Source organism: Populus nigra, chromosome 7 (genome assembly GCF_951802175.1).
Source record: "Populus nigra chromosome 7, ddPopNigr1.1, whole genome shotgun sequence".
NCBI lineage: Eukaryota > Viridiplantae > Streptophyta > Magnoliopsida > Malpighiales > Salicaceae > Populus > Populus nigra.
In genome coordinates this window covers 15,134,222-15,204,784 of record NC_084858.1, presented here as the reverse complement: position 1 = coordinate 15,204,784, position 70,563 = coordinate 15,134,222, and the positions used below count along the sequence as shown (strand labels likewise).

At 34.3% G+C, this 70,563-nt stretch overlaps 8 protein-coding genes across 10 annotated transcripts in view; 4 read left to right on the top strand and 4 right to left on the bottom strand.

Annotated features, from left to right (window-relative positions):
• LOC133699850 (uncharacterized protein At5g03900, chloroplastic) overlaps window positions 1–4,078 on the bottom strand; it is an 8,203-nt gene extending 4,125 nt beyond the window's left edge. The window contains exons 1-7 of the mRNA XM_062123343.1: window positions 3,570–4,078; window positions 2,566–2,673; window positions 2,365–2,465; window positions 2,170–2,253; window positions 1,776–1,851; window positions 1,618–1,683; window positions 840–926 (exon numbers count right to left, since the gene is read on the bottom strand). Of these exons, the coding sequence (XP_061979327.1) occupies window positions 840–926; window positions 1,618–1,683; window positions 1,776–1,851; window positions 2,170–2,253; window positions 2,365–2,465; window positions 2,566–2,673; window positions 3,570–3,953 (906 nt within the window). The 5' untranslated portion in view covers window positions 3,954–4,078. The remainder of the gene's footprint in view (window positions 1–839; window positions 927–1,617; window positions 1,684–1,775; window positions 1,852–2,169; window positions 2,254–2,364; window positions 2,466–2,565; window positions 2,674–3,569) is intronic.
• Window positions 4,079–4,536: 458 nt separating this feature from the next.
• Window positions 4,537–8,853, top strand: LOC133698515 (1-(5-phosphoribosyl)-5-[(5-phosphoribosylamino)methylideneamino] imidazole-4-carboxamide isomerase, chloroplastic-like). Its single transcript, XM_062121463.1, has 8 exons — window positions 4,537–4,834; window positions 4,962–5,026; window positions 5,481–5,688; window positions 6,225–6,310; window positions 7,056–7,157; window positions 7,452–7,585; window positions 8,289–8,337; window positions 8,539–8,853. Exons 1-8 carry the CDS (start codon window positions 4,678–4,680, stop codon window positions 8,713–8,715), a joined length of 978 nt encoding a protein of 325 aa, XP_061977447.1. The 5' UTR covers window positions 4,537–4,677; the 3' UTR covers window positions 8,716–8,853.
• An 11,173-nt stretch (window positions 8,854–20,026) lies between these two features.
• On the bottom strand, window positions 20,027–21,470 carry LOC133699921 (geranylgeranyl pyrophosphate synthase, chloroplastic-like). The gene has a single exon (XM_062123439.1). The coding sequence runs from the start codon at window positions 21,358–21,360 to the stop codon at window positions 20,263–20,265; it is 1,098 nt and encodes a 365-aa protein (XP_061979423.1). The 5' UTR covers window positions 21,361–21,470; the 3' UTR covers window positions 20,027–20,262.
• A 4,093-nt stretch (window positions 21,471–25,563) lies between these two features.
• Window positions 25,564–45,463, top strand: LOC133700096 (valine--tRNA ligase, chloroplastic/mitochondrial 2-like; the record flags this gene model as incomplete). The annotated part of the gene is made up of 21 exons (XM_062123659.1): window positions 25,564–25,704; window positions 36,467–36,550; window positions 36,924–37,018; window positions 37,354–37,445; window positions 37,699–37,752; window positions 38,016–38,068; window positions 38,160–38,221; window positions 38,452–38,527; window positions 39,358–39,410; window positions 39,958–40,029; window positions 41,022–41,133; window positions 41,380–41,490; window positions 41,654–41,791; window positions 41,903–41,953; window positions 42,030–42,142; window positions 42,633–42,780; window positions 43,109–43,213; window positions 43,340–43,441; window positions 44,233–44,305; window positions 44,486–44,652; window positions 44,907–45,463. Coding segments are annotated over 21 exons (2,031 nt in total), but the record flags the coding sequence as incomplete, so codon positions are not given.
• A 371-nt stretch (window positions 45,464–45,834) lies between these two features.
• Window positions 45,835–48,394, bottom strand: LOC133700228 (pentatricopeptide repeat-containing protein At1g66345, mitochondrial). Of its 2 annotated transcripts, XM_062123775.1 has the most exons (3): window positions 48,207–48,393; window positions 47,802–47,945; window positions 45,835–47,713 (listed from the first exon to the last, which is right to left on the bottom strand). In XM_062123775.1, exon 3 carries the CDS (start codon window positions 47,692–47,694, stop codon window positions 46,024–46,026), a length of 1,671 nt encoding a protein of 556 aa, XP_061979759.1. In that variant the 5' UTR covers window positions 47,695–47,713; window positions 47,802–47,945; window positions 48,207–48,393; the 3' UTR covers window positions 45,835–46,023. The 2 variants fall into 2 exon arrangements, with proteins under 2 accessions (XP_061979759.1, XP_061979760.1); XM_062123776.1 differs by lacking the exon at window positions 47,802–47,945 and having other exon boundaries at window positions 48,207–48,394.
• Window positions 48,395–49,679: 1,285 nt separating this feature from the next.
• Window positions 49,680–50,726, top strand: LOC133700095 (probable transcription factor At5g28040). The gene has a single exon (XM_062123657.1). It carries the CDS (start codon window positions 49,680–49,682, stop codon window positions 50,724–50,726), a length of 1,047 nt encoding a protein of 348 aa, XP_061979641.1.
• Window positions 50,727–53,127: 2,401 nt separating this feature from the next.
• Window positions 53,128–57,608, top strand: LOC133698890 (5-oxoprolinase 1). The gene is made up of 2 exons (XM_062121995.1): window positions 53,128–53,267; window positions 53,376–57,608. The coding sequence occupies exon 2, from the start codon at window positions 53,392–53,394 to the stop codon at window positions 57,184–57,186; it is 3,795 nt and encodes a 1,264-aa protein (XP_061977979.1). The 5' UTR covers window positions 53,128–53,267; window positions 53,376–53,391; the 3' UTR covers window positions 57,187–57,608.
• A 3,116-nt stretch (window positions 57,609–60,724) lies between these two features.
• On the bottom strand, window positions 60,725–65,116 carry LOC133699521 (uncharacterized). 2 transcript variants are annotated; one of them, XM_062122797.1, is made up of 10 exons: window positions 64,438–65,116; window positions 64,180–64,317; window positions 63,585–63,773; window positions 62,974–63,111; window positions 62,765–62,886; window positions 62,474–62,606; window positions 62,258–62,387; window positions 62,095–62,186; window positions 61,850–61,984; window positions 60,725–61,345 (listed from the first exon to the last, which is right to left on the bottom strand). In XM_062122797.1, exons 1-10 carry the CDS (start codon window positions 64,969–64,971, stop codon window positions 61,118–61,120), a joined length of 1,839 nt encoding a protein of 612 aa, XP_061978781.1. In that variant the 5' UTR covers window positions 64,972–65,116; the 3' UTR covers window positions 60,725–61,117. The 2 variants fall into 2 exon arrangements, with proteins under 2 accessions (XP_061978781.1, XP_061978782.1); XM_062122798.1 differs by having other exon boundaries at window positions 62,095–62,174; window positions 64,438–65,115.
• Window positions 65,117–70,563: the final 5,447 nt, after the last annotated feature.

Genomic DNA, 70,563 nt, shown 5'->3' with positions numbered 1-70,563 from the left:
TATTTTTTACCCAGTCTATTCCAAATAAGTTCTGTGCATCTGATTATGAAACAACAGACATAATCTAGAAAATTTCTAAACAAGTAACATGAGTCATTTGAAACCCAGAATCCAATTTCCTTGGCTAACTGATTGGTTTTGATTTATAATCAGGCATTCACTTTCAAGCTGTGTACAATTTAAACTGTTTGTTAATCCCTTAATTTCTGTAGAGCACATTCCAAAATTTTGTTTTTACACTGTTAAAAAGATATTTGGTTTTCATATTTTATATTTGTTTAAAATTTTCCCTTTTTGAAAACAGAAAAATGACAAGGAAATGATATGGTCAAAACAATTTCTTTAGATTAGACTTTAGTGAATAATTTATAAAACAACAAGGATATAAACTCTACATCCACATAAAAACAAGCACCTTGAGTGTTTTCAACTGTAAAGATTTTAAAAAGTACGAATGAAAAGCATTCCAAATGGTTGAAAGAACTATTGGGTACAAGGAGCAGGATATATAAGCAGGAAAAAAAAAAGATGTTACTTTCCATGAAACAAATATAAGATAATGAAACCAAGACTACGCATGCATGTTGAGGGAAACAGCTTGGAGTTGGGGAATTACAAATGTAACCAGTATACAAGGCTATTTCTGGTTGTTTCCCTAACTTTTGAATAGGTAACGTGAAATTTCAAACTGATAATGGCCAATCTGGGTATGAATTTGAAAGAAAGTAATCATTGTGAATTCAAGGGCAGAAATAACAAGGTCAACAAATAAAGATGACGAACTACATTATCATGCGAGGTAGATAAAATAAAATTTATGTATACATGTATATGCATACCATATCCTCAGTAGTTTTCAAATCAAGAAACGGTGCTAGTTCTTCAGCAGCAACAACACCACCATTAGAGGAAATATATTGTCCAATCTGTAAATATGTTCCAGAACAAAACAATATCCATAAATTCCCGCTCTAGTTTATTGTCTTCCTTGAGAATAAACCACTAGGACTGTTACTAGTTCAAAGACAATAAGGAAAGGATCCAACATCAAAAAAAAATCCAAAAAAGAAAAAGAAAAAAACAATTGCTACCATCAACCAGAGAAATTGCAAAGAAACTAACTTCTCTCCAAAACTGTCCTTTTTAGAAGATGACACATAAAACAAAAACTTCTAATCCTTGTCCATATCAAACTTGTAGTCAAGTATTAGTGTGAACCCTCAAATGTAAACCTTGGCCAAAAATGATTGTGTGCCAAGATGAAACTTGCCAGGTCAATCATATGGATCTTATACATGAAAAAAAAATGTGTGCCAAGATGTCATCAAGATTCAAGACATTTGATTTAATTGATTCACACAACTAAATGAATTTTTTGGAGAAAAAAAAAAGAACAGGATAGATGGCCAAATTAACGGATCAAAATATGTACCAAGCATATGAAAAGAATGTGAATCACAGACAACAGGCATGGAAGGCAGCCAGGCAATAAAAAAAAAGGTAGAAATGATAAAATGAGAAAGCTAACAGAAATTGAAGTGAAAAAGTTTCACCAATGAGATGAAAAACAATATGTTGAAAAGCAACGGACCACTGAACTCAGTACTGAAGTATTACCAACTTCCACCTCTCTTCTTCAATTCCTTGATTTGGATCACCATCACCAAATACGAATGAGAATACCTAAACGACAGCAATTCATGAAATTTGTTGTCTTTCCAGGAGGTGAGAGTAACCAGAGAAGAAATTAGACATGAAGCAAGTTTTTCACTTACAGATTCGATGAAGTTCATTTTGTCACCACCATCTGTTCTTAGTTGTCTTCTCCTATAGTAATATGGATCCCAGTACCTAACAAGAAATAGGAGGGCAAAGGATTCAGCTGAAGTGTGTTCTTTACATGCATAAGAGCACGAGTTATATATAGTTGACATTTGAATGATAGTGTAGAATTTAGAAAATAAAAAAATAATCCAACTTTTAGCTAGCCAAACACATATTATCTAATTTTGGATCGACCAAAATTACAATCTCCAAATAGATGCTTGTAAACTGTGATACCAAAATTTAAACTGTGTAAGCTGATTCGTGACTGACTCCCATTCTATAAATGCCACTATAAATGCCATGACATAACAAGTCAGATTTATGTCAATTCAGAGAACATACCAAAATAGATCGGTAGGACTTAAGTAAAACGTAAATCCTGTATCAAAGGATCTGCTTCTTCGTCTTCCACGATCATTTTCATCACTGTAACCAAGAATGCCAGTGTCACTGCCTTTGCCATCAAAGAAAGCTACTAATAGATACTTGCTATGGAACAAAAATTGCAATTTCAAGTGTAAGAGTCAAAAAAAATACCGACTACTTGAAAGAATAGCAATTATTGTGGTATAAACAATCACTATTGAAGCAATTAGAGCTGTCCCAAAAGAAACCCTGATGACATACTCAGCTGCAGCCTGTTATGGATACAAAGTAGCACAGGCCTAAGTACACGTTATATGATTAGTAATCTTTCTATTCCTAAATATCAATTCTGAACACAAAAGGGTTCCATACCTTTCCCTTCTCAAATAAAGGTTCAAATTTTAGCCTTAATGACTTTGCAGCAAGCTTTGAGCGATAATCCTTTGGAAAAACATAAAGCACATCACCTTCATCCGAAACCTGTTGAGACCATCTTGAAAACAATTGCACTCATGAAATCAAGAACTTCAAATTGATACACATAAAAGTAACAACCAATTAACAAGCTTCTCCCAAATTCTAGATTCACCAAAAAAAAATTGCAATAAGAAAAATCAATACTTTCAAACTGAGACTCCTGCTTTCAACTTAATTTCACAATCTTGAGCTTCACTCTAATACTGTTCGTTTTCTGTATAGTTTCCAAAGTGTCTAGTACAATCTGCCACAGAATCTAATCATCAACAAAGAAAGGCAACAGCTGCTTACCCAGTACATCAATTACGTCATTCTACACTAAAACTACATAAACCCACCAGACAATCAACCACCCCTGTAGTTCTACAACTATTAAGCCTATCCAATAACATTTGCATATAAGCACATGCTTCATATGTACACATGAAAATGTACATCTTCTACATACTAACCTCAACCCGGTCCCGAGAATCAATAGCTCGTTCTAGAAATAATCAAGCATTCAACAAATTCTTGCTTCAATTTTTCTTATTAACTTTTGACTCCACAAAAAATCATATCACTAAGAGTTGTTTAACTTCAATCCATATGTTACTTGGAAATTTTCTACAATGTCGTTTGTCTAATCCAATGCCATCGCTTCTCTTTCACAAGTGGGTGATCACAACAGTTGCAACTTCAACTTGCTTGAAAAAGTTGCGACTAAGGTTACATTTTTTGCAACATTTTGGACCGGAATATCGCAAAGTTTCTTGAGCGAGAATTGTAAAAGCTCGCTTGCAAAAGAATCGCAATGCCATCAAAAACACGAGCAGTCAAAACCCTAACTAACTCTTAAAGCAACTGCCTTTCTCATTGCTTGAGAAAAAAGAAATAAAAGAGAATGTTTTTTTTGATACCTCTAAAAACCCATCAGTATCAGAAGCGAGAGCTTGAAGGGCCTTTTGAGCTTCATTCAACTTAAGCCCAGCTCGACTGGCAACATCACCAATAGTAACCCTACCACCACACGCATCAACAGCTTCCATGGCACGGTTTCTGACATCAGAAGGTAACTTATCAGTCTCCACAACACTTCCAGGCCTAATTCCCATGGTTTTTGTAACATCAGCGGTTGCTTTGACAGAAAATCCAATGGGGGTCTTAGGGCTTGGAGATTTGAAGGAAAGTTTATGGAGTGTTTGGGTTTTGAGGAGCAAGGAATCAGGTGGTTTGAGACGGACAGGTGGTATTGCAGTGAAAATTGAAGGGGAATATGAAAGGGGGGTGGATATTGAAGCCATTTTTGTGCGGAAATGAGAGTGCCTCTTTTTGTGCTGTAAAGGGGAGGTGTTGGAGTGTGAGGCTGTGTGGTGTGCTGCGAGGGAGAGAGGAGACGATGATGTTGTTTTTTCCTTTTCTTTTCTTTTTTTTTAATTGATCAGGATAAAGATATGGTCAAACCTCATGTTAGTCTCCGAACTATAACTCAAATTTTAACCGAGTACTAAGAGAAATTTGGTCTCATGCAAGATTAAAAAAAAAAATAGTATTAATTCAATGATTTCAATCTTCAATTTTCCTAACAAAACAGTGTTGTTTAATGGAGATGGACAATCAAACATGAGATTCAATTGAATATTTTCTGAACTTTTAATGATTGAATAGAGAAAAAATATGTTTCAGGACTCATCCAAGAATACTTGTCTAGTTGGGATGGCTTAATTAAAATTTAGCCAAAAATATTCTTATGAAGATATTTTTTATGTACGAAAAGTGAAAAATTAAATGCATTTAAATATATTTTATTTGTTTATCCAAGACCAAACCAAAAATCTTTTACCTGGGCTGGATTTAGGTAGTTATGGACCTTACAATTCAAGTTATTAAGCTTACAACTCTCTTTTAGGCTCAGGTACGCACACCCTAATTCAGCGGGTGATCAAAAGAAAAAAGCTTGGCCTCTTCTTGTCGCACAAACTGAGCTAAGGCAGTTCTGTCTTCGCAGTTTCTTTAGCAAAAACAACAATGGCCGGTAGCAGCAGCAGCCTACATTCCTCTGCTTCATCCTCCCACAAGCTTCTTGCTTCAAGAAAGGTCTTTAGCTCTTCATTATTTCATGGTTTTCAAAGGCATTGCAGATACAGATTCATTGCATCCTTCCCTTCTTCGCATGCCACCTCTAGTATGCTCTTCTTTTGTTTCCACTCTTTTTTTATATCTCGTTATTCTGCTACGGTTATACTTTCGCTAAGATTTATTCCTTTGTCACTAGTTCTAACTTGAAATTCCTGATCTTTTTGTTCTTGCAGGATCTTTTTCTTGCTTGTCTATAAAATGTGCTGTACGTTTTCGACCTTGCATCGATATACACAAGGTACTTGATTCAATATGTTGTTGATACGGGTCCCCACCAGTTGTAATTCTCATCATGGTTCTAACAGCCATCTTCACAATTATTGGATTTTCTTACCTTTCTTTCGTTGTTTAATCCTGTAAGATTTACCAATTTGAATGCTTTTAGAAATTGTTTAAAAGTGTGTAAACTGTGACAGATAAGTTTACGAGTGAGAGTGATTTGATTGCTATTTTAAGTACCCTTTTTGAATTTATACGTCAATTGTCCAATTGGTGATTTGGTTGCTTGTGTTTTAACAAATAGAATCAAGGAGTTGCATTTTAGCAACATTCAGTTTTTATTGGCTATTCTATTCTTGAAGTGAATTTTGAAATTGGGTTCTTAATCTCAATTGTCGCCCTACTTTTGTGTTGGGTTGTCCTCGAGTGAAAATGGGTTTAGGTTTGTGTTTAAATTATGATTTGTTTTTCAGGGTAAAGTGAAACAAATTGTTGGGTCTACCCTCCAGGATTTGGAGGACGATGGTTCAGCTCTTGTGACAAATTTTGAATCAGATAAGACTGCAGCAGAGTTTGCAAATTTGTATAAAGAAGATGGGCTCATGGGTGGCCATGTGATTATGCTTGGAGCTGATGATTTAAGCAAAGCCACAGCCATTGAAGCCTTGCGTGCCTATCCTGGTAGATCTATGTGTTTTCTGTCTCTGGTGGATTGGATTTGTTCTCTACTGTTTGAGATGTTAGCTTTTGCCATTTCTGTGGTTCTTTCAGAAAATGATTCCAGCAAAATACAATTTTACCTATCCCGCAAATAATTCATTGCGGTTGATGGTAGCCTATGGTTTGTGTAACTTCTTCTCTATTTAAGGATACACCCTTACATAGAACAAAGATGATTTTATTTGGTCTGTTCTGTTGTTTACTTGTATTTGTGTTGGCTGAAAAAAAATGAGCTCTGTTTGCCGAAGATATTCTGGATCTACTGGCACAATTGGGGAAATTTGCAATTAAGGTGCTGTTTTATATGTAACATGTGAGAGTGCTAATTTCCTCAAACACAGAAAAAAAAAAGATCATGTTATAATTTATACTGAGATTTTCAAATGCCGTCAACTGTATAATGAATATGGTCTTTTACTTCTGTATAGTTGATGGGATTTTTAAAACTTACAGATTTTTCCTCTGCTGAACTTACTGCGAGGATTCAAAAAATCTAGGCGGCTTGCAAGTTGGAGGTGGTATCAATGTAAACAATGCTTTGAGCTACATAGAAGAAGGAGCCAGCCATGTTATTGTTACTTCAGTATGTTAAGAACTTTTTTTCTCTCTTTTTACATTCAATTGCATCATGTTATGCTTTCTTTTTTAAAAAAAGTTGGCTCTGATAGTTTTATAGAATTTTCAGTCTAATTCCTTTGTTTGCCATGCTTTATTTTCTCTGGTATATTTGTAGTTCCTGCTACTAGGACGCATATATTTATATTTAACACAGGGTGAGAAGAAGAAAACAGTATAAAAGAGCAATCTCAGCAGAATAAAGTCTAAAAGATGGAATAAAATTGAAGCTGCAATGAGATAAAAGGTTTAGGGTTCACCAAGAAACCTCAAAAATCTTAATAGATTGATGAATAACAAAGGATGTTTATTAAAATAACCCTAGCAACCTGTTTATACTAGTTAAAGCCCTAGTCTTAGTCACCATGTAAAACAACTTAACCTCCATGGAAATACTATAAAATGTCAAATGCTAATCACATGACACATATAAATAATTAAATAACCCAAATATCAGAAATAAAATAAAATGAAATCTATAGAAAGTCCTTGCATCAATAATGCTCTTTATTAGGAAGTGCTCCTAGGAGCGTAAAGTCCATGTGATAGTGGTAAATATTTTGAGTATTGTGTTTTAATGTGCTTAGAACAGGGTCACGTTAAGTACCCTTGAAGAAAGTATCCCTGGAAATCCCTTATTTTCATTTATCATCCTTTTGTTAATTTTCTTATTACATTTTTCTTTAAATAGCTTTTTTGTGTTTCTCTCACAGTATGTCTTTAACAATGGTCAAATGGACCTAGAAAGGCTGAAAGACCTTGTTCGTGTTGTTGGAAAGCAGAAGCTTGTTTTAGACCTTAGCTGCAGAAAAAAGGTAAGAAATCAATTGTCACACATTTCTCTCTTGTTGTAAGCATTGACTATGACTTAGAGATATCCAATTCGAATTGGGAGTTGTGTGTGAACATTTGAAATTTCTACAACTTAATTTTTAATTACTGCTGGTATTTTATGTTTTATATAGTTGTGCTGATGGCATGTCTCAAGTATTGTAGCCTAAACAATTTATCTTTAAAGACATAGTGCCATCTCCGTTCACAAATTAAAAGGTACTTTATTTTCAACAACTTCTTGTAATGACCTTCTATGTGCTGTCTCTGATGTGCAGGAAGGTAGATATGCAATTGTCACTGATAGATGGCAGAAGTTCAGTGATGTATATCTTGATGAGAAAGTATTAGAATTTCTTGCAAACTATGCTGATGAGTTTTTGGTTCATGGTGTTGATGTTGAAGGCAAAAGGTAAGTTTTGAGTGTTGCGTCGTTGCCTTAAGTGCTCTACTTTCATTTCTCCTGTAAGTTTTATCATCTAGTTTATGTTAGATATATAAATAGTGGCAGATAATGATCGTGACTCAATTTAGGAGATATTTACTTTTCATCAACCTTATCTTTTCTTCTCCCAAAACCTGTCACTGCATGGTTTCTGCTTGCTTTTTTGTGCTTTCCATTGTGAGTAATATGATCGTTCTATTACATATCTCTGAATTCAGCGCTATGAGTTCTTGTTGGAAGACTGGTCTCTGATTGATCTGCTGCTTCTTTTGGTAATGAATTCATGATTTCGGTAATACATCAAAGCTACATATCATACAACACTTTGGAATTATTGAAGTAATCAGTAAAGCCTGGAGCAGATTTAATGTGTTCAGGAAGCAGGAAAGAAATGTGTTCAATCAGTTACTATATACCCTACAATAGCGATGCTTTTAATGTGGAATCTAAAACCTCTTCTTCTGAAACTTCTTCAACTCTCTGGGGCTTTTTCTTTTTCACTGGAGAACTAAACCATTTCAGAACATTGATGCTATTCTGCTCTCTAATTTTAGGCACAACATGATAGTATCTTCTTTCCAGGATTTTCTTAAAAAAAAAAAAAGTTAATCCTATAAAACTCCTTTTCGTTATATTTACACCACATGCACCAAACTACTACTTATTGCAGGTTGGGAATTGATGAAGAGCTCGTGGCATTGCTTGGCAGGCACTCACCAGTAAGTGACTTAGGAGTATCATTTTCTTATGGACATGAAACTGACCCTTCTTACTGAATCCACGATTAACAGCTTCTAACTGGAACACTAGCTTTTTGTAATGGAACAAGACACAGCAGATCACTAGGCATTTATATGTGCCTGTCTTTATGCACTGTTTTAATGTATGGATTGCTAATGGTTTCTGTTTGGGTGTGTCAGATTCCTGTGACTTATGCTGGCGGTGTGACAGTAATGAATGATTTAGAGAGAATAAAGGTGGCAGGGGACAGGCGCGTGGACGTTACTGTGGGCAGTGCTCTTGATATATTTGGGGGTAACTTGCCATACAAAGATGTTGTGTCTTGGCATACGCAGCAGGAGACTTTGATGGTTTAGTTCCTTCTAATTGTTGTGTTTTGTATGATCCCACACTTAAAGTTCAAGTTTCATTTAGTTTTTGAAGTTTCTCAGATCTTTATAGATGATGCATGTAGACTGCAAAGGATTCCTAGTTGTTTCTTGTTTTTTTCTGCATTTTGTTTTGGCAACCTCATATGATCTGGGTTTAAGATGACTTTCGAAGTTGGGATTCTGGTGTGGGTTATAACTTATAACAATCAAGAGATAAAAAGAAGATGAAACACCACAGCTAAAGAAAGGAGACAACAAAACAGAGAAGCTTAGCTCAACTCAACATAATATAAACTAAGGAAAAGTGACTCTCAAAATAACTTGTAAAACACAGGAATTAAATTAAATATTAATAGAAGTTTTCCAAGACTACCAGAAAGTTTTCAAGACAGCTACTTTTTAGGAAAACATGATGGAATACTATATGTTCCGGGTGGAAAAGAACTTATCTAGGAGTTAGGATCATGTTTACCATAATAGGCTGATAAATCTCGAATATTGAAAGTAGAATGAGTCTAGATATTTGAAGGAAGCTTAATTTTGTAGACATTGTGATTAATCTTCTCTGGTATTTGGCATAGACTGATTTTCTTTTCCTTGAGCTTGTTGTGAGAACCAACATGAAGTCTTTCCTTTCCAAATAAACCCAAACAAGATCTCCTTTATTAAAAAGCTTGATGGACATTTGTAGCCTCTTGGTATTTGAACCTTATAACGTCTTCTTGAATTCATATCGAAGTAGACTTAGCTTTCTTTTTGGACACAGGAGAACTTTGAACAGTTGCTAGATATAGTTAATGCCTAGACACCATCCCATAAATGGTTTGAAATGGACTCTTCATAGTAGAACGATTCACAATTGAACTATAAGCAAATTGAGCTTGGGTAAGCACCAAATGCCATTGTTTAGGCCTTTCAGAAGCAAAACTTTGAAGTTTGTTTCTAGAATTTGATTCATTACGTCAGTTTGCCGATCAGTTGAAAATGATAAGTATTGCTATAAAGCAAACTAGTCACAATTCATTTTCACAAATGCCTCCAAAATTGAATCAGAAAATTAGTGTCACGATCAAAAGTAAAAGAAATCGGAAAAGCATGAAATTTCACTAGACCACTGAAACTAAAGATCAGAAACATAGAACCATCTATAGTCTTTTCACAAGTAATGAAATGTTTCATTTTAGAATAATTATCAACAGCAACAAAGATAGAATCGAAACCCCTTTGACTTTGGCAAACCAATCACAAAATTCATACTTACATCTTTCTTATGAGCTTTCAGAATTTCAAATGAGTATAAGCTGATATTTTGAGCTTGACCCTTGCAAGTTTGGCAAATTATGCACTCTTTCATAAAACGAGTGACATCATGATAGATAGCTTGCTAAATACAGATCTTTAACAAGAAGTACAAACTTGTTCGATCCAAAATGTCCACTTAAATCTCTTAAGTGAAGTTCTTTGACGATGTATTCTTAAAAGAACATTTTGGAAGGCATGTGTAAGATCCATTGAATAAAAAGTCATATCGAAGCATATACCCTTCGTAATTACCTTCCTTGCAAGTCTCCACACATTAAAAAAATCCCCATCATCTTTGTACAAGTCTCGGATAGAATTAAAGCCTTCAAGTTGAACACTCATTGTGTTTAGAAGTGTAACGTCAAATAATTTCTTAACGTTATAAACTTCCTTGAGCCTTGAACTCAAGAAAATATGGTAATGTTTTTTGTTTGATTGAGTTTCTCTTAAATATTATTTAAATATTAATATCATGTTATCAACAACACATCAACACATTGATGTGTCCATCGTAATTATAATATACCCAACTATTTTGGATTTTATCCAATCCCGACATATAACAACATTATATTAGTCTAATCTTACCATTTTAATATTTTGTATTTGTTTGATGCATACACAATATAATAATTAAATATGTTAAGCAATACAATCCAATTCATGAAAAATACAAAAGGGCAAAGTCATGATATATTATAGCCTAGTAAATAAACTCTAACAACAACATTATAAATATCATAAATTTTAAATTTGTTTGCATATTAAAATAAATCCTTTTACACTCTTGAGCCCTTTATATCTTAAATATCTTGACCACGGTATGATAATTAATTTTCCTGCAAGGAATTGGTGTGTGTGTGTCTATATATATATATATATATATATATATATATATATATATATATATATATATATATATATATATATATATATATATATATATATACCTCTTTATTTTTTAACTCAATACATAATTAAAATCACATTATTCATAAATAATACAAATTATCAACTAGCTCCTTAAATTACCCATTTTACTTAAAGGTGTTTTCATGTATTGTCATAAACTTTCCACATCAGTTCATGCTTACATTTCATTTTCTTTACTTGTTATTCAAGGTCTTATTTGACTCGATAAGCAATATCTTACCTCATTAGATAACTACACCACATACTTAAAAGTAACATTAATTTTCTTTGAATTATCGAACAATTCAATTCTTTAACTTAATTTTTATGCTATCAATTTGCATGCTTGGCCTCAGGGTACTTTCCTTTTATTTTTATGTCGGTTCAGGTTAATATCCTAATACTCTTAGCTTACCATCACAACGAACTTATTGCCACTAAAAACCACATATCTAGTGCATAGATAATTTCAACCCTAGGTAAATCATTTACTATGGGTTTAAAATATCACAACAAATTCTTCCTCGTGCATTCAACATTAAACCAAAACTCTCCTCGCTCCTTACGTTAGATAATCATTTGGTAGTCATTTTCCATACACAACTCCATCAGTGTTAATAAAACTTTCCTTTCATATAAATAGTCATACAATCTTTTGTTATCATATAATTTTATCATTTAAAACATTTTCTATGATATTTTACACATACACAATAATTTAATTCTTAAAATGTGACAATTACGTACACCTTATCAAAATAATTTTAAAATACGATACACATACACCCTTAGAATTTTTTTATGTACAGTACCCAACAGTCAATGGGTTTTCATTCTTTCATTATTTTGTTATTGACCAAGTCAACTACACTTTCTATTTTTTGTTTTCATACGATATAATTCTTCATCTCCATCCTTCACGGGGATTAGATTTTCATTAATTTATTCTTATTAATTCAATAATCAATATCATAGATGTAAATTTACTATCTTTATTTAACAACGTGTTATACTTAGCCAACATTTAATACCACAAATACAATTCCTTCACAATATGATACAACTATGTCACTACTTAAAGATTTTACAACATTTTACATATACATGATTACAATTTCATATCTCTTTAATACACTCAATCAAAATAATTCAAGTACATCTTACTCACTTATATAATTTTTAGAGCAATAATATATTTATTCTCGTATAACTTGCTCGTCATTTATAATCTCATTGTCTAGGTGATTTTTCCAACACTTCTACAACATAGTTTCACATGACATTAAGCAGATCCTCTAATCTAAAACTTCATTTCAATACCAATACTAAAATATCAGTCACTAGTACCTCGCACTAACGCCTCTAATATCTCACAAATACAAGTCAAATCCATAATATCAATTATCAATGCATCACACTGAAGCCTCTAGTATCCCATGAATACTAGTTAAATCATCAATCACAGTCATCAATGCGGTCATTAGTGCATCACACTATCGCCTCTAGTATCGCACGTATGCTAGTTAGATCATCAATCTCGGTCATCAATGCATCATACCGATGCCTTTAATATCCTATAAATAGTCAAATCATCAATCTCAATCATCAGTACTTCCCATTAACACCTCTGGTATCCCACAAATACTAGTCAAATCCCAAACCTTTTCATTTCACTTTCCATAATTAGTAATAATAAAGTCTATAATTAGACAAATAGAAAATAAATGAATTAAAAAAATTTAAATAATAATCATTAAAGGAGCAAAATTGTTACCATTAGCTCATTACAGAGCACTAGCCCTATCACCGAGTAACTAGTCTCTTTCTTATTTTTTTTCATGGCACATAATACAATTAATATCAATGCATGATACATTTAAAGAATTTTAATATACAAAAAACTTAAGAATATTTCTTAACAAGAAAAGGTGCAAAGCACTCATCTAGAGTTTGTGTTCATGTTGTTGCTCCCTACTACTATTCTGATCTAACAACCTTCTATGTATCAACAGGGTTTAAGTGTGTTTGGTATTGTGGTAGCTGTTGTGATTGTGGTTTGAAAAAAGTTATTTTATAAAAAGTGCTTTTAGTTGAGGTAGATTTGGTATTTATGTATGTTTGATTAAAACTATGGTTGAAATTGAGGTTAAACAAAAAGTAGTTTAATGTGTTTGGTTAATGATGCTTTTGAAATTGAGGTTATAAAATAATTTTAAAAAATATATATTAATATTTATGGTTTTTAATTTAAATATTGTAGATTTAACTATTGTTATTATATCATGAAATAAATAATACTTTATATAAAATATTTTTCATTGTTCCATTAAACTATCTACAATTTCATCACGTATGAAATATATCTGACAAGGACTACAATTTTTTTAGTTTCATAAGCGCGCGACAACATCAGGTAAAATATAATTAGGATCAAAATTGGAATTGCTATTAAATTCTGCAAATGCTACATCATCAAGCGATCTCTGTCTAATTTACGTAGTGTCATTGAATAATGTTAAACACTAGTTTTTCGAATAAAACACAATTAAAAAATTAAAAAATAAAAAATAATTTTTATTTTTTATTTTACTGAGTCGAACCCGATTCAATGCATGTTGAGCTTTGGACCAGACCCGGTCTAGCCGGAACTGGTCCGACCGGAACAGTGTAGCATGAACAATGCGTGAAAAGCACGAATTTCTTGCTTTTCTTTCCCTGCATTTCGGATGCAAAAATAATATGGGACCCATGAATAGTAAATCTTGTTTTCATCTTTACCAAACGACTTAAATATGTGGTTTAATTAAAACGCAGTCACAGCGGCGTAAACAAACAGACTCTTAATCATCATCATCACATCAACCATTATAAGTGTTTCATTCCAATTATTATTTAACTAATATTCTCTAATCAACAACAAAAAAACCCTTAAAATCCCACACGCAATGAACACTTTCTATATTCATATTCATTCTTATAAGTTTAATTGTTAAAACCCTTGATTTCATAACAATTAAAAAAACAAATAAAACAAATAGTAGGTCCTCCCCTCATTACAAGGAGTTTTAGCTTAATAGCCTAACTTAGAGAAATCATAAGTTTCCCTTTTGCTTCTCATTTTGGTAATTTATTTTTAAATACAACTAGTCACATTTTAACATACATCTACACACTCAAAATATAATTCGATAAGCCTATTTTTTTTATTTCTAATTTGGTTTAAACCTTAAAGATGGTTTTCTTGGGTTTCTATTCAAACTTCCTAGTAACTTAGTCATGCAAATACATCTCAAAATTCTCATTTAACAAAATATCATATCAATTCAAGGCAATAATTAAATTTTCCCCTATTTACTTAGTTTTAGTCAATTCTTATTTCAAGAGGAACATAAGTTCCTTTCATAATTTTATGAAATTAGCTTAATGGCCATTCATTAAGCATATGAGACAACACAATTAATCACAAATAACATAATAATTCAAGGCACGACTCAATTCTCCCTCTAATTTTCCTTGTTGGTCAAATTGCCTTGTAAAGAGGTATGGATTTTTTTTTCAAAAATCCTTCTTAATTTCTCATTAGTCATTCATGTTACACTTTACCAAACATATTTCAATCCAAATATCTCAACAATTTAAACAAATAAAACCCTTTTTCTTTTCTTCATCCTAGGCTAAAACTAGTATTCAAAAGAAATATAGGTTCTCTTTTAAACTTTCATACAATTGACATCATACTCAATCTTTAAATACATCACATTATGTTGATCGGTTATGCTTATAAAAGGGATTCAAGTTTTCCTTTCAAATTTCTCACTAATTCCATATTTTTCACCAGTTATTTATGCCCAAGAACATGTTTCTACACAAATATCATCATTCCATACTACCCAACATACAAAAGTCAAAGTTCCATAATGTACATATAACTCACCAAGCTTCAAAACATGTTAGAATCATAACTAATAATTACATGAGTTGTTCTTACCTCCTAACTCACCAAGCTTCAAAACATGTTAAAATCATAACTAATGATGATATGAGTAGTTCTTACTTTCTAATAGTAAGGAATCAAGAAGAAATTTGCAAGAAAACCCAAGTTTTCTTAACGTTATTCACTTTCTCTTTCTAACTTACAATTTTTCTCTTTTCCAAGCTTAGAACCCTTAAAAAACTTGAATCCTCCCTTTCGGTCCTTCTAAAACCTTTGCTTGTCACTTAAACCTAGTTATTTTTGGCATTTCTCTCAATTTAATCTCAAAATGGTCTAAGAAAATGAAGGAGACAAACCTCTCCCTTTACTTCTATTGGACAACCCATTTTATGGTCAAATGTGTTATTTTTTTCTCTCTAATTATAGTTTTACCTTATAATATCTTTATAAAACATACCTGGCCTCTAACCTAATTCTTAAGATGTTGTCAAACTCTAATTGACTTGAAATTTTAACTCAAGATAGGAAAATATATCAAAAGATACCTTGTAAACTTTTAGCTTGATTCAATAATCAGATTGAAAGTTATGTACAATAAAGTAAAGCTGGTTAGTTTATGATTTTTCATCAAAAATTTGAATTTCTTCAGTCCATCCTTGCATAAAATCATATTAGACATTCTTCTTGATCCTTGAGACCATTTTCTTATTCCCATAATATTTTTTTGGAAATAGTAATAAGTTCTCATTAGCATAACCAATCAAAAGGAAGTGTCACAACATTCTCTTTCCGATGGTCTGGCGTGTGTGCACGGTGGTGTAGTGATTAGGCTCCGATAGAAATTTTTATTTTCCTCTCTATTTCTCTCTTTTCACCTCGAGTTTCATGCTAACCTTTCCAAAAATTAAATGCATCATGTTAATTTGTATTTGTATCGATTTTGGACTTTATTCTTTTGATTGCTATTTGTTTTGCTTTTAATGCTTTTTAGGTTGATTTCTTTTTTAATTTCATCTCTTGATATTTTATTTTATTTTATTTTATTTTTATATCCAATTTAGTCCCTTTTTTGTTTTTTATTATTTTATTGATTTATGGTTTTTTTTTCAATTTTGTACCTCAATATTTTATTTCATTTAGTTTTTGTATCCAATTTGGTCCTCATTTTTTTGTTGCTATTTTTTTTTATCATTTTATTGATTTATTTTATTTTTCAATTTAGTCTTTCATTATTTTATTTCATTCAGTTTTTATATTAAATCTGGTCATCATTCATTTAATTGCTATTTGTTTTGTTTTTTAATTTTGGATGATTAGGAATTTTGCTTTATGATTTTTTCAAGTTTGCCCTCTATGGGGTAATTCTGATCTCATTATTTAAGTCACGGGTTTCAAAAATTAGCTTGGTTTAACTTCGCTCTTTTTTAGGTCCTCTTTTTAAAATTAGTTTTTTTTTTCAATTTCATCTTTTGACATTAAGTTATTGGGCCTTGAGTTTCATGATTTTTTATGCTTTTTTTTGTGAGGTTATCCTGATCTCATATCTTAGGTCGTGGGTTAGTCAAGATAATACAGGTTGACTCTAGGTTTCTTTATGTTTTTTAATTCATTGTTTTCAATTTTTCCTTTCATCATTTAGTTTGTTTAAGAGTTGACCTCCATTGTTATATTTATTTTTTCTATACAGGGTTATCCCGGTTTCATGAATGAGCCTCAAATTTAGCATTATAACTTGAGTAGGGTTTTTTTTTTATATTTTTTTCAATTCAACCTTCAACGTTTGATTTGCTAATAATTGAGCTTATATGTATTTTTATTATTCTCTTTGTAACTTTATCTTATTCTCATTCAATTTTTATTTTATTATCAAATAAGATCGTTGAGACCTTTTAAGAATATTTAAAGGGTATCTTTTTATAATATTGAAAGGAGTTTATTTTTGGCAAGATGTCATTTTTTCAATTAATCATTGACCTTTTTTATTTTATTTTTATTTTTATTTTTATTAATTTTTAAATTATATTATTAAATTAACTGAGATTATTAAACCTATTTGAATCAATAACCTGGGTCCTAATTTTTTATTACTCCTTTAAAAACGCTATCATTATTTAGGCTTTTTTATGTTAAGAGAAATTCTACACATCCCACGGTAGGTTGTGAGCCACCTATCTAGTTTGCAATTAAAGCTAGTACAATGATAAGTCCTAAGTAACCAAGAAAAATTAGAGTAACAAAAAAAAATAGTTGATACCTTCCCATACCATTTAAATTGATTTCATTTCTTAAATAATTATATTATAAATGGATGTTTAGATGGACCTTATTTAAATGGTTTTTTATTAATTTTATTTTACAAGAAATATGAGTTGTGACTGCAATATCTTTTTGCTAAATATTGCTTGACCTCATAAAATAAAGTGAGAAATAAACATAAAATTCAGCTTTCTCAGTGCAAAATGCAATAATATAATTCTAAACACATTATAATATAAATTTATTTTCTAATAAACTTGAGAGTCATATGTCTAGCTTGTCCCTTTTAAAACGTGCCAAAACATTGTATATATGCAATTTTATATATTTTTTATTATCAAGGTTTTTCTTCCTTGTTTTAGAAATTAAATTTCTTGATTTTCATGAAAAAAATTGAACTAAAAATTATTGGCACTTGGATGAGATTGAATTTGCACTTGGTAATAAAGAAGACATAATTAAGCATTTATGTTAAAATATTCAATATAAAACGTTAAATTTTCTATAAAATGATTTTGTTTTTTATATTGGATAAAAAATATTGACAAAAAGTCTTTAAAATACATGAAAGTTCTTAAATGAAAATTTTAAAAGTAAAATTGATATAAGAAATTGTTTAGAGATACACTGAAACTAACTATATAATTAATTAGATTGTATTTTTAAAATTTTAAGGTTTGTCCATAAAAGAAATTCACAGGAAGGCATACCTTCCTTGAGTGTACTGATACGCTAGTTTAATTAAATTATTTAGATTTCTTTATACATTTTAGTATAAAAAGTAACTAGATATCTGTTGTATTTTGTCCAAATCCGTATATTACTTGGCTTTTCTACCGCCTGAATATTTTCTGCTCACAAAAAAGTTTTTTTTTTTTTTTTAACTATCCTTTCCTGTTTACATAAACTCTTACAAACCCTTAAAAAATAAATAAAGTCTAAGCAATTATTATAGGGATCAATTACTACACGGATTAATGAGAAAGGCTACGAGGTCTTGATTTTATTAGCTATTTGACTCCGACTTAACTGGGTTCAAAAAAAAATTCAAAAAAAGTTTCTTAAAGGGTCGCATGCTTTTTAATACTTAAAAAAAAAAAGCAGCGCGTTATCTACATGTCTATTAAAAATTAAAAAAAAATCAGGTTTATTGTTTTAGACAAGTTGAAAAAAATAAAAATATATTATATAAACTTTTCTCGTTAAAAGGAATTCATTAACATTAAAACCATCTATTTTTATGGCTGAAATCGATCTTAACCAAGATTTTTTTTCTCTATTACTAGAATCCAACAAATTTCTCTCTTTTCTTTAAAATTAGAGATCAAAATATAAAAAAATAAAGTTTTAAATCAAAATTAAATGTCATAATTTGTTAGGTATTGAAAATTTATAATTTGAAAAGTTGGAGAACCAAACTATATATTTAGTCTCATAGAAAAACCATCTTTTTTTAATCTTGTTTTTTATCTTAGTCTTTTATTTTTAAATCTTGTTCTTTTTTAATTAATATGTTTTAATTGATTATTAATTTAGATCGGTATAATAAAAAATATTAAAAAAAAAAAGACAAATCGGAAATCCCCTTAACGAGAAAATTAGCCTGTCTTCTAGAATATTTCTTAATGTATTAGAAAATTAACATGGAGACGTCCGATGGACCAATGAAGAGTCTGTACAGGGAGTGAAGCCCAAAATAGCGTACATGAGCAAAGGTGACCTTTACATAGCCATGGCTAGTCTTTTTCCGACCTTCAAGATTTAATTATTGTGTTTGAAAACGTGATCGTAATTATATTTTTTAAAAAAATTAAAAATTTTTATTAAATTTATTTTTATATTTTTAAATTATTTTAATATGTTGATTTTAAAAATAATTTTAAAAATAAAAAATATTATTTTAATATATTTTTAAATAAAAAACACTTTAAATTATAATAATTAATACTAACCCTAAACAAAAAGGATTTAACAGCACGAAACACGACCTCTCCTGCTGCTGCAACTAGTGGTTCGGAATCTTTTACGTAGAAGAAGCAAACAAATTGGGGGATATGTCAACTTTTCTATTTTTAATAAGGATATAATGACTGTTAATAAACCCTATCAACTTGTTTATTTTTATTAAGGATATAGTTACTGTTATTAAACCCTACAAGTTAAACCAGAACTTGGCTTGGTTTAAGTTTTTAAAAAAATAATGGTAATTAATCCGGTTAAATTTGTGTAATCTAGTGATCAGTTATCTAATATATCCGGTTAAAAACTGATTTAATTTTTATAAAAGAATTAAAATATATTTTTGATTTTTAAAAAAAATTAAAATAAAATTATTTTAATAAATACGAGTTAACTGCTCAACTAATGACTTATATCATAAACCGAATCAGGTGTAATAACTTGTATACAACAAGTTATGGTTTAATTTTATGGTTTGAGCACTTCTACTAGTAATTGGTAATAAATAATGAAGATCTTGTAATTTGTTGAAGTTCTTGGTAACGATGGTGTTTCCTCTATATGATGACAACATTCAAAACATGCCCAGGTTAATTCGAGGGCAGCAAATATATAAGCTAATCTGTCTTTCCCGGTGACCTTAGGAAAGTCTAAGGAACCGGTGGTAAACATCCGGTCACAAGCAACGATTGGGCTTGTAAAATTTTCCGATCGATCCTTCACTGAATAGCAATTATGTTGCTTTGATTTGGATTTTCCACTAATATTTCATTCCATTAAGTTGTTTTGAATTTCATTCCAAAAATAAAATAAAAAAGAAAAAAAAATTGCTTCCATCATGATATACATTTACATGTACATATATATGAAGTTGTTTTTATCGTTATCATACAACGAAAAACTATTCAGTACATCGGAAATTGCACTCCTATATATCTCTGACAAAAACATGAAAATCCTATATATTTTTATAAAATAATGAAATACAATTACTGATGTACACAGTAATTTCTTATAAAACAATAAAAAGAAATTAAATTATTAGCATCCGTCAAATAACACATCTTATATATATATATATATATATATATATATATTAATTATATCCTTAATTAAACAAAGAAACAAGGCGAAATCATGGATATGTATATATATAATCCAAAACCCCATTAATTTTGTCGAGTAGCAATATAGTTAGCAAAATGGTATAATGGGGCAGCCTTGACATGATCGAAGAAAGCAAGACCTTGATTGGCTTCATCGACCAATTGGGCAGCAAATTTCTTGGCCTCGTCTATGCCCATCAGCTTGGGGTAGGTCGCCTTGTCACTCGCCAGATCCTTTCCGGCTGTCTTCCCCAGTTCCTCTGAGGACTTGGTCACATCCAGTATATCATCCACCACCTGAAACAGCAACCCGATAGACCTAGCATATTTCCTAAGTCTTTCGACACTTGTGGCATCTGCACCTCCCATTATCGCCCCACAAACAACCGCTGCCTCTAAGAGCTTTGCTGTTTTATGGACATGAATATACTCCAATGTGCTCAAACTCACTTCTTTACCTTCACTGTCAATGTCCACAATCTGACCTGCCACAAGACCTTTTGATCCAACTGTTGATCCAAGCTCAGCAATGGCTTGGACCACACGGTCCGATGAAACATTCTTGGTGTTCCTAGCTACGTGCTCAAAGGCAAGTGATAGGAGTGCATCGCCAGCAAGAACTGCAGTATCTTCGCCGAATATTTTATGACTTGTGGGCTTACCTCGTCGGAGATCATCGTTGTCCATACAGGGAAGATCATCATGGATTAATGACATGGTGTGGATCATCTCCAGTGCACAAGCCGCTGGCATTGCTAACCCCTCATCTCCTCCCACTAATTCACACGAAGCAATGCATAAAATTGGACGTACACGCTTTCCACCCGCGAGCAGAGAATATCTCATGGCTTCATTGATTTTCTGGGGATGTTGCAAGGGCACTGCCTCATCTAGTGCTTTGTTCACTTGATTTGTCTTGTTGATCATGTACTCCTTAAATTCGAATGCTGGTAAAGGGACCTTCTGTGACTTGTTGCCCACTTCTTGGGATTGAAATGACTGTTTGAAAGATGGGCTTGCAACATAGGTGGCTTGAATTTTCAAGGGCACAAATTTGAGGCGGCCTAATGGGGTTCTTGGCTGGTTGTTTATAAGGCCATTGATGGGTTTTTTGAGGAGAAGCGAATTGTCATAGAAAGAGATTGTTGAAGAGAAGGCCATGACTAAGATGTGATTTTGGGAGAAGGTCAGAGGGACTATTAATGAGATAGGTTCTCAAGAGGGTTGTTGATGATGAGTGCTGTATTTACATGGTAGAAGATGACTGGAAAAGATGCTGATTTAGCATGGCTTATAAGTAATGATTATTCCTTTTTACATGGCTTTGGACCCGTGTGACTCTTGGCTTCATTCGCATGCTCCTAAAGGCATCAAAAGGTTTGGTTTTAATTTTTTTATTATTGAGATTTGAAATTTTATTATATTTAAAATATGATTGATGATTATTTGCTTATGCTTTAAGGGGAAGGCTGTAAAAAAATATCTTTTTTATGAATATATTAGTTAAGATATCATAATTTCAACAGAATGATCTAGTAATGAAGAAAGCATTTTCATTTCCTTTTCTTGATATCCTCTCCTAATTTTTGAAGAAAATTTTTTTATTTAAAATTAAATTTTTTATGTTTTTAAATTGTTTTGATATACTAGTATTTAAAATAATTTTAAAAAAATAAAAAAATATATTATTTTAATATATTTCTTAGCAAATCGCTACATGCTCTTAAATATTTTTTAAATCTGAAAACTAGAATCTAAGAAAAACTGTAAATTATTCTAAATACACTGAAGATGCAATGTAGTTATTTAAAAGTGTGGTTGTGATTGTTTTTCAAAGCATTTTTTACTTAGAAATACATCAAAATAATATTTTTTTATTTTAAAAAAATTATTTTTAACACCAGCGCGTCAAAATAATTTAAAAACACCAAAAAAATATTAATTTGAAATAAATAAAAAATTAAAAAATTTTAAATTTTTTTAAAAATATTTTTGAAACGTAAAAATAAACAACATCTTAGTCTTAATAGACACGAAGAACTATAATACATTAATTAGAATTTTATTATCAGTAAAATCCAAAAAAAAAAAAAAAACTGTTCATTTATTTAGGAGGCTGTCAACATCTCTCCTACATTTAAAACGTATCAAAATTGTTTTTTTCTTTCTATGAATTATTGCACGGAGAAAGAGAGAAAAAACATGTAAATGCAGACAATTGCTAAGTGAAGGAACCATGCATGTGCACTGCATTCTTCTTCTTTTAAACGGGATACACTCACTTACTTTGACACCACAATAATTTGGATTGCAAATTATCAAGTTTCTGTTTTTTTTTCTTTCTTCATGAGTTGACTTGTTTTCCTGCTTAAGAAATTTATTGATTTCTTTCTATTTTAATAAGATTTTTAAATTATTATGCAGAGTAGTATACCAAATAACTTGCCAGCATGTTAATAATTAGTAACATACTAGACACTTTGCTTGCACCGTACTGAACGCAAGATCAATTTTCTAAAATCCTAAAAAATAATATTAAAATGTCATAAAACCAAAGAATCTGATAATGATGTATATTAGATGAAATATTGTAGTCTCGATACTGAAACAATATTCAACTAAAAAAAATAACTCTAAGTAAATGTAAATTGATAGCATATACTATGTTGCATGTTGATATTTTTTTTAATATAAAAAAAGATATTTAGATAATGATAGTATTTTTAAAAAAGAAGAGAAATTTAAGACCTAAGTTATTAATCTAACTGCATCCAATAAGTCTGGTTAATTTAATATATAATACAAATCTAAGGATGGTCAGTCTTGACCATCGTAACTCACCACAAATTTTGTTTGAATATGACTCAACGGTTTACTTATTGTATATATACTCATTATTGTTTTGAAATTTTATATATATATTAAAATATTAAATTGATATTTTTTTAGCAATAACAAAAAAAACTAAGATAAAAATGAAAAAAAAAACATCGGTGTCCAATTAAAGAAATCTTCCCTTTAAGGTTAATTAAATTTTACCAAATTGTGTTATGAAAAGAAAAAATCCAAACATGCTCTTAATACTAGTTGATAGAGTTTTTCTTTTAATAACAGTTTTTCTTTTAATAACATTAATAATGTTATTCTACTGTAAGAAAAACAGAGAGAACAAGTTGTCACCGATTATTTTCATAATAATCATTCAACCGAAAATACTGATTTACCCCCAATAAACAAATGAGTTCTCACATTATTTTGATTAATAATGTTTTTTTTTATTTTTAACGTGGCTTTTCAAATTAACTTGTATGTACCTTAATTAATTTTATATATTTTAAAATTAATAATCATATAAATCTTTAAAAATTCTAATCCATAATATTCTCTCTTATGTTGCAATGCTTTTGTCGTATGAATTAGTTTATGCTAATCTTTAACTCTATTGTAAGAACATAAAAATTGATAATTATACTGATAGGAGGAGTTATCTAAGTAAAAATGATTATATGAAATTTAATTTTAATTAATTTAATTTTAAATTTATTTTTAATAAAAAAACAAGTTAACATATCACTAAATTGATCCAGTAAAACATACTGGATTTAATAATACCCGTAAAAAAAACAAGAAAAAAAGCAGGATCTTTTGATTATTGGGACATGAACAAAATCGAAAGATACTGATTTTGTATAGGACAACCAAATCCACTTGGATGTGAAATTTTACCACAGATTTTTATCATTGTGGTAAAAATATTATTGGTTAAAAAATTGAATTTAAATTTTATTTAAAATTATTTTTTAATATATTTAAATTATTTTGATGTGATGATATTAAAAAATAATTATTTTTTAAAAAATATTTTAATATATTTTTAATTAAAAAATTCTTTAAAAAACAACCATTTACAACACTAATAAACATGCTGTACATGAGAATATTCAATCGGTAATTTCTTCTCTTTCCCATAATGATTATAAATTGAAATGCATTTGAGATTAGAAGTGATTTATTCATTGAATGTACTGAAACAATTATGTTATTAAAAGAAAAGGGAAAACGTATCATATCTTCAAAGCGGATTTTTTTTTCCAAGCTTTTTTCCTTATGTCATTTCAAAAAAACAAAATTAACAAGAAATAATTAAAGTTGACAAAATGGATGGATAGGTTATAGATATCTTCTTTTTTTTATATTAATATAGGTGTTCGAGCCAACTTGTGTGTATTTTCATTAATTTCACGAGCTCTAAAATTAACATTCATATAAACCTTTAATAATTATAAAATTTATAAAACTTAAATTAATAAATTATTTTTAGAAACAAACTTAAAACATAACTAACTGAACTACACCAGAGGATTATTTTTTTTATCCTTTGGAAACGTGTACAGCAATACAAGTGCCTTTTTTTTTTATCTTGTTTCCAGGTTTCAACTGTTTAATATTTTTTTTATTTTTTAAATTCTAATAAATCCCATAAGTTTTAATGTCGTATAAAAAAGAAATTAAAAACTCACTTAGACGTAAAGTCTCTTAGTTCGATTTTACTAACTCATATATTAATTTTAGAAAATTAACTTCATGGTTAAAAAGATTTGGTTCTTCCCTTGACTTCTTAAATTTAAACACTGAAGAGAATTCAGGGTGAATTGCCCTGGTTGTTTTATGATTTTTTTTTTACTTTACAACTAAATTTATAAATATTACACTTTCTAATATATTTTAAAAATTAACACAAAAAAATAAATATAAAAAATAATTATTACCACAAAACTTATAATATCTCCCTTCCCTTCGTGCTAAGCTTCTCTCCTCTCTTTCCTCTCGCAGTCAACAATCACAGATTCTCTCTTCAGAAATTATTTCGATAGTCAAAGTCAACCAATCTCATCATAGTATAAATCCATTTTACGAGGGAGTTGCACGACATGGAAAATGCCTAATAAACTCTAACCGCTTCTGGTAAAAAGGGGCTCCTAAAATGCTGCTATACTGAAGGACCAAATTGACAAATAGACTAGTAAAACGCAGGCTCCTAAATTGTTCCGGCTACCGTGTATTGGAGAGTGTAATTATGGTTATTTTTTAAAATATTTATAATTAGCTTAATAGCTTTTTTATTGCTTTTTAGTTGCTGTTTCTGCAACAGAAAATGGTGTATTTACTTCCCCAGAAATCGCAAGGTCATTTGATTTTTCTTCAGAAGAACGAATTTACAACTGGTACTGTTTCTTTGACCATACTCTAATTTCCTCTTACATTCTGTAAATATATTACTTGATAGATTTTTCATATGCAAATGGTGCTGTGCTTCTTCTAAACGTGTCTTAGCATATGTTCATTCATGGTAACATCATCTAATTGTTGGATGCCAAGTGGGAATCTCAAGGATTTTTTAAGCCAAGTTTTGACCGAGGGAGTGATCCTTTTGTGGTTTCAATGCCACCTCCAAATGTTACTGGTTCATTGCACATGGGGCATGCAATGTCTGTGACTCTTGAGGTTTGGAACTGAACTCAAACTTGTTGATTTATGACCTGAACTTTCATTTGTTTTTCCTGTACATCATATTAGGATCACACAACAGCTTTTGAGCCACCGCTCAGCTAGGGTGTTGGGGAGGGGGGGTGGTAAAAGAGTAAAAGGAGCAAAGAAACAGAGGAGAGGAAATATGCCACACATCTTCTCATTAGATTAGCTGATATAAATACAAAGGATTGTAACAAACTAGAAGCTTATCCCTGAGGATCAGTGTATAGCTTAAAATACAAATTCAAAATTTAAACAAACTGAAGCCGTTACAACAGTGCATGATAAGGAATCATGAGACGTCTCTAATATGCCCCCTCAAGATTGGGGTCGTGTGACGAGACCAATCTTGGATTTAAGTGAAAGAAATCGAGACTTGGGAAAAGGTTTTGTAAGGGCGTCAGCAAGTTGATCATCACTTGAAACATGAGAGACACGTAAAATGCCATTTTGAACCTGCTCACGAATAAAATGAAAATCAATGGCAACATGCTTCATCCTTGAGTGAAAAACTGGGTTTGAGCACAAATTGGTTGCCCTGATATTGTCACAATAAATCACAGGTGTCTGAGGCAGAGCAATACCAAGTTTTGTCAAGAGGGAACTTATCCAGTTAAGCTCTGCAGCTGTGGCAGCTACTGACCTATATTCAGCCTCCGTAGAGAATCTAGCAACTGTTCTTTGCTTCTTGGAACTCCATGAGATAGGGTTACGACCAATGTAAACAACATAGGAACTGGTAGACGTGAAGTCATCTTTGTTTCCAGCCCAGTCAGAATCGGAAAAGGCATGCAAAGAAAGAGGGTTTGCATCAGCAAAGGCATGTAAAGAAAGTGGTGAGTCATGGTAAAGCTGAATGCCATCACTAGAGGAACCATGCAAATAACGTAGAAGATGTTTCACAAGAATCCAATGTTCTGTAGTTGGTTGATACATGTATTGAGAAAGCTTGTTAACCGCAAAGGCAATGTCTGGCCTTGTGATTAATAAGTATTGTAAGCTGCCAACAATTGCTCGATACTCTGTGGGATCTTTAAGAGGTGAACCTGAGTGCAATGTTATAGGAGGACTGGTAGGTAATGGAGTATGGACAGGTTTAGCATCCATCATTTTTGTGCGAGTAAGAAGATCAACAATGTAACGTCTTTGAGAGAGCAGTATACCATGATCAGTGGGAAAAACTTCCACACTGAGAAAGTAAGATAAGTTTCCCAGATCTTTTAGAGAAAATCGGTGAGAAAGCAGTTGTATAAACTTCTGCACTGTAGTATCATTATTACTGGTAAGAATAATGTCATCCACATAAACCAAAAGGTAGAGCAAGTTACCTCCAGTGTTGAGAATAAAAAGAGATGTATCGGCATGAGCATTGTGAAATCCTGAAGCAATAAGAAATTTGTGAAGTTCATGGTACCATGCTCGTGGAGCTTGTTTAAGCCCATAAATTGCTTTCTGAAGTTTACAAACATGAGTTAGATGATCCAAATCAATAAAACCCGGAGGTTGTGACATATAAACATTGTCCGAGAGATGACCTTGCAAAAAAGCATTGTTTACATTCAGTTGTCGTAAGGACCAACCACGAGTCACTGCAAGGCTAAGAACTAAACGAATTGTAGTAGGTTTCACCACAGGACTAAAAGTGTCATGATAGTCAATTCCTGATCTTTGATGAAAGCCTTTCGCAACCAAGCGTGCTTTGTACCTGTTAATAGAGCCATCAGAGTGACGTTTAGTTCGAAAAATCCATTTACATCCAACTATATTGTGACTGGAATCTGACGGGACAAGCTCCCATGTCCCATTTTAAACAAGAGCATCATATTCTTCAGACATGGCACGACGCCATTTTGGATCTTTGAGTGCTTGGGTCACAGTGGTTGGTTCTACATCAATAGGGTGAGATAGTTGTGTGGAGAGATTAAGTTTCTGGATTGGTTTTCGAATGTTGTTTTTGGCTCTAATGGTTATGGAGTTTAGGGGTGGTGGCTGTAATGTAGGTTTATGAACTGGGATAGAGGTGTTTTGTTGGGTGTTGGATGAAAGCACAGAGGTGGTTGGTTGAATGTCAGGTGAAGGTATAACAATGGTTGGTTGGACAGGAGGCTCATGTGGTAGGTGTGGGGCTGTATTTGTAGTGGGGAATGATGCATCACAAAAGGGTTGTCCTTGAGGTTGAACTGTAGATGGTGTGTTGAATGTCCCGGTGGCAGCTTGGTTGGTTGGGACTGTAATTATAGGAGGGATCCATGTGGAGACAGTGGCTGGTTGTGGATTGACAGGTTGCATGTTTGACTTAAAAGAGGGGAAGATTGATTCCACAAATTTGACATGACGAGAAACATACATTTTAGATGTGGGAGGATGATAACACAAATAAGCACTTTGAGTTAAGGAATAACCTAGAAAAATACACGGTTTGGAACGAGACTCAAGTTTGTGAGATGTATAAGGACGTAACCATGGGTAACACAAACTACCAAAAATCTTAAGTTTAGAGTAGTTTGGGGGAGAGCCAAAAATGCATTCATAGGGGGATGATAGATTTAGTGTGGGGGTGGGCATGTGATTTATTAGGTAAACAGCAGTGGCAAAGGCATGAGTCCAAAATATTAAAGGAAGTGAGGCATGAGATAAGAGAGTGAGACCGGTTTCGACAATATGACGATGATGTCTTTCAGAATATCCATTGTGTTCAGGAGTGTGTGGTGGAGTAGTAAGGTGAGTGATCCCATAGGTAGCAAGAAAAGTTTGAAGAGCTATGTATTCACCACCATTATCAGAGTAAAGTGTGTGGATTTTATTTTGAAAGTGTGTTTTCACAATAGCTTTAAATCGGATAAATACATCTTTAACTTCAGATTTATGTTTAAGAGGATAAAACCAAATGTATTTAGTAAAGTGATCAACAAATATGACATAATATTTAAAACCATCATGGGAGAGAATAGGGAAGTCCACACATCAGTGAAAATAATTTCAAGTGGTTGAGAGGAGACGATGGTAGATGTAGAGAAAGGTAATTTGTGACTTTTATTGCAGTGACAAGCATTACATAAAAAAATCAGAGATTGGAGTGGAAGACAAATCTAACTGATAATGTGAAATAATGTGTTGTAAAATGGAAAATGCAGGATGGCCTAATCTATGATGCCACGCAGATGAAGAAGTTTTGACACTAGAAAAGGCTACTAATGGAGATGACAGGGAAGAGGGGACCGACCATTCATACACCCCATCCTTCGTTTGACCCTTCAAAAGGATTGCCCTCGTGTGAAGTTCCTTCACATAAAAAGAGGATGGTAAGAATTCAATAGAGACATTGTTAGATGTACAAAATTGAGAGATGGAAATTAGATTCTTTTTCATGCTGGGAACACACAAAACATTGTCTAATTTAAAAGATGTGTTATGAGTGGTAAATGATGTAGAACCAGTGTGTTATTGGAAGACTTGATCCATCACCAATCATAATGTTATCAGAACCATTGTAAGGTGTGTGAAGAGATAGATTACTCAGGTCAGCAGTGACATGATGAGAAGCACCGCTGTCCAGTAGCCATTGAGGAGTGGTGGAAGTAGTGTTGGATGCAAAATGAGCTTGAGGTTGCCAAGTTGTAGTAGTGCTGTTCATTGGTGGAACTGGAGTTGTATTTGGTTGATTTGGCACCAAGCGAAAAGAGGGACATCTTTTAGCAGTGTGCCTCTGTATTCCACATATCTGGCAGTAACCAAGATAAGGACGTGAAGGAGGTCGTTGGCTGCGAAATGAGTTTTGTCCAGTGTTTGGAAACACAGGGGATCGGTTATTGGCATTGGGTAAGGGACGCCAACCTGTACCATGGTTACCATAGGGACGCCAATTATTGTTGGTGTTACTAGAGTGCAAAGAGGGACTCCAACTGGTAGTGTTACGATTGGCAGGATTTGTTGTGGCTGGAAAATGAGAGGGTTCAGACTTTGCACCTTGAAGAGATGCTTCAAAATTAAAAAGCTTTTCATGGAGTTCATCAAACATGATCATGGTATAGCGTGCTTGAACTGCATGTATAAGCTTTTTATAGTCATCCCCAAGACCATCAAGAATTTTATCTGTGAGGTCATCTTCATCCATTGGTGCCCCAAGAATAGCAAGTTCATCAACCCGACATTTCATCAATTGAAGAAACTTTGTAACAGTGTGAGACCCCTTGCTCAGATTTTTAATTTGATTCTTGACTTACTTGATGCGCCCTCGGGATGGCTTAGCATATGTATTTGCTAAGATCAACCAAGCTTCTTCTGATGTTTTTGCTCTAGCAATGAATGAAATAATTATGGGAGAAAGAGATCCAACTAAAGCATTAAGGATCAGTTGGTCTTGTCCAATCCAGGTATTGCAAGCAGGATTTGGTACAGTGGTGTTGTTTTGAGTGATAGTGGAGGGTGGACAGGGTTTGGATGCATCTATATATCCTAAGAGGTCATATCCGATAAAGAGTGTGTGGAATTGAAGTTTCCAGGAGATGTAATTAGTTGTGGTGAGTTTGAGTGGGACTTGGGCAGATGTATTGATGGAGATGAGAGATGTGTTTGATTCATTTGTGTTTTGCATATCAGGCGCAGAGTTGGAATTGGTTGTTGTCATGTTTTTGGTGGCTGGGGAAGAGAGTAGTATCAATTAATTGCTCTAATACCATAAAAGAGTAAGAGGAGCAGAGAAACAGAAGAGAGGAAATATGCCACACATCTTCTCATTAGATTAGCTGATATAAATACAAAGGATTGTAACAAACTAGAAGTTTATCCCTGAGGATCAGTGTATAGCTTAAAATACAAATTCAAAATTTAAACAAACTGAAGCCGTTACAACAGTGCATGATAAGGAATCATGAGACGTCTCTAATAGGTGGGGGGGGTTTGCCTCACGGTAGCTTTTTGCCCTCCAAAGAACAAAATATCAACTGCATGTAGAGTGCAGACACCTAGTTTGTCTCCTAGGCAATCCTTCTAAATGGTAGGTGGAAATTATAACTCACTATGGACATTACACTCCTGTTGATGCACTTCTTATCTATTATTTGATCATTGGATGTGGTTACGTAGCTGTTGCTTTTAAGAATTGTTCTAACTTTCGCTTCATTTTTGGTTAATGAATCAGTTATAGTGAAAAATGGTAGTTGTAGCTGTAGTTGCTATTTATTCAGCATACAGAGAGGATGTTTGAAGCTTTCTTCAAAGAATAAAAAAGGAAAAAAAGTGAATACCATATCTTGCTGGTTCAAATATAGGGATCCAATAACTATGCAAATGAGAAAAAATATGATTGTAAGATATAAGCGATACAACATGGAATGATTGTCTGAATATAATCATCTAAGGCTTATAGCAAAAGAAAATGCTATAGATGTCAATATATTCTCCTTTTCTTTAATAGCTGTCTTTTGTAGCTGTCAGTATATTCTCCTTTTCTTATTCTATTTCTTTCATAGTTGTCACTATATTCTTCTTTCCTTGTTTAATTTCTGTCATAGTTGTATATCCCTTGATTCTCTCTAAAGATCTCAATTATTGTCTAGGCCTAGTATTTTAAAGGATCTGATTATGTTTATTCAATCCTAGAATTCAGGGATTTGATACTTCTTGATGTGTATATATATTGTAACTCTCTTAGTGAAAAATATAGAAAACATTTCAGAATTTCTCTTGTATTATCTTGTCATGGTATCAGAGCAAAAATTCTGAAATCAATTCATCTTGTGTCTAGTTCCTTGTCTGGTTCTTCTATTCTGTTTTTCTTGGACTTGATCTCTTGGTTCTTATTTCTAGTTAAATCATGTCTCTGGAACGATCTGAACATTTTCTTGTTCGATTCACTGGAAAGAACTATTCTGCCTGGGCTTTCCAGTTTCAGACTTTTGTCAAGGGAAAGGAATTATGGGGTCATATTACTGGGACAGTTCCTGCACCTGTCAGTGAGCAGGAAAAGGAGAAATATGTGAAATGGGAGGTGAAGGATGCTCAGATTATGTCTTGGATCCTTGGAAGTATGGAACACTCCATGCTTCTCAATCTCAAGCCTTACAAAACCTCTAGAGAGATGTGGGATTACCTGAAGAAAGTTTACAACCAAAGCAATACAGCACGAAGGTTCCAATTGGAACTCGAGTTGGGTCAACTCAGTCAAGGCAGTATGTCAATACAAGAGTTTTATTCTTCCTTTGTAAATCTTTGGGCTGAGTACACAGACATTGTGTATGCAAGTGTACCTCTTGAAGGACTTATTGCTATTCAAAGTGTGCATGAGACCAGCAAGTGTGATCAGTTTTTAATGAAGTTAAGGGGGGAATTTGAAGCAATCAGGTCCAACCTGATGAATAGAGAACCAGTTCCTTTCTTGGATATCTGTGTAGGAGAGCTTCTCAGGGAAGAACAACGGATCATTACACAGGCTGTCTTAGAGCAAAAAGCTCAAAATTCTACTCCAATTCATGTTGCATACACTGCTCAAGGGAGGTCTAAAGGAGGTAGAAATATGTCAAATGTCCAGTGTTATAGCTGCAAAGGATTTGGACACATTGCCACTACTTGTACTAAAAAATTCTGCAACTATTGTAAGAAAACAGGGATATCATCAAAGACTACTCTATCCGGCCTCCAAAGAAATCTGAAACTGCCTATAATGTTTCGGTTGGTTCCTCAAATACTCCTAGTCCTAGTCAGTCCTCTATTACCCCTGAAATGGTCCAACAAATGATAGTTTCTGCCCTTTCTGCTTTAGGCCTTTCAGGTAACCGAAATTCTATTCCTAAGCCTTGGTATTTTGATTCTGCTGCTTTCAATCATATGACCAACACTGCCTTACCTTTAAATAATGTTCAAAAATATAAAGGCAATCTTCATATTCGTACTGCCGATGGTAATCCCTTGTCTATCACAACTGTTGGTGATATTTTAGCCCTTCTAAATACTGTCTTTGTGTCTCCTAAGCTGTCCACTAATCTTATATTTGTTGGTCAATTAGTTGACAACAATTGTGATGTTCATTTTTCCAAATCTGGTTGTTTTGTGCAGGATCAAGTGTCTGGGAAGATGATCGCGAAGGGACCTAAAGTGGGACGCCTATTTCCCTTGCTTCTATCTCCCTCTCCTATGTCAAATTATATTGCATATAATGCTATTCAATATGATAATCAGGTGTGGCATAGACGTTTAGGACATCCTAATTCTCATGTACTTCGAGTCTTGTTTAAATCTGGTTTACTAGGAAATAAAAATTCGACTTCTTCTAATAATGATATTGTTGATTGTGCATCTTGCAAACTTGGTAAAAGCAAAACACTTCCTTTTCCATTGCATAAAACCCGCACCACCAAACCTATTGAGATCGTGCATACTGATGTATGGGGTATTGCACCTGTCATTTCTCATAAACATTACAGATACTTTGTTACATTTATAGATGATTTCACTCGTTTTACTTGGGTATATTTTCTTTGATCTAAAAGTGAGGTCTTCTCTGTGTTTAAAGCCCTTCTTGCCTTAGTTGAGACACAATTTTCTGCCAAAATCAAAATTCTGCAATCTGATTCAGGTGGTGAATATATGTCAAATGAATTTCAATTTTTTCTTCAAAGTCATGGGATCATATCACAACGTTCTTGTCCTTTCACCCCACAACAAAATGGTGTGGCTGAAAGAAAGAATCGTCATCTTCTTGATATTGTTCGAACTCTTCTCCTTGAGTCATGTGTTCCTTCTCATTTTTGGTGTGAAGCTTTGTGTACTGCTGTTTATTTGATTAATCGATTACCATCTCCCCACTTAAACAATGATTCTCCCTACGTTCGTTTGTTTGGACATGCACCAAATTATTCCAATCTTCATATTGTTGGATGTGTTTGTTTTGTTCACCTTCCTGCACATGAGAGAAATAAACTTACTGCCCAATCTGTCAAGTGTGCTTTCTTAGGCTATGTTGTCACCCAAAAAGGATTTCTTTGTTATGATCCACATGCACGTCGAACTCGTGTCTCTAAGAATGTCATATTTTTTGAAAATCAGCCTTTCTTTTGCACCCAACAGCCTTCAGTACTTCCTTCTCTATCTGTTTTACCATATTTTCCTGAGTCACCAACACCAGTACAAAGGTTTAAACCTGGTTATGTTTATCATAGACGCACTCCTGCTTCTACTCCTTCTCCAGGTCTCACTGAGGTTCCTTCACATCTTCCTGCAACATCTGATCCTGTTCTGCCCATTTCCTATGATCCCCCTCCTCTTCGTAGAAGCTCTAAACCTCACAAACCTCCTGAAAGTTATGGTTTTTCCACTCCTGTGGCTATGTCTACTACTCTGTCTTCTATTTCCACTCCTACTTGTTATAAACAGGCTAGCGCACATGAGTGCTGGAAACAAGCAATGGAGGCAGAACTTCACGTACTTAAGGCCAATCATACTTGGGATATTATCTCTTGTCCTCCACATGTCAAGCCCATTGGTAGCAAGTGGGTTTATACTGTGAAACTCAAGTCTGATGGATCTTTGGATAGATACAAAGCTAGATTGGTTGCTCTTGGCAATAAACAACAATATGGCTTCGACTATGAAGAAACATTCGCACCCATTGCTAAGATGACTACGTTGAGAACACTTCTTGCTATTGCAGCCTCTAAAGCTTGGCCTTTATATCAGATGGATGTCACAAATGCCTTCTTGCATGGGGATCTTAAGGAAGAGATTTATATGCAACTTCCACCTGGTATGTCCACAACGGCTTCTAATGATGTTTGCAAACTAAGACGCTCTTTGTATGGGTTGAAACAGGCACCTAGAGCCTGGTTTGAGAAGTTTCGCAACACTCTTCTCACCTTCTCCTTCACACAAAGTCAATATGATTCATCACTTTTCTTTTACAAGACCACCACTGGTATGGTATTTCTCTTAGTCTATGTCGATGATATTATCCTCACTTGTAATGACATTGGTTTGATCGCCAAGCTTCAACATATGTTGCATAGTACATTTCAAATGAAAGATTTTGGACATCTCATATATTTTTTGGGGCTGGAAGTTCACTCTAGAGATCATGGTTTGTTCTTAAATCAACATAAATATATTTAGGATCTCATTGAGCTAGCTGGTTTAAAGGATGCTACTGCTGTTGATACACCAATGGAGGTGAATGTGAAATACCGAAAAGATGAAGGCGAGCTTTTGCCTGATCCTTTTTTATATAGGCAACTTGTTGGTAGTCTTATCTACCTAACAATTACAAGGCCTGATATCTCCTATGTTGTCCATATAGTTAGCAAATTTATGCAGGCACCTCGACATCTTCATCTTGCTGCAGTTCGTCGTCTTATTAGATACTTAATTGGTTCCCCTACTCGTGGGTTGTTTTTTCCTAAACATTCTACTCTTACCTTGACTTCCTATAGTGATGCGGATTGGGCTGGCTGCCCGGATACTAGGAAGTCTCTCACGGGCTGGTGCATTTTTCTTGGAGATGCCTTGATCTCTTGGAAGTGTAAGAAGCAGGATTGTGTCTCTAAATCTTCTACAGAGGGTGAGTATCGCGCCATGTCTGCAGCTTGTTCTAAAATTGTGTGGTTACGTGGTCTTATTTCTGAACTTGGGTTTCCCCAAACTGCTCCTACTCCACTTCATGGTGATAATACTAGTGCTATTCAAATCGCTGCGAATCCGGTCTACCATGAACGCAACAAGCACATCGAGGTGGACTGTCATTATATTCGGGAAGCCTTTACTAGCGGTGTTATCACTCTTCCTCATCTCAATATTGATCTTCAAATCGCTGATGCCTTTACAAAAGCCTTGACACGCCAACGACATAAGTTTCTCAATAGCAAATTGATGTTGTTCGACCTACCCGCATCAATTTGAGGGGGGATGTCAATATATTCTCCTTTTCTTTAATAGCTGTCTTTTGTAGCTATCAGTATATTCTCCTTTTCTTATTCTATTTCTTTCATAGCTGTCACTATATTCTTCTTTTCTTGTTTAATTTCTGTCATAGCTGTATATCCCTTGATTCTCTCTAAAGATCTCAATTATTGTCTAGGCCTAGTATTTTAAAGGATCTGATTATGTTTATTCAATGCTAGAATTCAGGGATTTGATACTTCTTGATGTATATATATATTATAACTCTTTTAGTGAAAAATATAGAAAACATTTCAAAATTTCTCTTGTATTATCTTGTCAATAGAGGCCCCTAAACTGCTGACTTTATTCTGAATGATGAAGAATTCTGGAGATACATTATTCTTGAAAGTTCCTTTTCTTAGGAAAGCAAATTTTAAAACCAACAACTAAAGTTAAGATGCATGGATGGAGTGTGTTTATGCACAAGATACCAATTTTATCAATCACTCTTTTGACTTTTCTGTGAACTTTTCTCTTTGCATATCCCATTAATAATCTGCATCAATGATATGAGATGCTTTTTTAGCCATCTCATTCTATGTCATCAACGCCATTTTAAATTTCTCCAGAACACGGTATATGCAGAGGATATTACTTTTTTACAGACTTACAACTGCATGATAATGTGCTCTTGATTCTTTTTTAATCAATTTGGAGAACTGAGTTTGAGAAATATTAAGTGATGTTCTTATTGTATATCACAATTACATTTACATTTTGCCAGCTGTCTGTCTTACTAGTATCGTGAATCAAATTTGCTACCTTTTGAAGCTGTTTTTTTTTTTAACTTGGTAATCTTGTTGGTTAGGATGTCATGGTTAGATACAATCGCATGAAGGGAAGACCAACTCTGTGGCTTCCTGGTACAGATCATGCTGGTATTGCAACTCAGGTTTGTTTATGAACTCTCTGTTTATACTGATATTAGTGTGTTGATTGATTCTCCTTTTGGGTTGTTTTTAACAGAAAAAAAGTCCATTTTTCACTTAAGCCTTCCATAAAACTATTATCAGTATTGGAGATTTCCTTTAACTTTGTTTCTCTAACTCTTTAGTTGCATTTCTTGGAGAAATGAAGATCCCCTATTAAACTGTTTATATAGGGATCGTATTATATTAGATTTGACTTTTAGGGTATTGATTTTCAGTCTTTCCACTACTTTTCTTGTTGCTTATGTTTTTGGCAATAAGTTTCTGATGAAGTGTTGCTTGAATTGCTTGTGTGTTTTGAATTCTCTTTTTGAATAAATGTGCTTCTTTTCTCAGTTGGTTGTAGAAAAAATGCTTGCATCTGAAGGAATTAAGAGAAATGATCTGAGCAGAGAGGAGTTCACAAAACGAGTTTGGGAGTGGAAAGAGAAGTATATACCCCAAACTCACCCCTGTTTTTTTTCCTTTATGGGATCTATGTTTTCTGATTGACCAAGCATTACCTTCTTCTGTAGTTCGCAAAACACACACCTGTTTCTTTTTTTTTTCAGCTTTCAATTTCTTGCCATGTGTTTCTGATTCCAAATAAATTGATAGACCACATGTAATCAAAAGAGTAGTTTCAGTAGTTTTGCTGAATTTTGAAGGTTGCTGTTATTATTCAACCTTCAAATTGCTTCTACTGTTATGTTTTGCAGTAGTTTCAGTTATCAGTGCATCCCACTTCCTATGGTGTTTTTATGATTTCTTCTTGTTATGCTTTTAGATATGGTGGAACTATTACAAATCAGATTAAGAGACTCGGCGCTTCCTGTGATTGGACTAGAGAGCATTTCACCCTTGATGAACAGCTAAGTCGTAAGGCAGTTTTCTTACTGGCAGAAGTAGAACAGTGGCCAATCTAGAAAACTGTATGTGAGTGGGGATAGTTTATGGGTAGTGTTAAATTGCTAGCAATGGGTGCCACATCTCTCTCTCTCTTTTCTGGTCTTTATTTGACTTCTTTTTGGAGAGCTCTTCATTTAATTGTGCCTGAAAAGCACTTTTGATATGCTTAACTGCATTTATCAGATAATCTTTTATTCTGACACCGTGCCTTCTAATTTTGCAGAAGCTGTGATTGAGGCATTTATCAAGCTTCACGAGAAAGGTCTAATCTATCAAGGTATTGAACTTTTTGAGCTCTTTTTTTTCCGACTAAAGGGGAAAGGGGGGGATCCATGTTCTTGCAGTCTGATCCTGGTTACAAAAGTATACCTGTTCATTGGTGCTAAAGAGTAGGGGGCTGCTTTCTTCTTCCTTTTTTTTTTTCAATTTCTAGGCCTTCAGTTTGTGTATTTAACTATGCACTGTATCCTATATTTAGGATATTAAACAGTCGTTTAGTTATTGTGATAAGTGGTTCCCCACATTCATGTTTTCTTCTAGGCTCTTACTTGGTTAACTGGTCTCCTAATCTGCAGACTGCTGTTTCAGACTTGGTATGCTATTTTTGGATTCCAGCCTCAATTGATTTTCCATTATTGTTACAAATAATATAGTTTGACATGAGTTCTTTTTATTTGTGCTTAGGAAGTAGAATATTCTGAAGAACCTGGCGCTTTATATCACATCAAGTATCGAGTTGCTGGACAGTAAGTATTGGAGATTTACGCTTGTACTATTTCTTTATTTCCTCTGTAAGTATATGATGTCTAGCAGATCTTCAATGAAAATTAGTACCACTTTTTTTTTACTCATTTAACATATTCTTGACTATCTGGGTACAGCGTTAGTGCTATGTGAACTTGTCAATGTTGCCACAGCTTACTAGAAGATTGCTTCTGTATGCATATTGCAATTTTTATATTTCTTCCTTTTGTAGGAGTGACTTCTTGACAGTAGCAACAACACGGCCTGAGACTTTATTTGGTGATTTAGCTATTGCTGTGAATCCCAAGGTAGGGGCATTTTATGTAATCTACATGAACTCTTTAAACTACTAGACCAGGATGCAAATAACAAATTTTTTGGATTGATTATTTAGATCCTTAATTTAAGGAATATGCCTTATCATTATATATAGGTTAATAAGTACCAACATGGTGTTAAGCTATCCAAAAATTTGATAATCTCTATGATTAGAAGCTTGTGAAACATTGACAATAATTTTATTTCATCTAATTCATACCTGCCATTATCACTGAAAAAAAAGAGATAACTATTAGCTAATTCTTATTATTGTTTCAAGATTTTTGAAGATCAGACAGTATGGTGTTAATGTTCATTGTGACAAAGGATGCAAGCCCTCTAACTAAACCTCAGGGCTTTCATTCTGTAATTTCAGTGTGGACTTTATTTACTGAATCATTTTGTGGTAAAGCATATCCACACATTCTTTAGTCACAGTATATCATTGTATTTAATAGGAAAAAAAAAGAAGATGAAATAGGTGTAGCAGTATTCTCTTTCTAGCGGTAAAGCTGAACCACCTGCATATATAAACTACTCATGGTATGTACAGTTTGGGCGTGGCTCAGATATCATAAAATCTCCTGCCATTTAGTTGGTTGTGTGAGTATGTGGTACATGCTCTTATATGTATTCTTAGGAGATTCTGGCAAATTCTGACAGCTCAATAAGTTATATATTTGATAAGCAGGATGACCGCTATTCTAATAGTGCATGTTTTTTATTGAATTTTATGTCAACCATGTACTTATAATCTGGACTTCTGTTCCTTAAAGCAAGTTGAAAATTCAGGGAAATAACCTGGTTGCTATTTTGGCAGCATGTTGATAAAGACTTTGGGACTGCTGACAAGGTCTGTTTTTTTTATGAGTGGTAAGGATTTATCTCTTGTTGTCAATGCTTAAATTGTACAGTAAAGAATCAAAGAGGTTGGACAATCAATCACTTTCTCATGGAAATGCCTACAGCAGCAAATGGTTTTGATCCGGTCTAGGAATGCAAACAGTTATAGAATAAACAGCAAACTTTGTTCTGTATTGGCTTTTCTTCTTTCAGTTAATCCTGCTTCTCCCAAGCATTGTTTCCCTTAATAATCTAGCTGTTTAGATATTGTGATAAACATTGCTAAAAAGATAGATACCCAAGGTTATGCATTGATTTTAATCCTCTACCATTTGTGTCTATTGTGGAAGCCTCAATGATATTCTTTATGTACCACTCAATCTCTTATCAGTCATGTAATTTTTGTTGGAGGGAATTTTGAATCTTTCATCACTTTTTTTTTTCCTCATAACCAATGGTTTTCTGGAATTATTTTTTCCACATAACCCCATGGAATTAACATTTTAAATGAAGTGAATTTACTTCTCCTTAACCTCATCTATTCAATTTCCATCTGCAGTGCTCTGTAGCTGTTCAGTACTCTTGGTTGGCCAGATGTTTCAGCAGAGGATTTTAGGAAGTTTTATCCAACAACAATGCTTGAAACTGGGCATGTTCTTCTCTTGCTGACTTGCTTGTTTGGTTTGTTATTGTCTTTTATCCTGGCCGTAGTTTAATCATTTTATATGGAACCCATTTTCAAGAAATTGAAGTTGGATTGATACTTTGTGACCAGTTTGGCTGAGTGAGGGGTTTGAAACTTTCAATTAACCTGGCCAGTTTTGAAAGAATATCCAGAGTGCTTGGCAGCCAAGCCTCAATCTGTGGCAGGCTGTGTATGGAGCAAAATAGCTTCTGGTGTTTTGGGTTGTTTATTGTACACTTCTACTCTTTGTTTGTAGAGTGAACATTGACAGACGAAGTTTTCATGGTTTGGGAGCAAGAGAGAGTTGGGAAACATCTTTCATCACAGGACTGGTCACAGTTCTCACCCCTTTTATTCTTGTTCGTGGCATAGCTACTATGATTCGGCTTTTGGTGATAATTTTCTGCCAACTCTGATGGAATATATATTCTGCATCATAATTATGACTACCGGTGCTAACTTCATTCATATAAATAGGCTGGAAACAATTTTCAGCATAAAAGAGTTGATCAGTAATCGGCTCTTTTCTTGGCACAATGGTAAAACACCATAAATGTATTTGGCTTGCAGTAACTAGTGCTCAAGTTTGTTTTGAGAATTGACTAACCACTTTGTGGAAAACTCTCCAGGGTAGAACTTTCTCAAAATTCTCTCTTATAACACCCATCTTGGAGGCACCATGCCTGAGTTATGTTGTAGTCAATTTTATCCGTGACAATGGCAGGATTTAAGAGTTTTTGTGATTTACCTGGCTTCTGGCTTCATAACAAGATGAATGTCTTTCCTGTTGTAGGGTACTATCTTTTATCGCATTGAAACGTGGTTTTTTAACCCTTGATATGCATGGCTTCTTTTTTTGCCGCTGCTTGCCTTTTCATTATTTTCAGGTTTCTGCCTCCATGGCCTTCTGTTACCTCATGAGTTGCCATTGATACTTGCTTCTGTTGTTTGGACAGGCATGATATTTTGTTCTTTTGGGCGGCAAGGATGATCATGATGGGAATTGAGTTTACCGGGACTGTTCCATTTTCATATGTTTATCTTCACGGGCTTATCCGGGACTCACAAGTGAGTAGAGTGTGCTTGTAAATTTGTTCGTATGCATGTATTTGTTCATAAATCCATGTACAGCTCTATTTATGTGTACAGCAGCTCACGTCTCATGAAGACAACGGAAAAATAACTGCTGCAAGGATTACTTACCAACTTTGCTCTTTTTATTGTGATTACCATTTTACTCAGTTGCTGTTCCTATAGCTTAGTTTGCATGCATTGTTCTCACTTTTATCTCCATATCCCATGTCATATTTTCAGGGACGGAAAATGTCTAAAACACTTGGTAATGTAATAGATCCCCTTGATACAATCAAAGAGTTTGGCACTGATGCTCTACGATTCACTATTTCTCTAGGAACTGCTGGCCAGGTTTCTCTCCTGTCTTATAATCCTTTAAACTGCTCCTTCAAGACTAGATGGCATTTTCTGAAAAAAAAAATACACGGAGCCAATCTGCCTCCTGCATGTGGATGGTTTAAAACTGACAACAGATGCTATTTTGTTTTAGTAATATACATGCTTTTTGACCCAGGACCTTAATTTGTCTACTGAGAGGTTGACTGCCAACAAGGCTTTCACCAACAAATTATGGAATGCATGCAAGTTTGTGCTGCAGAATTTGCCCAGTCAAACTGATGTATCTGCTTGGGACACTATAATGGATTATAAGGTCTCTTTATCCTCTTTGAGAGGACATAGGTTTTTTTGTTGTCACGTTTTCTATGCTTACTGTAGGCATTGCCCTGTTCAGTTAACTGAACAAATTTTATTCTTCTTGCAGTTTGACAAAGAGGAGTCTGCTTCCAGGCTACCTTTACCAGAATGTTGGGTGGTAAGAGAATAGCTATCAAGCATCATGTCCATTGTCAAATCTCTATAGTTAAACTAATAACCTCGTTTAATTTCAGGTGTCAAAACTTCATGTGCTTATTGACATGGTCACAACTAGCTATGACAAGTTTTTCTTTGGAGATGTTGGGAGAGAAACTTATGATTTCTTTTGGAGTGATTTTGCTGATTGGTACATTAAATCTACCTAGTTTTTCTTTGGAATACTTTTTACCTTTATTTTAATAGAGATACTGTAGACAATAAATAAATTTCCTGGTTCTGGAATTCAAAACATAACCCTTATATGTAATGATCCCAATACATAAAGTACTTAATACATGTGAGAGGCTGCACTTTGGTAGAAAGATAGAGATTGAGATTCAGTGCATGTATGTACGTATGAAGTGGCAACTGATCCCTTAAAACGTTGGATTCACAGAGTGGGGAAATAGAGGGTAATAAGTTCTTTGTTTCCTTTTTTCATTCCTTATTGGTGAAACTCATGGTTTTTTCTTGTCTTGTGCATGTACATTCATGCTTGCTATTATGTGCATAGATGTAGAATTGAAGATAAATTTGGTGCTTGTTATACTCCAAATGTAGCTTTCTTTTCGATGTCTTGCTTTTTTGGTTTAAAGATTTTAGCTGTTTCCATGGTTTTATGCCTTCTCTTTGGCCAGGTATATTGAAGCCAGTAAAGCTCGCCTTTACCAGTCCGGGGCTGATTCAACTTCGTCAATGGCACAGGCTGTTCTATTGTATGTTTTTGAAAATGTTTTGAAATTGCTACATCCGTTCATGCCATTTGTCACTGAAGAACTGTGGCAGGTAACAATTTTGTAGCATAGAAGCCTTGTCAACTCTGCCCTAAACTTTATTGATTAGACGTTACATGAACATTTCTTCTCAACCCATCTTTTATTCAACTGAAATGGACTCCTCCTTTAATTGACCGTGTTGGTTTTGACATTTGAGTTTAAAGATCACTTTTTTTATTTTAAAAGTTGATATTATGTGTTCAAGTTTAAAAATCACTTCTTTGAGTTTGAAGTTGATGCAGCATGTTCCTTGTTATGTCACTTTGAAAAATTTGTACTGATGCAACAACATTATGTTTCACTTTATTGATTCTTGACTTCCTCCAATTTATACACAGGCACTCCCTGAACGGAAAGAAGCACTTATAGTATCTCCTTGGCCCCAGACTTCACTTCTACAGCTTCCAAACTCCATAAAAAAATTTGAAAATTTCCAAGATCTGGTGAGCACACAACTACTTCCATTTCCAGCTCACTCAATTGGTTAATCTGTGACAAAATTTATTTGTATTTCTCTTCTCTTTTTTTTTACCACAAGAATAATGAATCCATCTTTACTTATGAATTAGACTAGAGCAATTCGCAATGCTCGAGCAGAATACTCAGTTGAGCCAGCCAAGCGTATATCTGCATCTATAGTTGCAAGTGAAGAGGTCATCCAATATATATCTGTAAGTGCAGTCCATTTTCTTAATCTGTATTGTAGGTGGGCATTAGTGTGCTGTTTTAACTAGAGATTTAGTTTGCATAATCAAGTGAGGATATAAACATTCTTTCTTTTTCCTTGGTTTTCACTGGTCTGGCATTGTAAAATTTGAACCTTTTACGTTCCAACTCCATTTGTCTCATATGCTGTCTTTTCTTCCCCCTCTCCAAGCACCTCCTGAGCTCATGGCCAAGGCCCCTGGCCAAAAGAAATCATTTCTTAGTGCAATAGAGATATTAACAATTCTGAAAAGAGAAGAATACAGATAGAACATGCTGCAAACAGACTGGCCTTCTGGTCAGTAAAGCTAGGAAAAAGGATTCTTACTTGTATAAATTCTCAAAATTCCGCTGCCCAAACTGATTATAACATGTAAATGCCCTTTCATGCCAAGAAAACTAATGTAAGTTATATTTTAGCACTTGAAGTGGTCTGCCCCCAACCATCCAAATAATTTTTTTTAAAGGATAGTGAATTATGCTCTCACTATCTTTTTAGCTCTGTTTCTTTCATTAAATGTTATGTTTTCTATTTGATAAAAGAAAGGGTATTATGCACGGGATTCATCTTACCACTTCTTTGCATGCTGTTTATAAACATGTCATTGCTATATCATTCTTCCATTGCAATTTACAGATGTTTAGGCAAGGTGATTGAATAGTAGCCTTTTTAAGTAAGACACTTTGTAGCATGGCTGTTCGTTGAATTTGTGCATGTGCACACTATGCATGGTAATAACAATCACTGTCAATGCAGAACGAGAAGGAAGTCTTAGCTCTTCTTTCCAGGCTAGATCTACAAAATGTCCATTTCACAGATTCTCCTCCAGGCATGTTTATTTCCAAATCAGTTTTGCTTTTTCTGCTTTGTTTCCGCCTTTTGTTTTCTTTCTTGTAAATGGGCCAGTTATAAATGACATATAGTACTTTGCCTTCTCTCATTTTTCCTTTACTTATGACTGGCCTTTGAACTTTTAATTCTAAATTATGTAAATTCTGTTGTGCTTTAGGGGATGCAAACCAATCAGTACATCTGGTTGCCAGTGAGGGACTAGAAGCTTATCTTCCTCTTGCAGATATGGTTGATATATCTGCTGAGGTAGAACGCCTTTCAAAGCGCCTCTCCAAGATGCAAGTAGAGTATGATGGACTTGTTGCTTATCTCAGTTCTCAAAAAGTATGAGCATCTTTCTACTCAACTTTTACATGCGTTTATGCCCACAAATCTCCCCCTCAAAATAAGGGATTGCTGAACCATAATCATTATGGATTTTGTATGATCCAAGGTTATAATTTTCTAGGCCCCAGCACATCTTGATGTTAAGTAAAGACTGCTAGTGCTAGTCTCTTACCCTAGGATAAATCTATTTTAACATTCATAGCTCTTGATATCACTTTTGCAACATGCTTACAATCTACCTCGCTTTATAGTTTGTAGAGAAAACTCCCGAGGATGTTGTCCATGGGGTTCGAGAAAAGGCAGCGGAGGCAGAGGAGAAGATAAACCTCACCAAGAATCGGTTGGCTTTCCTGAAATCCTCTGTTCTGGTGTCGCAATAGGCAGTCTGGGTAGACTTCATTTCTTCTCATTGTCCAGATTAAATCCACAAAATTGGATTCATCTCATTGCTAGACCCAGTGATCCATACAACAATCTGACATCCACATCATCTACTTTCTGGTGGGACAAGGACGATTATGGATGGCCATTTAGGACAGGATAGTGGAACAGTTGGATGTACGGAAGTTTTGCATAAATTGAGTCTTGCTTTGCCTTGTTTAATGGAAGAGATAAAAGTACTTGACAAATTGCTTATAAGATTGTGCTCCTATCCATGATAATTTTTGTGCCACGGGTCACTGATAGAATTCTTGGCCGTCTAAATGTACAGTTATTCATTTACCGCCAGAATTTCTACTTATATTGTCCTGCATTTATCTTTATACATTTTTCAATAACTTCAATTCTATCGTATATTTTACCTTTATATGGATGTGTCTACCATTTTGCCTCGTATCATGGTCTGGCAGTCTTTTAGGCTTTGATGATTTGAAACCGAGTAAAACCTTTTGTATTCTCAGTGGCCATTGTAATGCAGTTGAAGAAGAACGTTGTCACTGATCAATATGAAATTTATCAAGAATGGGATCGGTTTGATTGTAACTGTGAAAGAAGGGAATAGTGGTTATCTATCTGCTACAGCCTTAATAATCTCAATAGCCAATTTACACTTTTAAAAGCAGTTCAAAACTATGGATTAGCAGAAATTCCCTGTAAGCACCATCAGATGATTCCAAATTGTTGGTGTGTAGCTGCTAGGCTGACAGTTTAATTTTTTGTTAAATCCCAAACCATTACTGTCTGAAAAAGTCATTTCTCTAATTCGTATCAAGAAAAGAAACGGGACCAAACAAAATCAAAAAAGTATTTCAAGTTTTTGAGGATTCTTTACCTAAGATTCAAGCAAAAACCTGCCAAGGCAGTTTGATGCTGGGACTTGAAAGCTCACACTAGATTTCTCTAATCCAGCAAGAAGCCTTCCACATTCTATGTACAGGCACCTGAATAATGCGAGCAACAAAGCTTCAATCCTTTAGAAACCATTTCGTTGTAAAGGTTAAGAGCCCTTCTTTTGTCACCCTTTTCAAAATACACTTTAATCAATGCTTCATAAACATCCTCGCGAGGATTTAGAGATCGACCTATCATAATTCTTAAATATTTTTCTGCTTCCTCTAGTTTTCCGCAATTGCAGAGGCCCTTAATCAAGGAAGTGAAACCCATTAATCCAGGAGAGAGTGAGCGATATTCCATTTCATAGTAAAGTTTGAGCATTTCCTGAATCTGATTGTTTTTTGCATAACCAGAAATTAGATTAGAGTATGTGATCTCGTCTGCTAAGAACCCTTCATCTAACAAATTCGTCAACATCTCATTTGCTCGTGTCACATCCTCTATTCTACACAGCTTTCCTACCATCTCATTGAAAGCTGAAAGGCTGGGAACATGTCCCATCTCCATCATTTTCTTGCAGTAACTCAAAGTTTCTTCTACTCTTCCTGCTTTAGCACAACCTTCAAGGAGAAAGTTAAAAGTGTCTCCATATGGTTTCAAACCCATGTTTTCCATTTCTTGCAACAACTGATTTGCTTCTTCAATTCTTTCCTCCTTACAATAAGCTCCTATAAATGAAGTGTACACAAAAGAATTTGCATTGAAACCTCGCTTAAGCATTTCCTCATAGACCTGCATTGCTGAGTTCAAATTTCCAAGTTTGACTTTAGCATAAACAATCAAAGAGTAAGCAACAGTATCCAGAATCATGTTCTTTCGAAGCATCATTTTCAATAAAGCCAAGCCCGGTTCAACTCTTCCCTCCTCTAAAATCCTAAATACCAAACAAGTATTAACAATAACTACAGGAGAGCATCTCTTTCCATGGATCTTATCCAACATGTTCACAATTGTTTGCAACTTCCCTTCCTTGCACAAAGCACTGATCATGCTTTCGATTGTTGCTTCATTTGGGTAAGTTCTTCGGTGAAGCATGTGCTCATAAATCTTCCACGCCAGGGGACTTTTATCAGATTTTTGAACAACATGAATCAAGGTGTTGAAACTTATAAGGCTTAAGGTGAACCCATGTTCTTCTAAGCGGCAGCAAACATCAAAACCAATCTCAAACATTCTCAGCTTCGCATAAGCCTGAACCAGCAAATCAAACACTAAGGGACTTGATATAATAATCTTATAACTACTAAGGAGGGAATCCACAACCAAAAATTTTGTAGGATCCCCTACACTTTTCTTCAGAATTGATTCAAGCAATGCCTGAGCATCCATTATCAGCCGAGCTTGAATTAATATGTGAATCGTCAGACAATATGTTTGAACCCCATGTACAAAATTCCTTCTTGCTGACCAATGAAAGAAGCCTAGAGCCCGTTTTGCATCGGTTGGTTCCTTCAATTCCAGCAGTACATTTTTGACAAGCAAATTGTTGAGCTGAAGAGACTCAAATTTTCTATTCAGGGTATCCCAGTTATATCCTCTCCTTAATGAATCACATATGGAGCTTACGACTGTATCAATTTCTGTTTTTGTGCCATCATGAAGAAATCTAGCCACCTCAAACCAAGAACTGCAGACACGTGGATGAATGGAATTCTTGAGTGGTGTTGAAATCAAAGATGGAAAAGTTCGACGCAGCAAAGCCATGCTCTTGCCAAAGTTTTACCTAATCAATCAGGACAAGTATCGGATGAGACATGAAATCTATTAGGATTGTACATCTTGACAAATATTATGAAGTGCTAAACTATTACCTTTAGAAGCAATTGCAAAACATTCTGCATCGGCAACTAACATGTAACTGTAACATCTTCAAGTATCAGATTGAATAAAAAGAAAAAGCTTGATCAAAGTTCAAGCCAAAAGATTTTCTCCTTAAACTTTCACATTTCCGTTGCCTGCCAAAATCTCAGAATTAGACACATTCATACATTTATTCACCTTCACAGAATTTTCAAACATTCAGCTGCTACCAATTTGCAAACCATGGGCAAGTGGGTGTGGGTCACTAAGCACTATTGTTCCTCAAAAGTTTGAAATTTTCTTTCTCATTTCTAAATATCTCCATACAAGCAACAAAACCCATGTACTTGCTTCAAAGAATTATTGAGAAAGGCAACAAAAATCTCGAAACTTCAGAAGTATAGAGAGAGGGGAACCTGATAAGTAAGCAGAGTGATTCCTTCTACTTTGTCAGTGCTTGAGAAAGACAGAAAGCCCTCACGAATCCTTGTGAAATTTCTGCCTGCTCCTCGATGGTTTTTGTTTTGCGTTAAGTTTATAGGCTTTGGAGAGGGAAGAGGGAAGAGAGAGCAATACAAAGGGAGGGATTCAATGAAGGGAACGTGTCCCCTTCATTGATATTGCTTGATTATTTTTTAAGAAAAAAAAATTAAAATGTTTTATGTTAAATGTTGACTTGATTATATTTTTATGGAATTAACTAACTTTTTATGAAGTGAATATCTAGTTAAACCAATATTTATATTAAAAGATTAGATTTAACTTTAAAAGATATGATTTAATTTTATAAATTCCAGAACCATTAAAGATGTACATAATTATTAATTTTAAAAATTTATAAAATTAATCGAAATACATACAAATAAACACTCCATATTAATAAATAAAAAACTAACAACTACACGGCTACATCAACTCTTTTACTTTGCCAAGAATTTGGGTTTAGTAAAATCAAGAACTAAACCTTTATAAAAATGATACTAAAAATAAGTTTAGTCGGAGTCATGCCAAGAACAATTGCTTAAAGATTGAATGTGTAGATAGATGACAAATTTTATTGTTCATGAGATTTGGAGATGCACACTGACGTGCATATCTCACCCATGGTAGATGTTTCTCAAACAAAATGAACACAGCATTTTTTTTCTTTTCACTAAAATTAGGCATAGGCCTTTCAATCTAACAAACAATTTCTTTTTTATGTTAAAAAACAGTTTATTAAATTGGTTTGGCTCGTGACTTTGTTGAAAGTTCACATCACAGGTTATATATATATATTAACATGAGTCGATAGAAGTAGTATTTTTTAATTTTTTTTAAAATTTAACAATATTAATTTTTAAAAAAAAATAAATCGAGTTTTAATTAAATTACAAATTAATAATTAAAATTACTTAAATTTAAACTCCCGCTTTTTTTTTAATTCAACATGTGCAATTTCTAATAACACTTCTAAGTTAAAATTACTTTTAATTTTTCTCATCACTCTCCCATTTAAAACAAGTATAATTCACTTAAAATAGAAGAAATTGACCCTAAAAATAAATCAACAGAAAAACTGTCTCTCTTCATCTCCTTTGTTCTTGCCTGTACAGTACATGTAAGGTGGAGAGATCTAATTTTGGAAACCAATGTTGATATAGACAATGCCACTGCTCATCCTTTTCTATTATTCACTCTGCACATTACCTTATCAAACAAAATCTCAAGTCCACAATTTACCAAACATTTCATCAAACCAACACGGTCTTCAAATCTCAAGTCTCAACATCCCTCACCCTCCTAAAATCAGCCCATAAACTCTCTCGCACTCCCCAAACTCAAAAGTCCCAGATCCTCTCAAGCCTTGATATCAAACCCTAACCCCCTTCTTGAACCAAAACATAGCCATGGACTCCACCCCAGTCCCACAACATCTCCCCTTTAAACCCTCTTCCTCTTCTTCAGCCTCCAAACTCCCTATCAAACGCAAAATACCTGATTCTCTCCACCACCACCACCTCCTCTCTCCAAAACTTGAAACTTCCTCCACCACCACACCAACCACCACAAACCCAGATGCAATCTCCACTCCCACCACTAATTCTGAATCAAAGCCACCACCTTTTAAGTTCCACAGAATCTGGTCTGAGCCTGATGAAATAAGCTTCCTTCAAGGCCTACTCTCTTCATCCTCTCAAGGCCTCTCATTTCCTAAAGACTTGCCCTTTTTTTATGACAGATTCTCCAATTCAATGTCACAACCTTACACAAAATCTCAGCTTTCTGAGAAAATGAGAAGGCTGCGTAAGAAGTTTCGCAGTACGTCTTCGCGCCTTGCGCGTAATGGGTTCAATTATTCATTATTATCGCCTCATGATCGTTCTCTTTTTGGTCTCTCTAAACAGCTTTGGAGCCCTGAATTTGCTTCAAGCTCTCCTTTTGGAGGTAATAAGAGTACATGTAGTAATAGTAATACTAATTTTGATGGTAATGTGAGTAGTTTTCGTCCTGATAATGTTAAAAGGACGAAACTGGATGAGGATTTGGTGGGTGTTAAAGGTAGTTTTTTGCCGGTTTTTGCTTTGCCTTGCGAAAATGTAAATGTGAGTAATGAATTGAATGATCTGGAGTCGTTGGATTTGGATGAATTTGATAATGGGTATGTTGTGAAAATGAGGGAAGGCAATGTGGGTTGGGAGGTGGATAAGGGGGTGAGTGGATGTGGAGGTGGCTGCGGTAGTGTGGCAGTAAAGAGTGTGGCTAAGAGTGTTCTAAATGTGTTTGACGAGTGCGTAAAGGAGGTCAAGAAGGTTGTTCTTAAAGAGAGGTTGGATAGTTCAATGGAAGGGAAGAAGGAGAAGGATTTTCAAAGGAGGTGGAGGGAGCAAAGAGTTGCTGAGTTTGATGTTTTGGCTCTTCGGTTGAGGTTGCTTCTTGACAATTCTGCTAAATAGGCAATGACTTTGTTGACTTGTGTGTAGATTTACTTGTGCATTCTCTAATGTAGGCTTTTTTTTTTAATTTATATTTTTTTAAGTAGTTATATGTAATTATTTACGGGAAATCAAGGTAATGAGAGTCCATTCATTCCTATCATATGATTGTGCTATTTGTCTCTGATAATTTCTTTTTTCCCTCTTCCTCTTTGTTGGTTACTAAACTTGCATTATGCGGTTCATGTAAATTCAACGAGTTTTACAATTTATTTGAGATTGGCTTGTTTCCATATGTTTAATTGCTATAAACTAGATGCCAGGTATTGTCCCATTGCCACCCCACAGAGAAGGACCAAATCATTCACGGGAGAACCTGCAATAGTGAGACTATGAGCTTGAAACTCTTACCTGTGTATTCTGTAGAAAATTTAGGCCCAGGGAAGTCATCTGCTTAAGTTCAAGCTCGAGGAAGCATCTTGAGACTTCATTGAACAGGAGAGAAGCAATTTTTTTCCACCGGTGATCCATGAGGTCAAATTAGTTTGAACCAGTGATGCTTCATTTTGATGTTGAAGTAGTTAGCATGCTTCAAATTGAACCAAGTCATAAAGAGTAACTGAACAGCTAATCAGATGTTAAAGTGGTTCGCATGCTCGAAATGGAACTTAGTATTGGTTCTTACTGTGATGTTTTTACCATTTAATGGAACTTTCTGATCAATTGATCAACAAATAGGCTTGAAATTTGGTAACCTATTCACGATTGTTTGCAGTAGCTCTACAAACAGTTCAATTATGTGTATGGTTTGTGAATCTGCTTGGCAAGGATGCGATATTGTTGTTAAAGGAGAACAGTATCCTTTGGAGCTTCAGCCTTATGTTTCATCTGTGAAATAGCAATGTAGGAAGCTTCCCAGTGTATAACGAAAACACACAGCCCATGAAACAGGTAAATGAACCGTAGCTCAATTTGCATGTTTTCTGATTTCCTACTGAACTCTATTATTCTGTAGGCAGGAAAAAAAAATACCCCATGAAAAGGTGAGGGTAGAGGTTTCTACTTTCTGCACTGCTGAAAATATTCTTGTTGCAGGTGGTGAGTGATTATTTTGACAACCTCGATGCTCTCACATAATTGGCTATGTTGTTTACAATAGCTGTAGGGATTACTGCATGAGCTCCATGTTTTTTGACAACGTAAATTTTTCTTTCAATTTTAACTCACACATGGATATGTTGGTTCTTAAACATGGATCAAGTTTTGGTTTTGGTTTGCAAACAACTGGAATTGGGTAAGAATAAGCTGTCAGGCGTTCAGGAGGAAGAAAAGAAAGAAACAAATAGTAAAATAATATTTTTTATTTTAAAAAATTTATTTTTAATATTAATACATCAAAACATATTAAAAATATTTAAAAAAAAAAACACAACTTTAACTGATTTTTCAAAACACTGCCTATACTGATATCTATAATCACATTTCAAAACAACCATCAATCATACTGCAAACACGATCATTGTAGCTGCAACACAATGCCGGAACATTTTATGCAGAAAGAAACTATGCGTGGGCCTAGATTAAAGAGAGCCCCAAACACTTACATCAGCTAGAAATCACCCGCCAAAAACTCAAGAATCTTTACTAGACATGAAGGCTGAAAGACCTCCAACGCCCTTCAAGGTACTGTACTGTACCTCCATAGATATTGTTCCGTGTGGGAGATTAAGTTATGTTTGCTTGGTAGTTTTTCAATCTCATCCACAGATCCATCCTGTAGCAGCAGCAGCATACAACTTGGTTTATGCTATAACATGATACTTCTTGTTGAAAACGAATGAGGGTTCAAGAGAGCCATTATACATAGATTGTACGACATTCTTGTTTCTGTCTATATATAAACGCGCGCGGAGGTAGTGTTTTAAATTGTTTTTTAAAATTAATTTTTTTATTTTTTTATGTATTGATATCAAAAATAAATTTTTAAAAATAAAAAAATATTATTGTAATATATTTATAATTAAAAAACATCTTAAAAAACAACCAATATTACAATGTTAAATACTATCATATTACATACTTGGAAAACCTCAATTTAGTTTTAAATTAATATACTCATTTTCAGTTAATTACCAAACCTATAGATTTTATAAATTAGGTCCCAAACATTTCAAAAACCTAAAATGGTAATGCTCATTGACTTTTTCATCACAACAAATGCCGTTTTAGCGTATAAAATATGCAAATTAGACTTGAACTCGACAAAAGAAAACAATTAATAAATATATGAAACTTATGATATTTAATTAATAAATCCTATAAATTTAGGATGTAATTGACAATAAATATATAGGTTTGGGACTAAATCGAGGTTTCCTTTATTTTTTTCAATTATTAATTATGCGAGAGAAAGCTATATTCGATAACGTCGCCGTTTCCCCGCTTATACCATATCTCTCAGCCAGCAGGGTAGTGTTTAAAAACTGGACGACTCCACCCAGTTCTGCTCCACGGTACTGCCACCTCAGCTGCTCCTTCCTCACTCTCTTCCTCAATCACCCTGTAAGTCTCTCTCTCTCTCATTTCCTTTGAATCAATCAATCGAGTAATGGCTACCTGATTTTTCATCTCTCTTGTTTTAATTTGGATTGTTATTTATTTTGTTGATAGATTGATCGATCATTCGATGGGAAGTTCGAAGAAAAAAGAAGAAGAAAAGCTTAGATTTTGTATAGATAGAGGCGGAACGTTTACCGATGTGTATGCGGAAATTCCAGGCAAGAGTGATGGTCGGGATTTGAAACTGTTATCTGTTGATCCGGCGAATTATGAGGATGCTCCGGTGGAAGGGATTAGGAGGATTCTTGAGGAGTATACAGGAGAGAAGATTCCCAGAACCTCCAAAATCCCCACGAGTAAGATTGAGTGGATAAGGATGGGGACCACTGTAGCTACGAATGCCTTGTTGGAGAGAAAAGGGGAGAGGATTGCTTTGTGTGTCACTCGAGGGTTTAAGGATTTGTTGCAGATTGGTAATCAGGCTCGTCCGAATATCTTTGATCTTACGGTTTCGAAACCCTCCAACCTTTATGAGGAGGTTATTGAGGTTGATGAGAGAGTTCAGCTTGTTGTTGATGAGAGTGGGGATGATGGTTTGGGTTCGGTGGTTAAAGGGGTGTCGGGTGAGCTTGTGAGGGTTGTGAAGCCGGTTGATGAACAAGGTTTGAAGCCTTTGTTGAAGGGGTTGTTGGAGAGAGGGATTAGTTGTTTGGCTGTTGTGTTGATGCATTCTTATACGTTTCCGCAACATGAATTGGCTGTGGAAAAGCTTGCTGTTGATTTGGGTTTTCGACATGTTTCTTTGTCTTCGTCTTTGACTCCCATGGTTCGAGCTGTTCCTCGGGGGTTAACTGCTAGCGTGGATGCGTACTTAACCCCAGTTATCAAGGATTATTTGTCAGGTTTTATGTCGAAATTTGATGAAGGGTTGGGTAAGGTGAATGTTTTGTTTATGCAATCGGATGGAGGGCTTGCACCGGAAAATAGGTTTTCAGGACACAAAGCTGTTTTGTCTGGTCCTGCAGGTGGAGTTGTTGGTTATTCGCAGACACTTTTTGGGCTTGAAACAGAGAAGCCCCTTATTGGGTTTGATATGGGTGGTACATCTACGGATGTGAGCCGTTATGCTGGGAGTTATGAACAGGTCCTTGAAACCCAGATTTCCGGTGCCATTATTCAAGCACCTCAACTTGACATAAGCACTGTTGCTGCTGGTGGTGGATCAAAGTTGAAGTTCCAGTTTGGAGCTTTCCGGGTAGGACCAGAATCAGTGGGTGCTCATCCAGGCCCAGTTTGTTATCGTAAAGGTGGGGAATTGGCAGTTACCGATGCCAATCTCGTTCTAGGATTTGTCATTCCTGATCATTTTCCATCCATTTTTGGCCCCAACGAAGATCAGCCTTTAGATATCAAGGCAACAAGAGAAGAATTTGAGAAGCTTGCCAATCAAATAAACTCCTATAGGAAGAGCCAAGATTCATCTGCTAAGGACATGACTGTGGAAGAGATTGCTCTGGGATTTGTGAATGTTGCAAATGAAACAATGTGCCGTCCGATACGGCAGTTGACAGAGATGAAGGGCCATGAAACAAGGAACCATGCTCTTGCTTGCTTTGGAGGTGCTGGCCCACAGCATGCTTGTGCCATTGCCAGGTCGTTGGGCATGAAAGAAGTACTTGTTCACAGATTCTGTGGGATCTTAAGTGCGTATGGCATGGGCTTGGCAGATGTTGTTGAAGAGGCACAAGAACCATATTCTGCTGTTTATGGCCCTGATTCCATCTTGGAGGCTTCCCATAGAGAAGATATGTTACTGAAGCAGATAAGGCAGAAGCTACAGGAGCAAGGGTTCAGAGAGGAGAACATTACAACAGAAACATATTTAAACTTGCGGTATGAGGGCACGGATACTGCCATCATGGTGAAGAAACATGTCAATGAAGAGGGGTCAGGGTCCGACTATGCAGTGGAGTTTGTGAAGCTATTCCAGCAGGAGTACGGATTCAAGCTACAGAATAGGAATATTCTTATATGTGACGTCAGAGTTCGTGGTATTGGAGTCACTAACATACTGAAGCCACAAGTACTGGAACCCACTTCTGGTAACCTGGAAGTGGAAGGCCACTATAAGGTTTACTTCGGGAATGGGTGGCTTGATACACCTCTATACAAGCTTGATAATCTGGGTTGTGGACACATCATACCTGGCCCTGCAATCATCATGAATGGAAATAGCACGGTGGTAGTGGAACCCCAATGCAAAGCTATCATAACGATATATGGAAACATCAAAATTGAAATTGAGTCTAGCATGAGCACCGTGAAAATAGCCAAAAAAGTTGCAGATGTTGTGCAGCTCTCAATTTTCAATCACAGATTTATGGGAATAGCTGAACAAATGGGACGGACGCTACAGCGAACTTCCATATCAACAAATATCAAGGAAAGGCTAGATTTCTCTTGTGCTCTCTTTGGCCCTGATGGGGGACTAGTTGCTAATGCCCCCCATGTCCCTGTGCATCTTGGAGCCATGTCCAGTACTGTTCGGTGGCAGCTCAATTATTGGGGAGAAAACTTGAATGAAGGTGATGTTTTGGTCACCAACCATCCTAGTGCCGGAGGTAGCCATCTTCCTGACATAACTGTCATCACACCTGTGTTTGATAATGGTAAGCTGGTTTTTTTTGTTGCAAGTAGAGGACATCACGCAGAGATTGGGGGTATTACTCCTGGAAGCATGCCCCCCTTTTCAAAGTCAATATGGGAAGAAGGAGCTGCAATTAAAGCATTTAAGCTTGTAGAAAAGGGGATTTTTCAGGAAGAGGGAATTGTTAACCTTCTCCAGGAATCAGCTCATAAAATCCCTGGAACTCGCCGGCTTCAAGACAATTTATCAGACCTACATGCACAAGTAGCTGCAAACCAGAGAGGTATCTCCCTTATCAAAGAACTGATTGAGCAGTATGGTTTGGAAACTGTTCAGGCCTATATGACCTATGTACAGCTAAATGCAGAAGAAGCTGTGAGGGAAATGCTCAAATCAGTTGCTGCTAGAGTTTCATCTCAGTCAGACAAGTTTGGAGAGAATAATAATGTAACTATAGAAGAAGAAGATAGCATGGATGATGGCTCTGTCATACATCTGAAACTAACTATTGATTCTAATAAAGGGGAAGCATTTTTCGATTTTAGTGGGACAAGCCCTGAGGTGTATGGGAATTGGAATGCACCAGAAGCAGTAACAGCTGCCGCAGTCATATACTGCCTTCGCTGTTTGGTGGATGTTGACATTCCTCTCAACCAAGGTTGTTTAGCCCCGGTTGGAATCCATATTCCTAAAGGCTCATTCCTCTCTCCAAGTGACAAGGCTGCAGTTGTTGGAGGTAATGTTCTCACATCTCAGAGGGTAACAGATGTTGTACTTACTGCCTTTCAGGCCTGTGCTTGTTCTCAGGGTTGCATGAATAATCTCACTTTTGGGGATAATACTTTTGGCTATTATGAAACAATTGGAGGTGGAAGTGGTGCTGGTCCTCACTGGGATGGGACAAGTGGAGTCCAGTGCCATATGACCAATACCCGTATGACTGATCCAGAGATTTTTGAGCAAAGGTATCCTGTTCTTTTGCATAAGTTTGGACTAAGAGAGAACAGTGGAGGATCTGGGCTTCATAAAGGGGGTGATGGGCTTGTAAGAGAGATAGAGTTCAGGCGGCCAGTTGTAGTGAGTATTCTTTCAGAAAGGCGTGTGCATGCACCAAAAGGTCTGAAGGGGGGAAAAGATGGGGCTCGCGGGGCCAATTACCTAATTACCAAAGATAAACGGAGAGTTTACCTTGGAGGTAAGAACACAGTTGAGGTGCAGGCAGGGGAGATTCTTGAGATTTTAACTCCTGGAGGTGGTGGGTGGGGTTCATGTTGATTTTTTGGTGCAAACTGCTGCATTGAGGTGGTAGTGGTGGGTGGATTTGTTGTTGGTTTCTCCGATGCTGCATTGAGATGCCTGTTCTGAGTGCTATGACTGTATCAAGAGCAGTTGGTGCTATGAAACTTGCTGTAGTTGCTGTATCAGCTGATGCTGCATAGCTTGCAGTATTGCCCAGTTTGCTACAGGTTGATTTCATTGCTGTTTCTGCTTTGATCCCGGTTTTGCAGCTCCATTGCTTTTGCAACATTCTGGCAAAAAAGAACTGATGTGTCAGGAGTTTCTTATTTCCTTGGCATGAGTTTGCTTTTTCTTAAACTTGCTATTGTTCTCTCCTAGATAGTGATACTCCAGACTGTTATATTGGGTGGTTATGAAATGTTCTCATGTGAACAAATGAAATAATTCATGGTTTAGTATGTTCCCTTTCTTCCTGCAAGACTGTTTGTCTACGCGGTGAAAATTACGGTTCAAGCAAAATAATAATAATAATAATGTTTTTTTTTCTTAAAAAAAAAGAAGGATGGAAATGCGTAGAGAAATGGGCACAATAAATCAAGTTGCTTTTCTAATCTAAGATACTACTTGAAACATATCCCCAATCTTATAACCTTACCCTTTGTGGTCTAAAGGAAGTGCTTTCCAGGTTAATTTGCTTGAGAAATACGACAATATCTGAAGATAAGATTGCCTAAAGAGATAAAATCCATAATCCATACCGAATTAGCTATTTGTTTAAGCAAGAAGGGAATTCTGGCCATATATTTATTGTTCTTGTTCTTGTTCTTGGTTTTGATTGAAACTAGAAGCCAGGCCATATCAAGGGCGCTTGGGTCTTCCTCTCTTGGTCTCCCAGTCATTGTAGCAAGGGCATGTTTCCTTGTTACCATAAGTGCCAGGAGGAACGCAGAGGCACGTAGCACTGCATCTCAGACAGAAGAACATCCATGGCTTCCTGTGTGATGTTGCTGAGCAGATTGAACCGACTATTTCATTCACTCATCAAGCTATCACAGATTCAACAGTTTCAAGCATAGGTTCCAAATATCGGGTCATGATTCGGGCATCTGAACCGACTATTTCCTTTTCAGAGGCATCTAGATGCGGTTGCAACATTAGAAGGTGTAATTAGAAGAAGAAGAAGAAGAAGAGAGAGGACCGTCCATCAAGTGATAGTAGATCCAAAAATGGGTTTTTGCTTGCAAGCATGGAGAGGAGATTTATAAGGGGTATTATTTGTAGGAATTGTTTTGGGATGTTCGCTTTTTTGAAATTGTGGTAGTAGTTGCGGTTTAAATTATTTTTCACTTAAAAATATATCGAAATGATATTTTTTTATTTTTAAAAAATTATTTTTAATCGAGATCAGCACATCATAACGATCGATCTGAAAACATAAAAAAAATTAATAAAAAAATTAAAATCTGATAAAACACGGTTTCAACCGCATTCTCAAACGAGATGTGATTGTTAGGGTTAGGTATTAAATCCAAAAATGGGTTTCGATCTCATATGATTTGTGTTTTTGATTTATTTATTTTTCTTTGTTTTTGTCAAACTTTGTAGGGCTACTTATCGTGTCTTTTATTGCTCTTGTTGTTTTGCAATGTGCATTTCTCTTGTGTTTCCAATATTATGGATCTTTTACACCTTTTTTTTTATATAATCATTGAAGTTATAGAATTGTCTGAGAAAGTGTTTGAATCTAGTATTACTTTACTCATTATCTCTATGTAATTATTATTTTTTTCATCATATTAATTCATCAACGTATGGTTATAATTATAAAACATAGCTTAGCTAAACACAATCCAATGAAACGATGGCCAATAACCTGCTCAAATCAAGTTTTATTTTGATTTTTTTTTATCAAAATAGCATTGTTTTAGTTTTTATTAAAAAAAAAAGTGGCATCTTTTTTTCTTTTTTAAATGTCAATACTTAAGTTGATATGACCAACTTGAAACTCGGATTTTGGATAGCGGGTAAATACTTGTTATTTAAGCTTAAATGTTGCTTAGTGCCAAAAAAAAATTGTCTAGTTACTTCATTGTTTAGCTTTCTTAAGAAAGCTCATTAGTTTCATTTGTAACCCAATAATGTATCTTTTCGCAATTTCATCTCATATGAAAAGTTTCAGTTTCAGTTTCAGTTTCAAGCAAAATCATAAACAAAAAGCAATTGAATAAAATTAGATTCATAATAGATAATCTCTTTGAGTTTTACATCTAGTATCTAAAAAAATCAAATGTTTTTGGATTTAATTAATTAAAAAAGAAAGGGAAAGAGAAGATAAATTTTTGAGGATGTTTGGCGGGTTGATTAAGAGCATGTTTGTGATTATTGTAGATATTATTTTTAAATTTTATTTTTAACATTAGCATGTCAAAAGAATTCAAAAATATCAAAAGAATAATTTTAAAAAAAAACAAATTTAAATTTTTAAAAAAAACACAATTGAATCACAAAATCAAAAACATATTTAATGACAAGGACATGTGATAACAACATGCCTTTCATTAATGTATTATTGGGTAATGTTGTATGAGTTTTCATCTTAAATAGCAAATTGGCAATGTGATAACAACATGCCTTTCATTAATGTATTATTGGGAAATGTTGTATGAGTTTTCATCTTAAATAGCAAATTGGCAATCAATCATCCACGACTCATCTACAATACTTTGGGATCTTTAGCACCATCTTAGATGTTTAAATTATCTAGAATAGAAACATCTAGTAGGTGGTCCAGTAATAAGAGTTTGGGATCAAGAAATTTATGTTTTTTGTGGTCTCAGATTCGAGCCCTAAAGTAATTAATATTGATGGTCATTGGAGGTTTATCTAGTTGTTAACTTGAGGGTCCATATAAATTAATCAAAATATATGTAAGTTGGCCTGAACACTTCACGTGAATTAAAAAAAATATCTAAAATAGTAGCAAAGACACAGCACCCACCCTCTTAGCCTAATATGAGGGGAATTTGGAAAGTGGCTAGCTTCTTCTTATTTTTCTTTCTTTGGTTTTTTTATCAAGTGGTTAAGGATATTTCTTCTATTCTTGATTGTTTTAAAAAAAAAGTACCTAGAAAAATCATCTGCATGCATCATGTGAATGTAATGGTAAATTTTTTAAATCGAGAAAAAAATTTTCTTTTTTAAATCGAGAAAAAACTTAGAATCAATTAAATAAAAAAAAAACACTTTTAAAACATAAAAATTAAAAAAAAATTATATTTTTCTTTCTCTTTTTTGTTTTTCCTGAAATGAATCCTGTAAAGAGGAAAGAAAAGGGAATTGTAATTTTGGGCCTTTGTAGTTAGGCTCCAAGCTTCAACTAAAGCATAGCACAATCAGGAAGGGTTTCTAAGACATGTGATTGAACACGCCCAGGTTTTTAATTCCTTTCTCGTTGATCTCTGAAGAAAAGGGAAGAATCTGCTCCACATGTTACCATTTTTTCTTTAGATCTAAGACAAGGCAAGAAAATTTTATATATTTTCACTCACGCACGCACGCACAATTAGGACCTAAATTATCAGCCACCAAAAGCTAGTGAATTTTGATTTCGTTCAACTAAGAAAACAAAAATAATTTGATTATGCTTTCAAGCACACCAAGCTTGCATTTACACAGCTTTATGATCTACCATCACAAACCATATAAATTAGTTATTACGAAGGGCAAACCCTAGTTATTAAAAACTGGCTTGAATCCGAAAACTAGACAGACCAATATTCTGTGATATGTGCCGGCCAGCTCCTTTTGGCCACTATTTTGCTATTGCTGCCTCCTATTTGCATTATAAGACTCCTCATACTCTGCCCATTTTACAATGGAACATCGGGAAGAACTGCGCTAAGCCGGACATAACCATTAGCGGCAATGATGAAAGCCATTCACTGCGCTGGGAACCTCCATGATGAACTTAGGAGGGTGGTAAGTTGAGCATTGCAGAGAGTTTTTGCAAGTCCCAGTATTCCTTCTGGGATATGATAACAGCTCCTGCAGCCAGAGCAGCTGACACAATAAACAGGCTTCTTATGCATCCATGGCCTCGTGAAAGTCGTCCCAGAATTGCCTTGCAGTACTTGTCTGCTTCTTTCAAGGATGCACAGTCCCCTGCATTTTCCTCCTCTGCCAATGCTTTCCCATTCTATAAAAAACACAGCATATACCAAGTTACAGATAACAAGATGGTCACATGATAAACAGCTGGCATAAGATCATCAGTACCAGCTGAAGCTGTGAGTTAGAATAGGTGCACCAGCAACTAAGACATTATCTGGGTCCCAATCATACGCGTGATAGTGACTGTAATAATCATTTGATACTTGAAATATGGTAATAAATATAGAAAAATATAACTGCCTGGAGCAATGAGAGGAAAAACACAAGGCCGCCTCATTTCTCTTCCACCCTTTTGTCAGGAAAAAGAGGAATGTTAATGGCAGAGTAATTCAGAAAACACGAGGGCTGTTCACCAAATTCACAAACAACCAACCTGAAATGCCTAATGGTAATTTATTTCCAGTTCAGGGCTTGTCTAAGACAATGACAGCAAAGAATTAACAAGGGTACCAATGACCTGAAACCTTTATTTTAATACTATAGATGCATTACTGTAAGTAAATATGCATATACGAATTAAAAATGTTACCTTCTGCCTGAAACTCTTCAGAGTTTCCCTCACGGGGTCAAGAGAAGAATGTTTGACCGAGTGGTCCTTCCATTCATCAGACAGCCTTCTCAAAACAGTGACACTTGCTTCGAGATTATCCAGATAAAACATGTCCTGTTTCCAAGTAATTCATGCAAAGTAAACCAAAGCCAATGATGTATATAACAACAGCAAAGTGTCTAAAATTTAAAATTAAGATCTTAATTACATAAGAAAATGCTTACCCATTGTTTGTAACTATTAGGGTTCTGTGTCAAACACCAAATAAAAATGTCACTTGCTTCCCTAGACAGTTCAGAGCTACCTGCAGAAAGCACTGCTGATCAAACTGTGATGTACATTTATGGAGAGCAACAATCAATTGATGCCCATTTGAGTTTTGACTACCTTCTCCAGTGACTTTGACTGCAATGTTCAATATCTGCTGCGTAACTTGTTTCATTGCTTTGCTTCCTGAGGACCCAGCAAGAGCAACCTCCTTCAAGGTTGGATAAACAGCTTCGAATCTCTCAGTTGCCTAAGGAAAAAAAATCAACCAAAACTTGCCTCGGACCTAAAATACCCACCAAAATCTAGCTAAAAATGCTGCACCAGAGCACCCACCTTAACTCTAGCTGAAGGAACTGGGAAGGTGAGTCTCATCAAAAGTTCAAGAGCTGAAGGTGGCACTAAGCGCTCACCCTTTTTAACAGCACCATTTAATAAAATTGTACGAGCTTTGGGGGATGACAAGATTCTAATCCAAGCAAAAAAGGGGAAAGAGAGAAGTCAGAAAAAAAATACGAAATAAACACTGAAAATTAATATTCCATTACTAACTGCCCAATAATTTCAAAGATCTGAATAACTCAAGCATCAAATACAAAGTGAAATTAATTTCAATCCCAATGATACCTCTCAACCAACTGCAGGATCAAGTCCCTAGATTGAGGATTACTGCTTGATTTCCCACTCAGCATAGGGAAGAGAACACGAATCCATGTGTATAATCCCACAACCAAATCTCCTTGAGACGCCTAAATCAAGATACAATTCCAAATATTAAAATTTATTTTCCTAAGAGAAGAATTCACATATCTGGGAATTCTAAGTGGTCAGCTTACCTGAGCAATCATCCATCCAGTGACCGGAAGCTTGTCTTGTCCTTGATATTTTGGATTTTCACTAATTATCGGCAATAAATCGATCAACACATCAGGCTTGCGTCGTAGCGTCATTGCCAAAACCACAAATAGAGCAACCTGGAACTCATCAATATATCAATAAAATGGTTACTTGGATGAAAAAACACAATCTATACCCAGCACTATTACAACAACCATATGAAAATTAGTAAAACTTAAGATATGTAATGTGCACTAGCGAAACCTTTAATGTTGATGCTGGTGCTAACCATAAACAAAGCCTTAAAATAAGCATGTTTCCAAACATTTTTCAAACAGGAAAGAGTCATCTGACTTGCTGAAAAGACTCTGGAAAGATATGGGTGTTGACAAGAATATAAATGAAATCGAGGGTGTGAGACTCATATTTATGTTTTTCTAAAACCTTCAAAATGTTGATTTCCAGATAAAATTTCTTTAAAGCAAGACTCAATGGATGAAACCATGGTTTAAACATAACATGATAATAGTGGGGGAAACTCTTGAATGAAAGTGTTGACTAGCATAGAAGTATTTATAAATCATATAGAAAGAGTAGTCCTGAAAGCTACCCGAGACTTAGATGGTGATCGCTGGACCACCTTTTTGGATCCCTTGGCAACTTCTTGATGACTTGCAAGGTCAGCAAAAATACTATCCAATGACCATAACACAAAGGACCCAAGTGCTTCAAAGGATCGCTGGCCAAGCCAGTCAACTGATGCCTTGTAAACATCTTGAGAGATGTGTGCGAGGGGGGTCTGCTCAGAAAAGCAATAATTTAAAATAAAATGTTAGAAATGGTTATGAACATACAAAATTCATTAAAATCACATTGAGCACACTTAAACTTGTCGTGGAACAATGTAAGTGAATTGATTCCGATCGATCCAACTTAGATCATCATATAGATGAATTACACAACGTCAGTACCTAACCATCTTAGCACACATAAATGTCAGAACAAACAAACAAACAAAAACTAACTACAGCATTATATCCCCAAGTCAATCGCACACATTAATACTTTTTTCCATAAAAACCCAGTCTTCGAAAGAAAAGGAAAAAAAACATGTTAACAAAAATGATATTATATTTATGTAATCAAAAATAATTTCACCTAAGTCATAATTAGACTGATAAAAATATTTAAAAGAAAAAACTTACATCAATCAATTTGGAAACAGGAGACTCCTTGAAGATCTTTAACCAAGGAAATTGAGCTGAACTCACTGATGAAAATGATCTTCCATAGTAATCAGCAAATCTCATTAACAGTATATCCTGCTGAGTCTCATACGACGCCTAAATCCAACAAAACGACATCAGAAAAAAACGAAAAAGAGAATCTTTTATTTGAAAAAAAAAAACATCATGTATGGATTAATTAAAAACCAAAATTAAATTAAACAATTAAATGCTTACAGTGATGTCAACAAGAAAGGCGCCTAGATCACCGGCATCGATCTTCGCAGCCGCCTCCGCCACCGTTACTTTTGGTTTCTTCACCTTCGGCTTCTTCACCTTCTTCACTTCCTCTCCAGCACCACCACCGTCTCCACCATGACCTCCATCTTCACTCTCGCCATCATCCTCATCAGAATGCCGCTTCGATCCATCTCTCTCACCACTCTCCTCCTCCTCTCTCTTCCGCCACTCCTCCTCAATCCTCCGGCGCCGGTCCTCCGATTTCTTCTCAATCGACCGAAACACATCAGCTTTCTCACCGCCGACGCCGTTAGATCGCTGGTGATCGGAGGAAGAACTCTCCGACGAGTTCGAGACTTTCGAGGGTTGTTGTTTCTTGTTTCGTTTTGAATACGAAACTGTTTTCCATCCGCCGTCGTTCTGATCTTTACCGCTAACGCTACCGTTAGCGTTAGCGTTACCGTTACGGTTTCTCATTTCTATTTCATCTTCCATGAGAAGTTGTGCTATAAGAGCCGAATTCTCGTCCATGATTGAAGGGACAGCAGTTTAAACGGAGCGACAGAACCGGAGGTTTAGTTTTCAACGGCGAGTGAAGGGAGGGGGGTAAGCCGGGTCGGGTTTTTGAAGGAGAGAATCAGAGAAGGGAGTCGCTGGTGATAAAAGGACACGGGAATATTTCGGGTTTGGCATTTGGACTTTTCTGGTAAGTAAATTACGCTGAATGCCATTATTATTAATATTTTAAATTGGGAATTCCTATTGGCAGGCACAGCCTTTTCTCTTTTTTTACACTAAATAACTAATATAAAATGTTAAGTTGTTTTTATTAGGGAATATATTGAAATAATATATTTTTTATTTTTTAAATTTTATTTTTAATATTAATATATTAAAATGATTTAAATTAATAAAAAAATTAATTTTTAAAAAATATTCTTGAAAAGCAATTAATTTTTTAATTTTTTTAGAAAACAAAACTGGAATTTTCAGCTGGAAAAAAATCTGTTTTTTAAGTTTTGGATATACAAATTGGTAAACTTGGCCAAAATGACTGCCAAGGGAGCCCATGATAGAATTTATTAGGGCAAGAAAATTGCTTCTTCTTTCCATGATCGCATTACCCCCTTATGTGGTAGGGTCACTGGTTTTTTAAAAAAATAATAATAATATCAATATCTAGATCAATTTACACATACTAGTTAATAGTTATATAAATTTTTCATAACCTTAAAATTCATAAAACTTAAACTAATAATTTTAAAATAATAAATTTAAAATTTAACCAGTAAAACTATATCCGAAATTCATTCACTGGTTTTCTTTTTCTTGAGCATGACAGTAAGTGCATTGATGCTTTCATTTCATTGATAATGGCTTGAATGCTTTCTTTGCTTCAACAAGACAATGAGTCGTTCTCAGAAAAAGAAGGCAGTGCATGTGTCTTTCTCAAGAATTTTGTATGGGTCCCATCCATTAACTACCCAAGGATTTTAATATATATATATATATATATATATATATATATATATATATATATATATATATCATTCAAAAATCACATCAATATAAATTATTAAATCCCACCAAAATGGATGTTGATATAACTATTTATGCGTTACACTAAAAGGATGCTCCATTTTGGTTTTCAAGGTGAAATCCAAGATGTTGATATTGCTGTAATGAAATATTGATATCCAACGGTAATTAAAAAAAACGGGGAATTGATTTAATTCAAATCCAACAACCTGTTATATATTAGATACTAATATTTCAATGCTAATACGATAGTAATATACACACAAAAAAGGAAACTTTATTTTTTAATTATATCTTCTCTTTATGTGTGATAAATAGGATTTTTAATATTCAAATTCAAGGGATATCAGGGAAATAAATTCCTTGAATAAATAAATTCAGATATTCTCTTTCTAAAATACAAATAAAAACATAATAATTTTTTTAAAAAAAAAAACATTTTTCTTCCGTCTTAAACCAACTATAAGCTTTATTTGAGAGTACGGTTGAAATGAATATTTCTAAAAAAATTATTTTTTTATATTTTTATATTATTTTAATATATTAATATTAAAAATAATTTTTTAAAAAAATAATATTTTAATATATTTAAAAATAAACATTTTAAAAAATATTTGTTACTGCTCTACTAAATATCCCTGAGATGCCACGACATGTTAGGTCGTTGACCATATTTTTTTTAATTAACAGTGTTTGATTAATTTGACAAAATCATGCAGTAGTCAATAGCAAAGTTGGTGGGATTGGAGACTAGATCCAATCTCAGGATCGGTCGGCTGTCTGATTTTTGAAACTGTATTATAATTGAAAATCTTGAATCCCATGCAATTATGACAATAATTGTTTTCTTTTGGAAATATTGTCATGAAATATAGCTATCAAATAAAATCAAACTGACTTTCAAAATAAAAACAAAATTGCTGTCGTCATTACGACAGTGTCAATGGACATCTTATGATAGAAGAAGTTGTTTACCTTCTTGTAATAATGCATGGAAATACCATTAGCATGGAGGTTTTTCTAGTTAAAAAAACCTATTGTTACAGAAAATACTAGAAGGTGTGATATTTTTACCATACATGATAATGTTCACACACACACATGTTATTGTGAATTCACCATTTATTTTTTATTTTTTATTTTGATTTTTAAACTTCAATTTTTAAGTGATTTGATCCTAAATTAAAAGTCAATTACTTTTGATTTCTTAAAAAATTATGAATTTAAATGAATAGAGACCGAAATAAAAAAGATACCAGGAATGGATTGTGTGTTAAGGGTTTTCATGAAAAATATGCTTAGATCTTTAATCTTTAAAAATAATAAACAGGTCCCTTTAAATTTGACAAATTTAATTGTGGTGTAAAAGTTCATTTGTATTATTTTTCGGTCCGTGATTAGAGAAACGAGTGAGAGAGATTGCTAGATTCCAACGATGAGAAAGAAAGTCACCATTCATATCATTTTTACCACCAAAATGGTTTTTTTTATGTCCACGGTTTCCATGCAATGAAAAAGGTTTGATGATGGTTGTTTGGAGTCTCAATATTGCCTGAAAAGCAAATCCAGGTCGAGAAAGTTAAATCTAAACTGGTTTGATTTCAGTCTTTTAATCCTTTTTTAGGTAATTTTTAGTTGTTAGATTGGTTTGTGGGTATTCTAAGGGTGTTAGTAAGGTGTTTTTAGGTTGAAATGACTTGAAAACTGAGTTTGTTTGGGAAAAACATTGTCTTGATTTTTTAGTCACCTTAGTAGTGGTTGAAATCTACACTTGCAGATGACACATTGTTTGTCTCAACAGGAGATGTGTCATCTGTGTATTTTATTAAAAAAAAAAGAGACAGACAACATGTCATTCACTCATTTTAAAAAATAAAAAATAAAACCAAGTCCAGGCACACGGGTCTGGGCTTAAAGGCCTACCTACGCGTCTAAGCTTTTCATTGCTATGGCCTAGGGTGCTAGGCCATAGGCTCACATCTAGGCTTATTTTTTTACCTTTTTTTTAAATATATATATTTAGGTTAAATATAAATTTAAGATAAAAAAATTATTGAACTCAGTTGAATCCATAACCCATATCACAAGTTTGGCGGGTTAAGCCACAACACCTAAGCTGCTATTATTATTATTATTATTATTTTTTAATTGATAATTTTTTAATGTCTTTTTTTAAATAATTTTTAAATTTATGTTTAAATTAAAACTAAGTATTGTAATTATCAAATTACTATGCTAATATATTATTTAATTAGTTGGCCAAATACAACAATAATTTCAAGGAGATATATATATTAGGTGGATGCTTGGATTTTTTTATTTAATTTCAAGAAATACATAATTTAATAAAATAGTAAGATATTGCAGAAAAAAAAAGGAGTAGTATTATCCGAACAAATAAATCATAAAAAATTCTCGTGCATGCATTGAATTTTATTTATTTTTTTGTCTTAAGACGCCATGCCCATTATTTAATACTATATTTATAAAATCCACATATCTATGTATTATCAAGACTTTAGTATGAAAAGTCTTTTTGAAAATCATTTTTCCAAGGAGCAATAAATTATTGAAACCCTAACATGACACCTTAGATCATTCAATTAGAGGAACAAATCAAATAAAAATCAAATCAATTTCCTTTTCCGATACTTATCAACAACAGCAGCAGAAAAGGAAAGAAAGAAAGAAATCCCTTCTTTACTTTTATTTTCTGCCCATCATCAAATATTTGCAGTCCCATTTTGTAATTTGACGAGGCTGTGAGGGGTAAATGGGGAATATAAGAAGATCCGATATGAACGAGGGTCTTTTATTTTTAAATATTTAGTTGCTGGTGTGGAGCCCACCCGGAGGCCCCATAGAGTCCACAGAGACCCCACCCCAATCAACATGGAAAATTTTAGGTTGCCTCATGCTAATCAGCAATTTTATTAACTTCTAAGGGCCCCACCCCATAGGATTAACGAAGACCACCCTTATAATCATCTACTTATGACATCATCACTTCATTCAAGAAATCTTGTTTATTGACAATTCAATTTATTTTATATTTGTATCTTTGACTCTCAAAACATTAATTATATAATTAATTAATTAATTAATTTTTATGTATAATAATATCCCGGACCATCAAATAAAAAACATTTAAATTTATATAAAATGTGAAACATATAATTATTTAAAACATTACTAGCAAAATCTCCATGCTATGACATCACTCGTGATCATGAAATTGAGTGATTTGGAGTTCGGAGGCAGGTAGGAGGTAGGAAGGCGAGTTACAAGAGGAAAAGGAAGAAGAAAGAGAACCTTCCCTTTCTTTAAAAGAAAAGATGGAAAAAAAAAAACTAATCAAATTTTGTGACGTTATTATTGGGTTATAATAAGTTAAATCGAGTCAATTTCAAATAATATCATTTAAAAAAAAATGATATTAAAACAACATTGTTTGAAGATTTATTTTTTAAAAATATCAAATCAAGTTTTGACAAGATTATCATGTCAAACTAAGTAAATTATATATTATTTTTAAAAAAAGTAACTCGGCCCAAACCAGGGCTAAGTCAACCATATTCTATTTTGACTAGTTGAACCATACCATGTTTAATTACTGTATTTAGTCTCCATTTGGGAACGCGGTTAGAACCGCCGCGTTCCCTCAAATTTCAATTTTTTTTGTTAAAAATTATTTTTTTATGTTTTCAGATCGTTTTGATGTGCTGATCTAAAAAACAATTTCTAAAAAATAAAAAAACATCATTTTTATGCATTTCTAAGTGAAAAACACTTTGAACTGCAACTTCCACCACAATCTCAAACAGGCCCTTAAGGTAGTTTTATTAAGGTGTGTTTGGCTATACAGTTCAACCTGTTTTTCATTAAAAGTTGGATTTTTTTTGTTTAATTTTTTTATATGTTTAGATCATTTTAATGTTAAAAATAATTTTAAAAAGTATAAAAAATTATTTTAATTTATTTTTAAATAAAAAATATTTAAAAAATAACCATAAACATAATTATGTATCTCGGAACACACATCTCACCACGCGCGCATGATATTTTGTTTTGTGTTAGGTAGTGAGAATCCCATGAGAAACATGTTGATAGGTTTGATACTGTACTGTAAGACAGCGTTACGGGGACGTTGTACAATCTTTCCTTAGGTCATGTCATTCAGCATGGTGTCAGAGAAAGGGACAAAGGCAGTCTCTTTCTTTCTTTCTTTCTTTCTTTTGATATATACTAATCGCTCCCATTCTGCCGCGGGAAGGGACCACTCTCTCTCCATATCCAAACACGCTAAAAGCATGAAGACCTTTTTATTTTTTTTCCTAATATTATTAAACTCGGGAAAAAAGGTAAAATTTGAAATTCTCTGAAATAATTCTTTGCCCGCGTGAATTTTGGACCCCACTATTAAAAACCTAACCTGATATAAATTAATTGGTTTTAAAAAATATAGTTGACCATCAAAAGCATGAATTAATTTATAAAAATAATAAAGAAGATTTTTTTAAAGTCTTGAGGCGAATGATCACAGTTATACTTGGCTTGGTTCATGCATTTATATGGGTTTTATTA

What these genes read in the sequence shown, in the direction of transcription:
- LOC133698515 (XM_062121463.1), top strand. Translation starts at nt 4,678, where the DNA reads ATGGCCGGTAGCAGCAGCAGCCTACATTCCTCTGCTTCATCCTCCCAC. An exon ending in TTCTTCGCATGCCACCTCTA is followed by an intron (nt 4,835 to 4,961) that starts GTATGCTCTTCT and finishes TTGTTCTTGCAG; the next exon opens with GATCTTTTTCTTGCTTGTCT. An exon ending in GCCATGTTATTGTTACTTCA is followed by an intron (nt 6,311 to 7,055) that starts GTATGTTAAGAA and finishes TTTCTCTCACAG; the next exon opens with TATGTCTTTAACAATGGTCA.
- LOC133699921 (XM_062123439.1), bottom strand. Translation starts at nt 21,360, where the DNA reads ATGGCCTTCTCTTCAACAATCTCTTTCTATGACAATTCGCTTCTCCTC.
- LOC133700228 (XM_062123776.1), bottom strand. Translation starts at nt 47,694, where the DNA reads ATGGCTTTGCTGCGTCGAACTTTTCCATCTTTGATTTCAACACCACTC.
- LOC133700095 (XM_062123657.1), top strand. Translation starts at nt 49,680, where the DNA reads ATGGACTCCACCCCAGTCCCACAACATCTCCCCTTTAAACCCTCTTCC.
- LOC133698890 (XM_062121995.1), top strand. Translation starts at nt 53,392, where the DNA reads ATGGGAAGTTCGAAGAAAAAAGAAGAAGAAAAGCTTAGATTTTGTATA.
- LOC133699521 (XM_062122797.1), bottom strand. Translation starts at nt 64,971, where the DNA reads ATGGACGAGAATTCGGCTCTTATAGCACAACTTCTCATGGAAGATGAA. An exon ending in ATCCTGCAGTTGGTTGAGAG is followed by an intron (nt 62,607 to 62,764) that starts GTATCATTGGGA and finishes TGCTTGGATTAG; the next exon opens with AATCTTGTCATCCCCCAAAG. An exon ending in TGAAGAGTTTCAGGCAGAAG is followed by an intron (nt 61,346 to 61,849) that starts GTAACATTTTTA and finishes TGTTTTTTATAG; the next exon opens with AATGGGAAAGCATTGGCAGA.